The following is a 72,089-nucleotide window of genomic DNA, read 5'->3' on the forward strand; positions in this document are numbered from 1 at the left end:
TTGATAATCTTCTCTTCTAATGTTAAGAGGCAATCATAACATTTTTATGTCCATTTAAGTATAGAGTTCCAATTCGTTACTCCTTATCATAACATGATTGTTAGGCGAGAGTTCAATACTTTAACACACTGATATAACCTGCTTGCTATGAGGATCAACATGCGTGTAAAATGTGTTAATTCAATATGTTGTTCTTTGCAGGTTTCATGTTGTCGGTGTCCTTGTCCGTCAGTACCAATACCTGGGACAGTAAAGATGTTTCTCTTTCTGATTTGCTAAATAGACTGAATGATTTAGAGCAATATGTTTTTGAAGCAAAATCTCTTTGAGGAGGCAAGAAATTGTAGTCACATGACTCACGTTCGGAATGGCGTCTTACATTCCATTATATATCACCTTTAGACTCCATGAAGGTATCAAATAGCCTTTGTTTTCATTATAGAGTGACGTCCTTCACAGATCATCTCTATTTCAAGACTTACTCACAAGTATCAAAGTATGCAATCGTATGTGATATGACAAACCTAGGGCAATCCGATCGACGTCTGTCCAAGTATGATTAAAGATGTGACCGTCTTTTGGAGGCTCTGGTTTAAGTATTTATCCCCCTAGACAAATTCAGGTCATACGCAATGTAGATTGAACTTTATTAGGTTCTTCCCTGCAGTTTAAGAGTTTCACTAACTGAAGGACCTGTGTACAATACATTGTCTATAAATTGATTTGTACACCTCTTCTAAAACAATATTTGATGAAAAAAATCTGGAAATTATGTTTTGTAATTTTTGTACATTTTTCTTAAAACAATGTAAACATTTTCACAATTTAATATCTTTTCAAAACCCCTGGTAAGACATGCTGATTTTTTGTCAAAAAAAATTTCGTGGTATCATCAGTTTTAATTTAGAATATCTTGATAAATTATCAGTAGGTAAGGTACCTTGCATATGTCCTTAAAAGCAGTAATGAACGTTGTATGCTGACGTAGTTTTCTTGACAATTCTACTGAAATTGAACATCATATAGAAAGATTGGGAGTTGTTTGAAATATAAGTTAAAAATAAGTTGATGCAAGAGGATACCCAGACTTTTCTTGAGGGGAAAAATGGAAAAAGGACAGAAATTTGTAGAATTGGGTATTTCAATCTTTAGGCTTTAGGCTGAGAAACTTCTAAAACGTGACGTGACATACATTGTACATCTTTGTTTTGAAAATTATGCATTACTTAGGTTACACGAATATAAAAATTATTAAATATTAAATATATTATTAAGAATATAAAAAATATGTGACAGTCAAAATTATGCGATTTGTAAGGAAATTCATAAGTTTTGTCTCATTTTCATATAAATTACACAATCGTTACCAAGGAATTTCATATTTATATAATCTGCAAAACCACATAGTCTTATTTTTTATAGCTAAAATGAATATATATTAGCACTGATTTTGCTTTCAAGGAAAAGTGGTACGGGAGAAGTGATGATACACATATATTACGCTTTCCACTATTATGATGTCATTATGACGTCATAGATGAGTAAATTTGCATTGGCATAAAATTGCCTTGAAACAAATGATTCTATATAGGAGTATAAAGGCTTATAACTTTTTTATTCATAGACTTAACTTCATGAATGATACATCAATGCATAGGAAATAATCAGTACTTTCTCATTCAACTATTTTCGAGTACTTGTTAAGTTTTTTTGTCATTTCTGGAGAAACTATTAATTATATGGTGAAAAATGATCATATTTTGTGCGGAAATACATAATTTTTTTAAATAAGAGAATTATTGATTATGATTTGACCAATTGTATTTAAAGTTATGAAGTTGAATAAGAAAGGTATAAATGTGTTAATAGGCTAACATGGACTTAAAACTTCGGTGGGGTTTTGGCTAGATTGGAGTATTTTTAAGGGTATTACACATAGAACTGTACATCCTGTAAAATCTTAATTTATGGTTGAATTTTCATTAAATTTGGCATGATCGATGTCTTTACTTATGCTCTAGATTGACAAACAGTGTGAAATATTGTTAAATCTAAAAAATGCTTTTGCATTTTGGGTATATCCTACTAATTATCTTTAGAATCGGTAGGAGAAGAAATTAAGTATTGCAGAAAAAATACAATTCCTTAATTCGCAGACTTGCATAAAAAAATGAGCAGATGTTCTGAACTGAGCCTCACACCTGTTGATAAGGAGTATATTTCCTACCAAAAAAGCTTGGCAAATGAAATTTATCAACAAGATCAGCCAACACATATTGTGTATTATATCGCCAGTGAGAACTCTGAAATTCCCCTACTTTCACTTTCATTTTAAGAGGTTCCCGCAAACAGACGGATTTTGCCGGAAAACGAATCTGACATGCCACCTCGAAATTTTAACCAAGAAAAGACAACTTGATGTGCTTTGATTTGAGGGGTCACTCACTGCTGAACAAAAATTAGGTACATGCAAGCATCGCTATGAGAAGAAATGTTTACATTATGTCGCCTATGGGAAAACAATCAGTGGACTGTACCCATATATCTCAGTTGATTCGATACACAAAAGCATGCTCTACGTATGAACAATTTCTAAAACGAGGTAAATTATTGACAAGCAAGTTGATGAATCAAGAATATCAACAGTCTCGATTAAAGTCATCTTTCTGTAAGTTCTACGGTCGATACAATGACCTTGTCAACAAATACAATTTATCATTGAGTCAAATGCTGCCTGACGTTTTTCATACTAATTGTTAGTCCATTATTTATGTACTGAATTGACGACGGATTTTTCCGATATTTCGTGATCATGACAAGGAGCACACGGCTGGTGTGACTGGTCAGCAGGGGATGCTCAATCCTCCATGGAACCTGATCCCACCTCTGATGTTTCGGAGTTCCGTGTTTGCTCTGCTCCTATTTTGAAGTGTTTGATGGACTTTGAGATTGAATACTGTTCATTATCTTCATATCCTTATGTAGAAAGATGATTTTTTTTCTCAATCGTAGGGCTGTGTTATTCTTTTCAAATGCAGATTCTTTGTTAGCCTTTTTAAGAGTATGTGATTCTAACTTATAGATCCGCCGCTCTGTTCGACCTACGTCAGAGAACATAGGATTTCTATGATTCTATTCTTCTAAAATTGAGTGAATGAATTAAAGGGCGTTTTTACCTTTTACGAAATCTAGTGACGACTTGAAACAATTAAAGTTAAAACTAGTACTTAGAATGGATATTTGATGTGATTTATCATATATCAAATATGGGTTTATATAAAAGCTTATTAAATAAAATATAATTTGTGTTTATTTCTTTTAAAATTTATAGATTTCATTATTTAATGTTTTAAACGTGTCAAAAGCTGCAATAATGTTCATAAAGTTAAACAAAATTAAACGTTAAGAAACATTTCAAGAAAAAAAACTTTGATGTTTTAAAAATCTTTTTGCAAAAAAAAAAACATGCAAAATAACGTGAATAAAACATTTTCGCAAATATTTTTGTTACATTTTTATGGTAATGTTAATATAACGTTATAAAATTTCTTGAAATATTTTGCTAAATGTTTTAAAACGGTTAAAAACCATACCAAATCACGTGATTAAAACATTGTTGAAAAATGTTTTTGTACCATTTTTTAGGTAGTGTTTTAAAATGTTTGCTGAACAATTTCAATAACAAGTTTTAAAAGAGTTTAAAAATCATAATTTAGAATAATTTTAAAAATGTTTCCTCAACATATTTAAAGAAATGTTTTTGTGTTAGCTGGGTAGTAAACCCCCCTCTCCAAGAATTTGCAGAGTTTATAATTGAGAGTGAATGTGCTTTACTTTTGTAGATCATGTGAAAGCCAGTTTATATAATTAAGGACAGACGAGGCGTTCCTCGATTATATATATTTTTTCTTATATTTTGTCATTGAAGAATTAATACTATATCATGTTTACTCACAAAAAATTGAGGTACCTTACCAGTCATTGGTGCAAGATACAAGAGAATTGGATTTCTTATACAATCCTTAAGGGAAAAAAACTTAGTTTGCCAAAATTACATTTTTAGTGTTTCTTTTTTTTTTAACATTTAGAAACCAGTTCAGAAATCAGAAAGTAATTAATGATTTTTTTTTTATTTTTCATATATTATTAAAAAAACAAAACAGATATTTGGGTAATGTATCGTCTGACCTTAATAATCATATACCGACAAAGCTACTTACTATAAAATCAGAGAGGATTTCTTTTTTTTTAAACTCTTATGACGTTATTTTACTTTCACAATACAAAGTTGTCTGGGAATCTCAACGGTGACAAAAATAATTAAAATATCCTTATTTAGGGTATATTTGGATTAATCATATCAATTAGAAGAAAAGTTTAAAACCATTGATTTTTTACATCTAGAAATTTTAACAAGACATTATGCATTTTTTTCAAATATACCTAGTCGCCCGCGTGACGCGGTGGTTAGAGCGTCTGCTCTAGAGTCGCGAAGTAAGGATTCAATCCTTACGTCGCGGGTTCATTTATTCGAAAGACTGTATTAACTGAGGTCCCGTGTTGCAGTAGTTAATGGCACGAAAAGGTCCCTCCATGCTAAATGGCTCTGAGTGCCGAGTATAGGACATAATTTGCAGCTCTCAACCGGCAAGTGGTGGCGTCTCCATATGAGTGAGGAATTCTTGAGAGGGACGTGAAACAATATACAATCTAATCAAATAACTATGATCAACCCTAAACGATAAAACATGTATATAATACTTTGGGTTCATGAAACGATTTTTTATTGCATGTCAAATTACATGAAGGATGTTCCCAAATTAGTTAAAAAAGTTTCCATCCACTGAATGAGGATCTCGAGTAAGAATAACTTTGAAGTGATCCGGAAATGCTGTTGGAAGGATGTGTACGGACGTACACTGCATCCCCTTGATTAATCTCAATTACGACGACGCCGGTTGTATGTCTGAAAAAAAAGCTTGCTCCCTCGCCACCACATCGCATAGCTCCAACAGCATTCGAGTTAACAACAATTTCTGAATAGATATATCCACCAGCAGAACAGTACAAAGTCCATGAAAATGTGTACACCCCGTTTTCAGGACAGAAGAAGGTTCCCGTGTGACGATTGTAGTTTCCACCGACGTTTGTTATAACGTTGTCAAAAACGATTGTTTGGTGAGACCCTGGATTATTCTCAGGATGTGACAAATAAGAGTAAAATGCAACTCCACCTGTGTAAATATATTAAACAATATTTACATTTCCAATAAATTTTCCCCATGATTCTTTTCAAAATAAAATGCAGTTAAATTTCTCATGAACTACATTACATATGTACCACAGATAAGAATGAATATCTCCATTGTTAATTTATGATACCGCACATGACGTCAAATAATATAGTGCAAACTGTTTTGCTTTTAAATGAGAGTTGAATGGCGAAAACTTATGGCAAGTCATCAGAAAAGTAATTTAAATATAAGAAATGAATATAATTTTTGAATATTCATGAGGAATATGAACTACAACGTTTCACGCCGGCGTGAAGCGTCGTAGTTCATAACCTCATGAATCTTCAAAAATTAAATTCATTTCTTAATTAACACCAAAATGACACGAATATTGTTTGAATCAAGTACTACATTGTAAAAATGTTTTTGCGTGAATTGTTTGACATTCTGTTTACTCATTGACTGGATGTATCCAGTATCACGAAGCTTACCTGTAACGGACCTTCTTTTAGGTTTATCTTTCTTAAAGGTCAACATGGATTCTGGGCAACAGCTTTCAGGTTGAAAGTTTTCATCAGATATCTTTGATTTCAGTTTTGAATTCGACAAATACGCCTTATATGTCGAAACAGATTTTCCCCCGGTGTAAGTTTTGTTTAATCCTCTATTTCCATTTTGCATCTTAACATCAACAAATTGTTTACTGCCTGGAATTCCGTATTTTTTAAATTTCTTATTCTCTAGGATCAACAATTTAATGGTCGTCTCTTGATCTTTGTTAACTCGTTCTTGCACTTGCAGTCTTTGCTCTAACTCATTCAATCTTCTTAGCAAATCAGAGAAAGAAAGGGTTTGACTGTCCAGGGTATTGAAACTTGCAGCCAAACTCATGGACAAAAGTAGAACTGCAAAGAACAACATATTGAATTAATAGGTTACACTTTATCATTATTAGCAGATTATATAAGCGTTCCATGTTACTGAACTATCACCTTCCAGTCACGTCTCGATAAGAATATCTAATCTGTTGTCATTCATTATTCACGATGACTGAAAGTGCACCGAGGAAATCACTCGTGCCTCCAGATTTGCTTCAAATTAACAAAGATTATTTATATCCGTGCCACAAAAAAAAAATAACGAGAAGGTCTTTTCAAATCTTGTAGAACAAAAGTTTGACTCTTACTTTTGTTGTTGAGATTATAAATATTAAATATTTCCCAACGGAATAACGTCAAAAAATAGCCTTGACTTAACCCAAGGCTTAAAAGGTACCTTTAGTCAAATAATTTCTTTTTACTAATCAATAAAAGTAATTTATCTATGGACACATGAAAAATCTGCACTTCTTTATCTGTAGCGGTTTAGCCGATAAAACAATTAAAATTTGACATTTTCTGCTTGCTCACGGAAACACACGAGCGTGAAAGCTGCAAAAACTCTCTTATCAACTGTGGAATGTGAAACGTCACGATTGTGACCGTGAGAGCCTTTCACTTTACAATTAGCATCGTGGCTTCACAAACACATGAAATTTAAATATTAGAAGAAAATGACATTCGGTTTGAACTGGATGTCGAGGAGGAATTAGACAACAACGAAGATCTTAGTGAAGATTCTTCTGACCATGAAGTGACAAATTTTGATACTATTTGGACAGAAAATCCCGCATGGCTTTGGTATTCTTCCATACCAATATGAGCCTTTTGCAACTTCTTACGAAGACGTTTCGGACAATTCAGAAGCTGCACAGGAAAATACATTTTATCAAAAAATACAAACATAGTCATTGAGAAGTGAGAGATCTTTTTCGTGCCAGTACTACTGCGACACGGAACAAATGTTTTAATCGGTCTCATCCGAAGGACGGTCTCCACGTCCCTCAGTGGATTCGAACCCACGACGCGAGGATCATCTCCTTACTTCCCGAATCTAGAGCAGACGCTCTAACCACTGAGACACGCGGGCGACTAGGAAATAATAACAGTGTGAGTAAAGCAAATGATTAAGGTCACGATATATGAGTTGTGCATATAGTTGAGTGTAACATTGAAAATTTTCAATGGGGGAACAGATAATCTGTTTAACTTGTTATATTTAAAACTGTCTCCGATGTCTTAGAATAAGATCTAAATGCTAAACTGTTCAATTAGAATTATTTAAAAAAGGAAAAAATAATTTGAATTAATTTTGATTATTTAGAAATATTGTTAATTTTGGTAACTGAAAATAGACACCGTGCAGATGTTTGATTGTTTTATCTTTCTGTTCATAGGAAAACAAATCATACGTAAATGTATAGCTTTTCAAATCTTAATTTGAAATAAGATTAAGATCTTTATGAAGACAATGTTTTTTTCAGTATGTTCGAAAATCAGTTAACGGTTTGAAAACGTCTCCTTTATAACGAGATCTTTTTACAATGTGTGCTGTAATAAATCACTGAATAGACGGTCGAGTGCAAATGATAAAGATAATGACACTTGTAAGTATCTTTACATTTAATAGCAACAAAGTAATAAAACTATACCGACATACATAGGGAGTACTTCAAAAATCAATTTTAAGTGTCAATTTGGTTTAATCCAAAGCTGTTATATTTTGGAAATGATTTTGATCTTTCATTATGTACATTGCAGAAAACATTCTTTGACAAGTTGCATTTTTTGTGTTTTAAAACACAGAAAACCAACATGACTTTCAGCATCAGTATATAGGAGCAAACACGGACCTCTAAAATATCAAAGGTTGCATCAGGTACCATGGCAGAGTGAACATCCCCTGCCGACCGTGTGCTCCTTATCACGAGCAGGAAATAACGGGAAAATCTGTCGTCAAATCAGTGATAAATATTGGCCTACATGTAACAATCAGTATGAAAAAACGGATCGGCATTAGACTCAACGATCGAGTGCAGATGATTACAAGGTTATTGTATCAATCATACAGTGGCTACAATGCCATTGTTGACAACGCAGCTAGGATAAGGCTGTCCGTAAAATATCAATTGTTCAGACTGTAGTTACTTCTTCGAACTACCTAGATATGACGTCATAATAGAATATGACGTCAAGTCACTGCATACACAGCTAATACTTGATATCGCGATTACTGTAAACCAACTTTTATTCGCGTGCGAGAAATTTTCGCGAAGTTCGCGAGAGCCTCGTCATCGCGAATATTTCTCGCCGCGAACCGGTCCTTATAGTATATTTGTCTATTAAAAACAGATGCAAAACGGCTTGATCGCGAAAATTAATCGTCGCGAACAAGTTAATCCCTGCTAAATCGCGAAATAAAGTCGTCGCGAATAAAAGTTGGTTTACAGTACTTAACTTAGTGGAACATTTTCGCGATGGAGGTAGGGAACGTCTGTTGGCTGGGGACAAATGTGATATTGAAAACAATGCAAGATCGATCATTGTAGAATTTATAAGGACAGATAAGTAAAAAATCCTGGTGGAATACCTTCCTTAACAATCGCTGAACCAGCCTAATTAATTTTTGAGTGGAGCTAATCCTTAAATATTACATTTTTTACAATATATTTGACTAAGCGGGCTCTTCTCATTAATTTTTCATTGAAAATCGTGGCATTTTAAAGCTGGTAAAATAATTAAAACTTTCCTTATTTGACAATCTATTATTTGGAATTCAATTCTTGGCAATACATTGTACTTTCGGCATAAAATTATTCAAATCATTCGATTGTCACTACTGTAAACAATGCCATTTGCCCCGGTAATCTCGTGAGATTTGAGCTTTCTCGACTCCCCCGCAAAAGAACGGTAGTAAGTTATATAACTGCGAGGTAATCGCGATATTACGTATTGTGCCACGTACGTGTTACATATTGTTGCACATAACACATGTATCACGTATGTGAAATGTACGTATCACATACGTGTATTACAAACATACGTTTCACGTATGTGGTAAAACGTACGTATAACATATGTGTGACTACATACGTTTCACATAACGTACGTTAAACGTATGTTTGGAATACACGTATGTGTTACATACGTGAAACGTACGTGTAACATATGTTATGTGCAACCATACTTTACACGTGCGTTAATAAACGTACGGTTTACATGTGTATTGTCAACCATATGTTACACGTACGTTAATTAACACATGGTTTACATGTGTATAGTCAACCACATGTTACACGTACGTTAATTAACTCATGGTTTACATGTGTTTTATAAAGCACAAATGTCATGTGTAGTTTATGTGTATTATAAACAACACATTAAATATACAAATGTACATATTAAATAAAATGGATAACTTGTATTATAAAGCTCTCATTACATATTGTAGATTGGCAAATATTCACAATGGTTTTAATTTTGCTATATTTGTGATTTATTAATTTTTCGTGAAATTAACCCCACCGTGAATGTTATTATTAGTTTTTAATTATGTTAAATTGCTTATAGGAAGTTTTAAATTAATTTCTTGCAGCGTGAAATTAAAACCATTGTCAATGGTACTTTTTGAGATATTGTGAAATTTTAACACTGGAATTAAAACAATTTACAGTATATGTTGATGAATATAGTAGTTGTATTATCAGGCACATGTTACATATACATTTAAAAAGGTGTTTTACATGTGTGTGAATAGCTATGTTTGAGAATGAGAAGGCTGTATATTTTGTAAATTCATACTATTACTTTTATGTATGATAAAGGTAGGTTGACTATAAATCTTATCCTTTTTATTTTATTTCAAATTTAATTTATTTATCAAATTATCATTTAGTTTTCGCTATAAAGAGGAAAAAAAACTATGCGTTAAACATTTATTGTTGCTAGGGACTACATAATTTGTTTAAAATACTTGAACTTTTTGTATAAAAGTATATATGGCTGATTTCCACAACTATTTTTCCTTAATAGTTCAAGTGATTTTGGTGAACTAATCAAGATATTATTTAACATAACAATCAATAAGAAGAGCAATCATAGTGATATGTATAACGGGTCCTTAGATCCTTAAATCTAAAATGTCTTTTTTTGAAATAAACATTATTATGATATTTGGATAAACCCAATCGCAACTGAACGTCTGAAGCTCACATGTGTGTGCGTTGTTGACTTGTCGTGTGTGTTTTGCACATTTAATATTTCAATTTATTTCACATTGTTTACCTTACGTCCACGTTCATGTCTGGCATGAAGTTATCAGTTCGCATTGGTTTAAAATTTATTCTAAAAACAGTAAACAAAGTTTACATTAAAAGTTCTCCAATCTCGTCATGTGTATCGGATATCTGTAGAGGCAAAATAAATTGAACTCGGTCATCGATAGATATAATCAATCTGAATTCAAGAGCAAAGCTAAATTAAAAAAAAAAGAAAGAAATTCATGATAATTTCACAACAAATCTCAAAAAGGAGTAAATGATTCACCTAGATAATTATCAAATACACAGTGCGTACCGTCCGTATAAAACTTATAAAATATACCTTCCGGAATTTTCCAGCCTCCATTTATGTATTACATGTACGTTACCAGTGACGTCATTGGAAAGAGAAGTCTGACGTCTGCAAGTTCTAGGGCCTACTAACGGTAAGAAATGCATAAAATCAACAATTATTTAATTCCCTTATGACTGTGTGTTGCATGTAAACTAAGGGGGTGGTTTTTTTTCAGTGTATTAAAGTAAACCCCAAGGTAATGGTACAAACAGTTTATTAACAGATATTACAATATATAACTGTAAGCCGGGCTGGGTCCTGGCCCGGGGGTAAGACTCACCGACTGCGTGTCACGTCTTGTCTCTTCGCCATCGTCATGGAAAAAGAGATCCGTGCGACTGTCCCGCCATCTGACGTCACCTTGTCGGTAGGTCGTACCACGGGACAGTCGCACAGATACTACACTCCCCCCGTTTTCTTAATAGGCGTAGGTCCTCACTGGGGGGAGGGTCCGGTACCATCTCCAGCGATGGCGCGCTATTAACGCCCGCCCGGACAGGCCCAGGAACATTAAAGACCGGGGCAAGCCCCAGATAATGCAAACTCAGGAGGATTCCTGAGTAAAGGGTGTCCTGGATTGCTCCCAGTTGCACGCAAAGCCCTAAGCCCGGGATAATTCCCGGATACTGAGAATTCTGAATACTGGGGTGAGTCCAAGTCGCTAACCTGCTCACCACTCCAGCACCACGGCAAAGGTCACCCTCCTAGCCCCAGGCCACGGCATCTCCGCCGTAATAATGCCCCCAGTGATGGTTCCAGGTGGAGGTCGGCCGGGGGCAGAGTCTTCCTCAGGACGGGGAATCTCTTCAATGGAGGAGGCTTCCTCGCTGTCTGTGTCCTCCTGGGGATCATCCTCAAGGCGGCGGACAGGAACAAGAGCTGCTGAGAAAATGGGCTGACGCCACACGCATCTGTCGGAGGGTCCTCCGGGAACACCGGGGGGCAAACTCATGCCAAAGCTAATCACACGCCAACTTCTGATCCTGCACCCGTTAAAGGCGGTAAGGTATGCCCATCGGAGCCGGGGAGACAGGCGCTGCAAAACGTGGGCATGGGCTCTCCAGTGCAGCAGAAGGGCGGGATGTAGTCACAATGTACGCTGCCGGGGGGGGGGGGGGAATCCCCAACGTAACCACATAGAGCATCCATGGCCTGAACGAGGTCCTGTGTGGCGAGGCTGTTCCTATCTGGGAAGACTGCCTCCCCTCGGATACCATCCGCCAGGGTTTGAACATCCCCATCTTCACCCAGGACTTGGCGGGCTAACCATCTGAGGGCATCCATACGAAGGGCGGAGACTTCCGGGGTAGGGGGTACCCCGCGTCGAAATATGGCGGGGAGGTGATGCCGCAACATGATGTCCCTCAGCTTCCTCGTCATTGCCCCACACAGAAGGGGGCAGGGAGAGGGAGGATGCTCCCCCCTAGCTCCTCTATCTCTGTTCCTACGGGAAGTAGGTTGGGGTCCGGGAGGCCTGTCCGGGGCCCAGTAGGATCCATCGGGCCCTCCGGATGGTGGTGGCGATGTGGGCCAAGGGGTGTCTCTAGGATATGGCTGGAACACCGGTTCTGGACACTCCTGGCGCTCCGGGGGTGAGGGTACCCTCCTCTCAGGGGACGACTCGGGGGACCTCATCTCCCATTCTGGGACCCTTTGGTTGTACTGGGAGGGAGAACGCTCCCTCCTCCAGCCTCTTACAAGCGACTCTGCTTCGTCGGATGACAGGTCAGAAAACTGACCTTCCAGTGGTGAACTACAAAAGAAAGCAGACCCCACATTAGCTACCCTGCCCACCCCCCCCCCCCATACAATCTTGGCATGTATACTGATCCAGTGAGGAAGCCTCCTTGGAAGTAACCCCCACACAAACTCCATGAAACCAACTGTCACACTGATCACACTGGATCATGAGTCCCCCATCATCTGGTTTACGACAGAAACAGTACAGTTCCGAGTCAGTTAGCTCCCCATTTGATGACTTGGCGGACTCGGAGGAGGGCGACCTTACCTTGCGCGGGCGCCCCCGTTTTCTCGGTGCACGGGGAGGGCTGTCGGAGGACGAACTCGGGTAGGAAGGCCCAGTGGCCTCACTCAAGGGAGCATCCCCCTCTAGCAATGGGACACCACTCACATCACTACCTTCCTGGGACTGGGCTCTGAATTTCTCTTGATACCGGGATACCTTGTCCCCTCCATGAGGGGCTCAACTTTCTGCACTTCCCCTTTACAGTGGCTGTGTCAAGGACATAAACCAGATCTCCCTCGTAATAAGAGCGAGCAGAAAGCCTGAGGTCATAATATCTCTTCATACACTCCTCAGAGGTCTGGAGACGACGCCTGGCTGTCTCATGAGCTGATTGGATAGACTCAAGATTGACCACATAGCCCTCAAGGTCAACTGTTGGATCCTTCTGGGGTGGTGCAAACATCAGGTCAGCAGGAATATTCACCTCCCTGCCCAACATAAGCTTGTTGGCCGTAAATCCGGTGTTCCTGTTAACAGCTGAGCGCAAAGCACCTGCTATCTGGGCAAGGTATTCATCCCAGCAGTTCTGAGCCTTGTCTATGTAACAGCGCTCAGCATCCATCAAGGTTCTGTTATACCTTTCTACCTGGCCATTAGCCGAGGGACGATAAGGGGTAGTACGGGCCTAATGGATCTGCAACAGGTCGCACACTGCGGTGAAGAGCTTACTCTCAAAGTTCCTACCCTGGTCCGTGAAGATCTGAAAGGGGCAGCCAAAGCGAGCAAAGAATCCGTCAACCGCTGCAGTTGCAGTGACCTCTGCAGTCTGGGTTGGCAGGGGGATACATTCCACCCATTTGGTGAACTGGTCCACCATGACAAGGACATACTCATTACCCTGTTTGGTCCGGGGCAAGGGCCCCAGAAAATTAAGATGGACTCTCTCCATAGGAGAACCTGCGTGGTACTTAATCATCTCTGCACTTGCATGGCGCTGGGGGTGCTTATTTCTACTGCACGGACCACAAGTGCTCACAAACTGTTCGGCCTCCCTCATCATACCGTACCAGAAATATCTATACCGCAAGCGAGCCTTGGTTCTATCAATGCCCTGGTGGCCAGCTGCTGGGACATCATGGCACAGGCGTAGCACCTCTTTCCTCAGCTCCTAGGGGACGACTAATAGTCTATTCTTTACATTCCCCTCCCCAACCTCCTTCCAAAGGACTTTGTCCTGGTCTAAGGGGAAGGTCGCCCTATTCAGCCAATAGTTCTTCACTGCTGGGCTCGCTAGGAAAATCACTCCCTCCTCTGGATCTGCATCACCCTCTACCCAATTAAGAAACTGACTGATCTCTGAGTCCTTTAACTGGCATAAGCTCATTTCCTCTGGTGTCAGACCCACTAACGACAAAGAACCACCTGAATCCTCTGGGGGTATGCCTACTACTGCCACAAAGTGGGGATGTCTCGTGAGACGAACCTGGGTCCGGAGGGGGCCATCCACTGACTCATCATCATCGAAGTCCACCTCTGGGGGAACAAAGCGACCAATACGACCCAGCAATTCCCCAGAAACATAACCGAAGGCCACCTCACTAACAGAAGGCTGTGCTGGTCCAGGAGGAGAGGGCGAATCACTGGTGTTGCCCTCTGGGTCTAAAACTGACTCCTCTACAGCTTCCACCTCCGAACTGGGCGTTTTCGTCCAACTTCCGGGACTAGCTAAGGGTGCAACATTGTCCACTTCCCCGGCAAAGGCGTTCCAAGATTGGTGGGCCTTAACACATTTTGGGCATCCTCCACAAGGCAGGTAACTAGGATGTATAGTGACATCTGATCCGGCACAGAGGGCACTGGAAGGCAACCTAGACAGGGCGTTTGCATTAACACGGCGTCACCCAGGGCGGTGCTGAATCTCCATGTCGTACTGACTAAGTTCCTCCATCCATCTGGCGAGTTTGTCTTGCGGGTTCCTAAAGTTTAACAACCAAATAAGGCTATGAGGGTCAGTCCTGACAATAAATCTCCTCCCCAGCAAGTAATGGTGGAACAGTCAAGTGAAACGGATAACTGCTAACAGCTCCTTCCGGGTCGTGCAGTATTTGCGCTGCTCTGGGGATAGACTGAGGCTTCCATAAGATATGGGTCTCTCCTGGACATCCTGTATCTGTGAGAGCTCTGCCCCTATGGCCTCATTGGAAGCGTCAGTGTCAAGTATGAACTCTCCCTCGGGAATTGGCAGGGCCAAGACTGGCGGAGATGTGAGGGCCCCTTTAAACCATCAAAAGCCGACTGTTGATCTGGGCCCTTAAAACAAACCGGGGGTTTCTGGTCACGCTCTGCCGAACGGGGTGGCGGGGTACCCGTCCTCTCCGGTCTTGAGAGGGGGGGGGCAGATCCTTTCTGCTTAACAGCTTGCTCCAACTTTTCCATCCTACTGCGGAGGGCTTCCACAGCTCCTCCCCTGCAGTAGCGACACTCACTTTCTCCTGATTGTCCTGCTCATCACCTGGGATCAATTTTCGCACCTCTTTCTTGGTCTTAGACCGGTGTAACCGGGAGTGCTGGAAGTATTGCATCCTCTCTACAGCTTCCTCCACAGTCCGAGGGTGCCCATCAAGGGCATAAAGGCCTGCGTCCCTGTCCTCGGCTCCATAACACAGCTTGGGGATAGCATGAGTGTGCACGTCGGGAACACACGGGAAGGCCTTGGTCGCCAAGGTCAGCACCCGGTCTGCCCACTGTCGAAGGGCCTCTCCAGGATTCTGGCTAGCCGACTGGAAATTGAGTTGGTGCGTCAGATCAGGAGCAGAGGAGCCAAAACGCTTCTCAAACCTCTGCAGAATCTCACCTAGAGGGAGCAGGGTAGACGTTTCTAACAGCAAGGTGTAATATTTACTTGCTACCCCTTCAAGGGAAAAACAGAACTGGTCGTGTTGATCTTCCTCAGTCCACAGCTGACTGCGAGACAACCTGATAAATTTGTGCAAAAATGCCTTCCAACTGGTTTTGTCATCATACCGGAGGTCCTTGTACCTAGGCTTGCTTCCCAAGGCTGACCTTCCTGTGTATGGCGTGGTACTGTGGTATCCAGGTGAGCCATACTGCGTCAGTGCACTTAAGTTACAGGCTGGGTTTGCCGGGACTGTCTGATAGACAGAGTATCCCGGCCGGGCTGTATCATACATGTTTGGCTGCACATGCGCTATTCTCTCCCCCTCCATTCTAAAATGGCAGGGTGGGGCGTCAGTATAGGCGGAGCTACATGTATAGATGCAGGGATACCCTGGTGATGCAAGGCACTGGGCAAAGGTATACTCGGGGATGTGGCCGGGGTATTCTCACCACGGTACAGCACAGACTGGGATGGATCCAGGATTGGGGGTTGGGCATGCCCACCCCCATGGTTGATGTGAGCAGATGGGGGCACTTGGTAAAGTGTGCTTGTAGAGGTTGCGTATACTGATGCAGGCTGGTGTCTGGCAGCAGTCATGCCGGTATCCAAAGGCCACGAGGCTAGGTTGCTTGGCGATTCCGACTGCATCAACACAGGGGACACTCTGGCATTTATAGGGACTGGGGCAGGCATTGTGTGAGACATGGAGGTCCGGGGTTGCAAATCATCCCCGGGGAGAAAGGGCACACTAAAGTCTGCAGGTTTAGGCTGAGTCTGTGCAGTCGTAGGGTTCCAGGTGAGCTCTATAGCACAAACAGGATCAAACTCAGAAATGAGCTGTTCAGGCCTCATAGGCCTCTGAGACTGTTGGTCGTGTTTGGAGGTAAGTGGTGCAGGCCTCATAGGCCTCTCGTTCATCCAATCGCATTTGTAGGTGAGCGGTTCAGGCCACATGGGCCTCTCAGGCTGTCGATCCTCAAATGGTGTGTAGGGTGGAAGGGCGGGGTCAGGAGTGGGGTGTACACCCCCACTTAAGCGGCTTGGTCGGATTCCCCTAGTGGCAGGACCCCCCCAGGTTAGCTGTGTCTCCTACAAGGACAGGCTGGCTACTAGCCGGACGCACATGACCTTAAGAATACGGTTCAATACCGGAAGTCCAAGGAACCTCACTGCATTCATACTTAGGTGGGGTACTACCCACAGTGCTGCCAGGTGAGCTACACCTACACAGGCTACCTAAAGAGGACTCCATGGAATCAGTGGACATCATCCCTGGTGAGCTAAATTGGGGCTGGGAAAACCGTACCTCTCTCCATGACACACTCTCCTCCCCCCTGGGAATGCTCGAGTTCAGACCGGGCGTAAGTTCAGGGGGACCCCCCCCCCAGGGCAACCCCCCTCCCAAACGGCCTGACATTAACTGAGCAAATGGAGATGTGTGACGGGATGTAAAGTTCCCGCTATATACATAAGGTGAATAACCCCCTTCCCTGGGGTATCCCCCCACCCTACCCGGGGTGTGAGGAATGACATTTGCCCGCGTGACCGCCGGGATACTTCCCAGACCCAAGGCCGATGCGGCTTCCTCCAAAGACATATCCATACAATGTGAAAATGCACGAAGTAAATGTCAAATAAATCAAAGCAATAATAATCACTTTCTATAAATGCAGATACAAATTAATTACAGTTGATTCAAATCAAAATTCGATTGGAAAAAAAAGTACAAAAATCACCCGCGCATTCAGCAACAAAAATGGCGGCTGGGGTGATGGCCAAAAAAACCCCCTAACTTTGACAGAAGTACGGGAATCTATAGCACCGGGCCCCGCGAATTGGGCGCCAGTTAAGTAAACCCCAAGGTAATGGTACAAACGGTTTATTAAGAGATATTACAATATATAACTGTAATCCGGGGTGGGTCCTGGCCCGGGGGTAAGACTCACCGACTGCCTGTCACGTCTTGTCTCTTCGCCATCGTCATGGAAAAAGAGATCCGTGCGACTGTCCCGCCATCTGACGTCACCTTGTCAGTAGGTCGTACCACGGGACAGTCGCACAGATACTACAGTATTATGTGTATTATGGAGACTTGGGTTACCAAAAACAGAAAATATTGACCATGTTGAGGAGTGAGCTGTCTTGGTCAGCACCCGGGTGTATCCATCAAAATGTTATATCAAAATGCAGGTGAAGTTAAAATACTGTAAAAACAATTAAGTATTTATTTAAAATGTTTTTTAACCTAAAAAAATAAAATGCAAAAAAAAAAGAAAAAAAGAAACAACAACAAGTTTATGTAAAGTTCCACTCACTGAATTTATTTCTTTTTACAGTATTTAAAACATCACATTACATGGTAAAGGAAATTATTATCTTTAAGGCCATAATGGTGTAACAGTTTTATTTTTACATATCTGCCTTTTTTCATCCTTATGAATATAAATTGTGTTTGAGATTGTGAATTTTTATGTAATTTTAGATATGCATTCCAGGATGGTGACTGAGGCTCTTCTTTGTTAACACCTAAATGCCTAGAATGGACTTAAAAACAGATTCTCAAAGTTTAACCAGTATAATCTTGAATATGGTAATACTTTTAAAAAGGAATAAGATTTTCTGATCATATTGCTTTTAGACTTGCAAATACTACATGTAACTTGAAGTTGAAACTTTTCATGTAAAATTTGAAATGCAATTGAGTTTGACGAATTTCATACTACTAAGAGTTATCTCCTCTTGTTGGCGTAACTCTCATTTTTCCCACTTTGTAAGTTACCTGTTATTATTTTCAATCTTCAAACTTTATTTGACAATTTAGATCTGTACCTGTATTGCCAAAGTTTGGGGCAACATGAAAATCTTAATTAATGAACATATTCATTACAGAATTTATTTTTAGATACTGACCAATAAATTTGGTAAGTTTACAGAAGGAAAACGGGGCCTTACGCCGGATTGACCCCGCAAAGGAGAATAACTTTTGTAAAATTTAATGTGAAAGTCGTCTATTTTTTTTTACATATATTTTTTTTAACCTCAAGGACAAAAAGTATACACTTGGAACACACACAAAAACAGATTGGCCCTTGCCAAGCTAAAGATTAATGCAGAAGGTAAGTCAATTTTTCATTTCGTAACTCTTCTGGTTTTATCCAGATCGGACCTTACATATAAGCTAAGTCAGCTTCAGTATAATAGAAGGATATGGAGATAACGAACAGTATTCAATCACAAAAACCATAAAACAATACAAAATAAGAGCAGAGCAAACACGGACCCCCGAAACATCAGAGGTGGGATCAGGTGCCATAATAAAACACCAATTTACTTACTATCCGGAAAATAGCTTGTTTATCATCTCCCTCGACAGCAAACTATTTCCCTTGGCTGCATCTTGGGGAATGGTTGCTGTCTTGGGGGAAGATAAACTAGCTATTGTCCTCATAGCCAGTAAATAGGTGTACATGTATACTGTTTTAGCTCTTCTAAGCCAAAGGCTCAAAGAGCTAATGCTATGGCCATTTGTGCAGTGTGCATAAACTTTTTAAAATGTGGGCCATAACTCAAGATCCCCTTGGACAATCATTGTCAAATTTGTCACAGGGCATCCTTGGCCCAAGGGCTACCATTTATACTAGGGTTTGGATCCTTGTACAAGGGGAGATAATCAGGAAAATAAAACCAAAAGAACTTTATATTAATTGGCCTAGAATTGTTTAACTTTGTCAGTTGAGGCATCCTGGGTTTTTGCAGAATGTCGACCAAAAAGTAGGTCACCATGACGTACTTATGGTATTTTATAGTTCTATTGAAATATCTTCAGTCCGATCTGGCTAAGAATCATCAAACTTTCTTGGTTGATGTATTTTGGGTCTTATAAACTAAGAGGCTTCAAATACTAGTGATAGATTGTACAATTTATCAAAAGAGCGATTCAAGGCCCTTGGGTTTCTTGTTGTCCATAGTCATACACTGTACTCTGATTGGTAAAAATTTTAGCATTTACAGCCTTCTCTCCCCCCCCCCACCACCACCACCCAACCTAAGGGGGGAGTTAATCCATCAAAAATATTCAAAATTGTATTTTTATGCCCCGCCATGAATATGGCCAGGGCATATAGTGTTTGTAATGTCCGTCTTCCGTCCTTCCGTCCGTCCGTCCTTCTGTCCTTCCGTCACACTTTGTGTTTAGCTCTGCTCAAAGCTAAGTTTCAAAGAAACCATCCAAGATATTTTCAACAAACTTCATATGCTGATAGATATTGATGAGAGCTATGCAACTGCATCAACATTTTTTTTACCTTGACCTTTCCTTTGACCTTGACCTCACTTTTGTTAAATTAGTGTTAGCTCAGTTTTAAACATACCATTCAAAATGGATTTATCAAACTTCACATGTAGATACAAACTTGCATGTATGATTCATCTCGGGATGAACACTACCAGACTTGCTTCGAATGCTGGATCTGACCTACATTTTCCAGATGAGTGACCAGATTTACGTTTTTGGAGCAGGTCCATTCCTAAGGAATTATAAGCCCTACTTGGAGCAAACTTGCATGGGTGATGCATCTAAGGATGGACACTACCAGACTTGCTTCCTTCGGATGCTGGATCTGACCTACATTTCCATTCCAAAGAAACTATAAGCCCTACCTGATCCAAACTTGCATGGATGATGCATCTAGGGATGGACACTACCAGACTTGTTTTTGATGCTGGATTTGACCTATATTTTCATTCCCAAGTAACTATAAGACCTGCCCGAATCAAACTTGCATGGATGATGCATCTAGGGATGGACACTACCGGACTTGCTTCGGATGCTGGATCTGACCTATATTTTCATTCCCAAGTACAGTGTAACTACAGTGCTGCTATCCTATAAGTTGACAATTCTATCCTATCCTATCGTGAATCCTGCATCCACAATCCTATCCTATGATTTCAGTCTAATCCTATCCTATCCTATCCTGCAACTCTCAGTTTTTTAATATTTAGGAATTAATTTGACAAAATGAAAAAAAAGGAATTACCAGGAAAAAAATCAGACATAGTTATGGTATTCATTTAAATGTTATAAATTTTAATGGAAAAAAAAATAATCGAGATCGGCATTCCATAATTCCTGACTCGCCGCACAAATTAAATTTACGATTATCATTGCCATGTTAAAAATAAATGTTAACAAACAGGTCGTAATTACACGTGGACAAGTACTGATTTTGCGAACATATGTAAAGAAATTGGGCAGCCAGAAGAATTAGAGAAAAAAAATATACTTAGTGTTTTAATTTTCCTACTAACAATGATCGGGAGACCCGGGATCGCGACTTGCTTCCGAGGCATTTTAATTAATTATTTTTAATAAAAATCATAGGCCTATACGGTAAAAATGTTGAAGTATATATTTTTTTCTAAACTGAGCACCATGAAAATAACATGCATGTACCGGTACATGTATCTATAGTCTAACTGTGCCTACATAATAGCGTTTTTTTCTGTATGCAATTCTCAAAAAGAAGATCTGACTAGACCATAAACCAAACAGACAAACTCAAAATGTAGATCTAGAATATTTTGATTTTCACATATTAAACATTTTAAATGTGAAATTGTCTTATAATATCAAATATTAAATGTATGATTTTTTTATTTAAATTCATAATTTATTCTTTTTTTTTAAATTTCAGTTCATCATCTGTCGTATGTGATATTTTTCAAACATGCAAAATATATAGTTGCTAAATAAAATTCAAGATGATCGAAATGTTTGTTTTTTTCATTTAACTTCAGTTTCTTCTCAGTTTATGGTCAGCTCAGTGCCGTACTTGTAAATGTATTTCAATTTCCTATTTTGATTTATGTGTGAAAATTTAATAATTTATGTTTAATAGAATATATTTTCTAAATTTGATATTGGTTGACAGATTGACACTATATAAATATGATAAATATTGCATGTAGTTGAGCGTAACATTGAAAATTTTCACCCCAAGAAAACCATTGTTAACCGAGGCGCAGCCGAGGTTTACAATGGTTTTCGAGGGTTGAAAATCTTTAATGTTACACTCAACTACATGCAATATTTATTATATTATACTGAATGTTTTATACAAATACATATTACAGTGAACCGTGCATGCATAAATTCCAAGCAGTCACTATTTTTTGTAATACCACCCGTCGTCAAGCAATGTTGACTGTTGCTACGCAGGAGGGCATGGCTTCATTATTCAGCGGGTAGTAGTGTTTTTTATCAAATGTTTCTCGACGAATCAGATTCAAGTAATTTACATGAAAGTATAATATTAATAAATATTGTAGTGAGGTCACACATGTTCCTAAGATCTTATAAAACATGCAAGGGAAATTCAGAATTCACAGTATTTATAACTCATTCTTGAGTAAAGCAAGTTTGTATTTGACCTTGGCATTGGATGTTGAATCTTAATCAGTGTCTAATTGAAAAATATTAAAATGCTTCACACATGTTTCTTAGATCTTATAAACATGCATAAGAATTCACAGTATGTATAACACATTCTTGAGTAAACCTTTTATTTGTCCTTGACATTTGATCTTAAAATTATCAGTGTTTAAATGAGAAAAAAAACTTTATCAAGTACACAACATTTTTATTCAAGGTGATTCCTCAACAATGTTTAACAATTGAATATTCCATTACCATGAGACAAAGTCATTAAAAGTATCCATGTACAGCATTTATGAATTTTAATTCAAATATCACAGATACATGTACATGAACTTTGTTTAAATTTAAGTTTATCAATGTTTTTATTACCGTAGTATAATGTTTTACATGCATTTAATTTGACTTTCTTATTCGACGCTCAAATTGAAATTCAAATGTCAGAGTTATTGTCAGAGAGATGGTCATAAACTGAACAGTTCCACAAATGTCAACAATGCACAGAAAACATACACTGATCTCCTTAATAAAAGCACTATGATTTCAGTCTTAGGAATCTTTGACACTGGTTTGAACATCTTTCATCATTTACTCTAACAGCATATGGCATGAACTGCATTCTGCACAGCTGCAAATCTGCAGGGTTTCCTGAAAAAAAAAATCACATAATTATAGACATGTAGATTGTAAATTTTGTCATACACATTTCATACAAATTTAAAATGTTTTTGATTGTGATTATCTTTCACATTTCATGTACAATTGGCTTTCATTTCACCTTTTTCTCTAAAAAAATAATGCATTTAGAAATCATGAAAAATAAAATCTTATACTGCAACCTCAGTCATATAAAATTAAGAAAAAAAATTTATTTTAGATAATTTACTTGTACATTATAATTCATTTTATCTTGTCAACTTGCTAACAAGTATGAATACATTTGTTTTAGTGACTTTTCTCTATTTTCTCTTTGTATTTATCTATTTAATGTTTTTTCTTGGCTTTCTTTTTTTTTTTTTTTTTTTTGGTCTTGAAATTTGAATATGTAAAAGAAGAAGAAAATATCTATGTAACAGCAACATGATGACCAGAAAAATTCAACATTTCTTTCAGTTTAACTCTCAAGATTTTTGAAAGAAGAAAATCACTTGTTCCGAGAAACTGCAGACATGTCACCTCAAAGCAGCTAATGATGTTTATGTAGTTGAATGACCATTAAAAAATACATGATAAAAATAAAATCATACATACTTTTTAGATTAAAATCCTTTATACCGTGATGACGCATGAGTGCAGGCAAATCCATCACTGTAATGATGAATATTAAAAGATTAACTTATGTTTCATAACTCACAATACATCATACATACATGTACAATATGTAAGTGCACTGCTGAGTGAGCTTATTAAACATTTCAGCAGTAGCATTAGAACATGTAGAAATGGTCATGATGATTCTACATTAATTCATTATAAGTTACACTGAAATGAAAGAATTAAGGAAATAATAAGATTAGTAAACTGATTAAGGCATAATACATATGATTGTTTTAGTCTTAGAGCTCATTGATAGCTAATTGAATCATATGACAGAGTAATGGGGGTATTTGTAAATATTTTATCCCCCCTTCTGTCTACACTACTTCTTTTTTCCGCACCTATTTTTTGTTTATATTAAATAGAATAAAATGTTTATATTTTAAGACACGACAACATTGTTTAGAGGGATAAATAAGTATAAAACTGCAAACATGTACAGTGTACAGTACAGTGTGTAGTATACTTACATGAACTCGCACATCATCTATTCAAGTCCGCTGTTGACGGTTCCTGTGGAATTATCCAAACAAACACAGCATATTTAACAGAAAACATGTTAGAACACTTTTAAACAAGTAAGAATCGGTTAAATCATCCAAGCAAGCTGAAGAAATACGGTCTTTCGATGCCTTGGCTCCTCGTTGTTTACATACCTAAATGCTTCCGGTGATCGTTCACGGCTAGATCGTACGCCGTGTTACTCGAAGTTTATAATGTAAATCTGTGTTTAGAGAAAAGAATGTTTTATTTTCTATTGAAATTTTATAAATATTTCTTTTGTAAACATTATATATCGTATTTCGTTTTTGTTATTTATTCTGAAATATGAATGAACCTTTGCTCGAATCTGATTGGCTGTAGGATACAGGATAGGATAGGATAGGATAGGATTGGATTAACTTCTATATGTTTCTATCGTGAATCCTCAATCCCGAATCCTATCCGATCCCATCCCATGTCAACTTGTGGGATAGCAGCACTGTATAAGCCCTGCCTGAACCAAACTTGCATGGATGATACATCTAGGGATGGACACTACCAGACTTGCTTTGGATGCTGGATCTGACCTATATTTTCATTCCCAAGTAACTATAAGCCCTACCTGAACCAAACTTGCATGGATGATGCATCTAGATATGGACACTTCCAGACTTGCTTAGGATGATGGATCTGACCTTTATTTTCATTCCTAAGTAACTATAAGTCCTACCTGAACCAAACTTGCATGAATGATGCATCTAGTGATGGTCACTACCAGACTTGAAACGGATGCTGGATCTGACCTTTATTTTCATTCCCAAGTAACTATAAGTCCAGCCCAAACCAAACTTGCATGGATGATGCATCTAGGGATGGACACTACCAGACTTGCTTCGGATTCTGGATCTGACCTATATTTTCATTCCCAAGAAACTATAAGCCCTGCCTGAACCAAACTTGCATGGATGATGCATCTAGGGATGAACACTACCAGACTTGCTTCAGATGCTGGATGTGACCTATATTTTCATTCCCAAGTAACTATAAGCCCTGCTGAACCAAACTTGCATGGATGATGCATCTAGGGATGGACACTACCAGACTTGCTTCGAATGCTGGATCTGACCTATATTTTCATTCCCAAGTAACTATAAGTCCTACTTGAACCAAACTTGCATGGATGATGCATCTAGGGATGGACACTACTAGACTTGCTTCAGATGCTGGATCTGACCTATATTTTCATTCCCAAGTATCTATAAGTCCTGCCCAAACCAAACTTGCATTGATGATGCATCTAGGGATGGACACTACCAGACTTGCTTCGGATGCTTGATCTGACCTATATTTTCCAAACAAGCATTTCAGCTGCATCACTATTCAAGATATTCTGATCAAATTTTATACACATACAAATTTTCATGTTGCTTTACTTATACATCCTCGGCGGGGCATTCATGTCCTATAGACATATTTCTAGTTTTAATTGAACATCAAGCAAATTGTGAGCAAAATTTTAATAAGCATTGAGTCCTACTAAAACTATGAAATTCATATTGCCCCAGTGTAGTGGATCAGATGTAAAGGCGCAGCTTTATTAATTAATCATAAAGTGAAAATGCGTTGATTAATTGAAAATCTATATAATGCTCCAAAGTTGAAAGCAAAAAGACTAAGTTCACGACAATGAGGAATAAGTTTTATACTCCTGTAATCAAAGATTCTGGGGTACATGTCATCTATATAGCTTTTACCCTGTCTGTCTGTCTGCAAAATCTTTTCACATTGGCCGTATCATTTTAGTGGGTAAAAGTATGGCCTTCATATTTCACAGACCTGGTTATTCATTGTGACAATACTTGTGTACTGGTACATCAAATTAACCTTTTGAATTGAACTTGGAGAATGACTCACTTTTATGAAAGTTTCATAACTTGAATCTTGGCCTTAACTTTTGAACAGTTGGTGCAAGGGCTTTCATACTTCACTTGTATATTTACTGTGACAAGACCTTTCAATGGGTATAAATTAAAATATTTGACCTTGAAATTCTAGTTTAACCCAGTGTTAAAAAACTTAAACTTTGATCATAACTTTTAAGCTGATAGTAGTAGGGCTTTCATATTTCACAGATTTATTCTTTGTGACAAGTCCTTCCTTGGATGTCAACAATTTTGACCTTTGACCTTGACCTTGGAGTTTGACTTGCACTAGGGAAACTTTAACCATAAGCTGGCATATGGGGTATCAGTATGTACAAACACATATTTTTTTCCGAGTTCACCCACAAATCAATGCTATTTAATGAATTTTAGATAAGAGACAAGGTAGATATCTGAGAATATAGTGAAAAAAATAGTTTAAAAGATCATGGTTATGAATACTAAAAAATTAATTATAGTTATCTAGTATTTATATTTAAGTTCTACAGGGAATCAACCAGGATTGGATAATAATAATGTTCAGGGGGTGTTATGGGACGAATTCACTAGAACACACTGTATCCCATTTCTTTATTAGTAAAAAGCTAAAATCAAAACAAAACAAACAATCAGTTTACAATTAACCAATAAACTGTAATAATAATGACAAGATAATTCAGGATTTTCAATTATGACCATAATGTGTTTCCATAGTTTTCTAATATCTTATGCAATAAAGATCACAACTGGCTTCCATACTTTTAAAATCAATTAGCAACCACGTGTATCATGTTTCGTTCAATTACTACACAAATAAAGCTTGATTTCACATCAATTACATAGAAAAAGATGGATTCGATTCATATCGACATAATATAGTGTGATATTGTATGCATATACAACATTTCAATTGCAAACATCGCAATACACAAATCTGCGCACTATGCAGAAAATAGGTCATGTCAGCCAACCGACAAATCAAGAAATTGTGCATCTTAACACAGTATGCATTCCTATGCACCCTAGAATAACAATCTATTTCATAAGTTTACACAATTAAAGCATTAAAGTAAACAACTTACACTATGGAACTGCATTAATCACTGCAAATGAAGTGAGACAACGTGCTCTGCTCTTGCCGACATTACAAAAACAAAAGTAAGTCGTACGTAAAATGTTTCGTAAAACATCACACTCCCCGCCTAATATCCTAAGGATATTACTTAACTCAAACATACAACACATAAAAAAAAAAAAAAAACAAACAAATATCAAGTTACATCATAGATGACTGTAAGAATGAACAATTCAGTTCAAGTCAATCAATTAACAGTACCAACTCTGTAATTGGTCTAATGTATGTAGTGTCCTTGCCATCTCTGACAACACGAACTTGAACAGTTCTCACTTTCTGGTCACTATCACTCTTGAAAACTTGAACGATTAGACCCATAGGCCACTGTCCACGGTGTAACTCCTTTTCACGTAACAGTACCACATCCCCTACTTTTATGTCCAGATGTTCAGACTGCCACTTTGTCCTACGCTGGAGATGTTGCAAATATCCATCCTTCCATCTCTTCCAGAAAGTATCAGAAAGATGTTGCACATGTTTCCACTGCGCTTTATATATTTCCTTGATGTCTGATGAATCTTTCAGAAGAATGTCAGGGAAACTTTTCTGGGTAAGTAGCATTGACGGACTAATGACGTACGGATTGTCAGGATCACACGACACAGAACAGATTGGTCTAGAGTTCACAATAGCGCACACCTCACACATGAAAGTACACAGTACTTCATGGGATAACTGCTTCACAGTAGGGTTAAGTAACATGGAATCAAGTATCTTCCTAGAGATCCCGATCATTCGCTCCCAAGAACCTCCTCTGTGCGAAGCATGGGGTGGGTTGAATGTCCATGTTATTTTGTTGTCATGCAGGTAATCTTTAAGTGGTCCCTTTTCTGTATATATTGCCTCTGCCTGAATGACGTCTAGAGCACCTACAAAGTTAGTCCCTCTATCAGACCGTATTTCCTTGACCGGACCACGCAAGGAAACAAAACGTCGTAATGCGTTTATGAATGATGAGGCACTCATCTCTCCTATCACCTCTATGTGGATAGCTCTCGAAGTTAGGCAGGAAAAGAGAACAGCCCATCTCTTGCTGTGTGATAATCCTCCTCTAGTCTTGCGTGCGACTACAGACCACGGGCCAAAAACATCGACTCCTATGGCAGAGAAAGGTGGTCCTGGTGTGACCCGGTCTGCAGGTAAGTCACTCATGCGCTGACACTCCAACTTCCCTCTAAGTTTCTTACACACAACACACTTGTGTATGATAGAATTGACCAGTTTCTTGCATCCAACAATCCAAAAACCACTTGATCTCACTTTGCCCTCTGTAATAAGCCTCCCTTGGTGGTACACTTTCTCATGTAAATGAGTCACAATAAGTTTTGCAACATGAGACTTTGCGGGCAAGATGATGGGATTCTTCTCATCAAAGGATAAAGGAGCTTGGTTGAGACGTCCCCCAACACGCAAGATGTCCTGGTCATCTATGAACGGATGTAAATTCAAGATGCTGCTCGATGAGGGCAACGATTTATTGTCTCTGATCAGTTTGATTTCTTCCTCATAGAAGAAAGCTTGGACTGTCCGTATGATGAAAAGTTCTACTTCCTGAGTGTCCTTGACACTTTGTGATGGTAAGTTGATGTTTCCTTTTCTCAACTTGCAGATTTTCTTCAGATTTGTAATGGCTCGAACTAAACTTTTCCAAGTGGAGAAGTGTTCAAATCGTGTCACCAATGGTGTGTGTATTTCAGTTTTCTTCACACTGACTTCTGGGCGTATCTCTTTGTCCATGTCCGGAGAAATCAATGGAAAGGTAAGCATTTCTTCATCGGGTTGAGGAGACCTTAGTAGAGGCAGTCCTCGAAGCCAATCACTCTCAGCTAGCTGCTCCACAGATGTCAAACATCTAGTTCCTATGTCTGCTGGATTTTGTGAAGTTGGTACAAAACTCCACTGCTGAGGTTTAGATCTTCTGTGTATGACACTAACCCGATTAGAGACGTAGTTATAGAATCTGCGAGTCTGATTGTTCAGGTACCCTAGCACCACTTTGCTGTCTGTATAGTAATTAGCAGAATCTGGGTCAATATCTAAGTGTCTAATCACAATCTGGGCTAATTCTGTGCCTAAAACAGCTGCACATAGTTCAAGACGTGGAATTGTTGTGGACTGAAGTGGAGCTATCTTCGACTTTCCGATGACGAATCCAACCTGAATGTCACCTGAACTGCTTACCGTTCGCAAGTATACCACAGCTGATATCGCCTTCTCAGAAGCGTCAGAAAAGACATGTAATTCCTTCAAATCAGCACAGCTTAAGGAAAGTGGAGTGAACATTCTCGGAATGTGTAAACCTTCTAGACTGTGAAGGGAGTCTTTCCATTCTAGCCACTCTTTCTCCCGACCTTCAGGAAGCGGATCATCCCAGCTGCTGTTATGCTCACCCATCTCTCTGTACAGGATCCTGCCATGTATCACAATGGGCGCAATGAAGCCAAGAGGATCAAACAAGCTGTTGATGACAGAAAGCAGTCCTCTCTTTGTGAATGGTTTTACTGGAATGTGTGTGTTGTAGGTGAAGCTGTCCGCATTTATATCCCATGCCAGACCTAGACTTTGCTGGACAGGTAAGTCGTCTGATCCGATGTCCAGTGCCATTAAGTTCTTTTCCAAGTCCTCTGACGGGAAAGCTTCCATGACTTCCACATCATTGGATACGATCTTATGCAGTCTAATGTTAGCTTTCTTTAATGCACTTTGAGTTCTCCTTAAAAGGTCAATAGCTTCGGCACTTGTAGGTAAGGAGATAAGTCCGTCGTCCACGTAGAAATTCCTGATCACATATTTTCTTACATCTTCGTCCTGATCTTCTACAGTTTTTCTTAGACCGTAGGTTGCGACGGCTGGGGATGGTGTGTTTCCAAACACGTGAACCTTCATCCGATACTCCATTAAATCTTCCTCTGTGTCATTGTTCTTATACCAAAAGAACCTCAAGAAGTCTCTATCTTCTTCTCTTACGAGGAATGAATAGAACATTTTCTCAATGTCTGCCATGATAGCGACTTTGTTCATGCGGAATCTCAACAGAACACCTAATAAGTCATTGGTCATATTTGGTCCTGAGAGAAGCACATTGTTAAGGGATAGACCCTCAAACTTCACCGAAGAATCAAACACTCCACGTATCCTGTCTGGTTTCCTGGGATGGTACACTCCGAAAAGAGGCAAAAACCAACACTCTTTTCCTGTTGGAACTGGTGGAGCGACCTCTAATGCACCACTCTCTGTGATAGATTTCATGAAGGTAATCATGTGTTCTCTCTTAATAGGATTCCTTTTCAGATCACTGTCCAACACCTGTGCACGTTTCAGGGCTTGAAGTCTGTTATTCTGCAGCTGAGGTCTTGGAGATCTAAAGGGAAGTGGAGCCTTCCAACGTCCATCCTCATCTTTCACAAAGCCTTCATCCATGATTTTAATAAACTGATGATCTTCAAGAGACAGGTCGACCTGATCATCATCTGCTTTTCTTTTGAAGACATGGGCTCCAATGTCCTCATGGTTAGATGTGTCGTCCTCAGTGAGATGAAACTTGTTCGGACATGGTTGGAAAATGGACTGCCTTTCACTAGTTATAACATTTGTCTTATAAACACTAACGTTTGAAGGCCTGTGTGCCCTGTTGAGACATACGTCTCCAATCACAACCCAACCCAGTCTAAGCTGTAGAGCGAAAGGTGAGTTCTTTGGTCCTAGTCTCTGAGATTGAACATGATGAGCTTCCAAAAGATCTCTACCTATTAAAACCAAAATCTCAGCGCACGGATCTATGGGTGGTAGAGGTAAGTCCTTCAGATGCGCATGGTGTTTTATTACCTCGAAGGTGGGTATTTCATGTTTTTCGTTAGGGATCTCGTCACATTCGGTGATTGTTGGCATCTCCATTACCACAGACCCATCCATTGTCGCAACCATTAGGTTAGATATCCGTCGACCGCTTTTCTGTACACGTCCGGCACAGGATGTTAGTGTGAAGAAATGGGCTTGGGAATTTGGTACACCCATAAAGTCAAAGAGTTCAGGCTTTGCAAGGGTAGCATTGCTCTGATCGTCTATTAGTGCATATAGAGTCAAGCACTTCTTCGGGTCATTCTTCGGATAGACGTTCACTAGGACCGCTTTCGCACATGAGCGTCCTTGGAAATGGGCTCCGCATACGGCGGTACATTTTGATAGAATCTGTTCTCCTCCTTTGAGAATGCGCTCCCCGCCATTCTGCTCAGGGGTTGCCTGGCTGTCTGGAGGCCTGTGGAGGGCTGTGGGGTGATGCACACTTCCGCACTCTGTACATTTAACACTTACATTACAAGATTTGAATACATGAGTGTCAGATTCGCAGCATTTATAGCACAGATTTTGTTCCCTAAGAAACTGTTTGCGTTCACGAATCGACTTCTTTCGGAATGCCTTGCACTCATTTAAAGTGTGACCCATTCCATGAATTGGACACTTTTTCTGGACACTAGAACAGCCTGTAGTTTCTGTGACACCTGTCTTCTTCACTGAGAAGGTTCCTTGCTGACCGCGATTTTGCTGCTGTGGTTTATAATTAGGATTGTCTGGCTTGGTCACTAATCCTGGGTCATTTAGCATCCTTGCAGATTCTTCAATAAAGTCACAAAATACATGTATTTCAAACGGTGGATATGACACATTATGTAGCAGTATGTATTTAGATGCCTTTGTGGTCCACTTGGACTGCAAACTGTACGTAAGTTTTTGTAAAATAGGAAGAACTCCTACAGAAGTGTCAAAGTATGCGAAGAGAGGTCCTTGTTTGGGGTCATCCTTTAGCGATTTTATTTCGCAAAGTAGGTCTGACAAGTCATACAACTTTTTCATGTCGTTGTTCCCCAACCTCGGAAATTTGGCCAATTTTAGCCGTATTGCAGACTCAACTAATTCTGGCGAACCGTATATCTCATGAAGTCTTCTCCAAAGGGCCTCACAACCCCTTACTGGGTTATGGGTTGTTGTGGCCTTCACCCTTCTTGCGTGTTCTCTTGATTCTGGTCCCAGCCACCTTATAAGTAGTTCCTCTGCCGGTGATACGGAGGCTTCCTGTATTACGGACTTGAAAGTAGTTTTCCATGCCAAGAAATTCTCAGGTTTATCGTCAAAGTTCACTAGTTTGTTAATCATTAGTTCATAGCTTTTTTGAGAAGAAAACTTGTAAACTCGCTGTGTTTTGGTTCAAACGGATCAAGTGCACGACACGGAGAAAGCATCCTCGTGGACTCAACTGGCTGTTGGTGAATTTCCTCAACATATCTTCTGGTTCGCTTCATAGGGTCCTCCCTCTCCAGAACTGGTCCGACTATAGACTGTGATGAGATTGATATGTAATCTTGCATGTTTTCCAGTGCGCGTAGTTTGGCTTCAGCTACTGCAGCATCTCTTTGGGCTCCAAGAACCTCCAAATCAACTTGAATAGATGCCTGTTCCTTCCTAAGTTTGGCTTCTCTCTGTGTGTACTCTAATTTTGCCTTTGCCTCCTCAGCTTCCATACGTTGTTGAGCTAATGAGATGCTGTGAGATGAACTACGAGATGAATGCGAAGTCCTACGGGAGCGAGCAGATGTATTATCTGGAATAACCTTTGGTTGGGGAGGACTCACTCTTGGTTCCGTTTTAACCTGGATTTGTTTCTGACTGTAGTCAACAAACGATTTCCTTGATGCATCTAATTCATGCATAAAGTCATTCACTTTGTCTTCCAGTGAACGCATAACTAAGTCTTGTGATGCCATTTCTCTGTAGCTCTCATCTGAGTTTGATCTTTCTAGGAAAGCCATGAAATCTTCATGAAGATCACGATACTCCAACATCAGTCTGCCAAATTCTGTCTCTCTGTAGAACATAAGACTCTTTTGAATGTGAAGCTTTTTCTTTCATTTCCTCTTCCAATTTCCTTCTGAGTTTTTGCTGTTTGCTCCAGAAACTTGTCACTTTTTGTTCAAATAGTTCCTTTCCGACAAAGGTAAGTTTTGTTTTTCTCTTTGGGCGACCCATGGCCTCATGTGTTGGATCATCTGGATCCATCGCTGCAGTGTGCTGAATGCTGATCCAGTCTTTTTACTGTTATGGGACGAATTCACTAGAACACACTGTATCCCATTTCTTTATTAGTAAAAAGCTAAAATCAAAACAAAACAAACAATCAGTTTACAATTAACCAATAAACTGTAATAATAATGACAAGATAATTCAGGATTTTCAATTATGACCATAATGTGTTTCCATAGTTTTCTAATATCTTATGCAATAAAGATCACAACTGGCTTCCATACTTTTAAAATCAATTAGCAACCACGTGTATCATGTTTCGTTCAATTACTACACAAATAAAGCTTGATTTCACATCAATTACATAGAAAAAGATGGATTCGATTCATATCGACATAATATAGTGTGATATTGTATGCATATACAACATTTCAATTGCAAACATCGCAATACACAAATCTGCGCACTATGCAGAAAATAGGTCATGTCAGCCAACCGACAAATCAAGAAATTGTGCATCTTAACACAGTATGCATTCCTATGCACCCTAGAATAACAATCTATTTCATAAGTTTACACAATTAAAGCATTAAAGTAAACAACTTACACTATGGAACTGCATTAATCACTGCAAATGAAGTGAGTCAACGTGCTCTGCTCTTGCCGACATTACAAAAACAAAAGTAAGTCGTACGTAAAATGTTTCGTAAAACATCACAGGGGGGAAAACTGGGTTATAACTTATTCCATGCATTTAATATTTTCTTTTTCTTTACAGATAAAAGAGAACTGGAGAAGAATGAATTGATGTTAACATACTCAACATTAAATTTGGCTTAACTCTAAATATGTCTTTTGTTGTGATTGCTTCAAGAGCAATTAGGATCAGGAAAGAATGGGTGGACTTAACGCCCTATTTTGGATCTTTTTGAGACTACTCTAACAAGTTGAAAATAAAGTGAATCCAAAATTTATTACAACCACTAGAAAGAGCGACGTATACATGGTTATTTTAGCTAGAACATATGTACAAAAGCAATACCTTGTTGCCATGAATTAAACTTGAAACAACGATACATTAGTGTCATGTTCCGGAATTTGACGTGTACCCGGAGTGGTTTTTAGGTTGCGCTATCAATATTAATAGGAGGCGGGGCTATCGATCGGTGTCATTGTTGACATCTCTCTCTCTCTCTCTCTCTCTCTCTCTCTCTCTCCATCTCTCTCTCTAGAAATTCAAATACGTGTTTGGAATATTACATTTATGTCATTATGATTTTTTTTTAAATGTGAGGACACGCAAAATTAAAACAACATTTAATGTGCTAAATTCTGAAAACGGCACCAAACATAGTGATTTAAATCTAGGTCAGGTTGAAGAATACAATGTAACTGTTTCCACGAGTACACTCGCAGGTGGACATCACGTGATGAATTGTAATATTCAACAGGTCAATCGAAGCCGTAACAATGGAAGCGAGAAGTTTGTTTGGAACATGTTTTTTGTTAAATTAAGTGTGAGCGCACATTTGTCGGCTCTTCTCCTTTTAATATGACATTATTTTGTTCAATATACAACTACAGTTTTCGTAAGAACAGACGACAAACATGCGCTGACTATGTATTCAGACGATGAAAAATGCGTGACCCTGATTATCTATTGATATTCAACAAAACTTCAGTTACCATGCCTTCGATATTTATTTAGTTTACCTCGAAAAGAGCATTTTAAATTCACATCCGTACCATAAATACACAGTTAAGATATCGGGGGTTTATATGATGGAAAAAAATTAACATTTTATGGAACTTAAATTTGTAGCATTTTTTCTGGCCAGTTAAGTCCACCCATTCTTTAAAGTGAAGGATAACCATAAAGTGGATCATTCAACAGATGAAAAGAAAATAAGCCTTTGAGGGAAATTATGTCAAATGGATGAATTGAATATTTAAATTGCACGTTATTTTTGTTTCACCAACGTTTACAATATGTGAAAAAAATGTTCAAAACATGTGTTTAACCATGGTTTGACACATTTTTGTATGGTATTTATACTTTTACAATACCAGTATGAGCAGTGCAAATAATAAACCCATTAAACATGTTATGAGACACATATGTTACACTCACGTTGCACGTACGTTATTCATATGTGAAACATATGAGTAACGTACATGTACGTGTGCAATATATGAGTAACGTATGGTAGGCAATACGTATGTTTAACATACGTGTCACGCATGATATTCACACGTGTGAAAACATACGTATAACGTACGTGGTGCTTTTTTCATGGAAAACGTACGTGAAGTCACGTACGTGTCACATACGTTTAACATACGTGAAACGTACGTAGCACAATTAGCTGACATGACGGGGAAAGCGTCAATTTTTACATCGCATGTAGATTAAAGTGTTAGGATTGTTTTATTTTAGCTAAAATATGCTGTTATAAAGTTGAACATTTGAAAGTTAAATATCCATATTCCTTTCGTAAGTCCAAAATGCACATAGTCAAAAATAAAGAAAAATTATGTGTTAAACACCCCCTTACACGTCCGTAGACAATGTTAGAATTTAAGAATTGTGTTTATATTGGACTGGCACAAGTGATAAACAAAAACAAATTGAAGATATTTGTAACAGGGGTGGTGATGAAGAACAACACGTACTCCTCTGTCACGGTTCAGGTCTTATATTTATTCAGACACAGTGAGCTTATGATATACAAATGTTTACATAGCCCTGAAAATAATAAAACAACAATATAATAGCACATCAATTCAATCCTATTAATCATATATACATTTAGCTCTCATAATTAACATATTCATAATGATATATTATAGATGATAAGTATATATGTACATTTACTCTCAATTAAGGGAGATAACTCGTACAGTCAATATATGGACATTACATATCTTCTCCCATATAAAGTAGGCATAAAAAGTAGTACTGATAAAAACAAATAATTCCTCCCCATTCTGTGGGAAAAGGCTTCCACAATGATATGGTGGTTACAGCTTTAATTAACATGTATATTGACTCAGAAAATGAAATTTGTCAGTCTCCAAAGTCAATGTCATGGGAGGCCATGAAAAACACAGTCTTGGTCATTTACTCAACAAGACAAAGAATGAACAGTTTGGCGGTAAAACCAATGACCATAAGAATAAAACCAATGAAATCCAACTTCACAACCAAACTACCAATAAGAATCAATAACACTCCAAAACCTTTCACCTGCCCTTAGGTAACTAATTATCTATATACAGGTGTACAGGTAAAGGGCTAAGGATATAAAGGAGCGGATCAAGCTTTTTATACCTTTGTATATTATGGTAGTTTAATATTTTACATTAAATTTAAAACACTTATTTATTAAGTACGCATATAATACACACTACTACATATACTCTGTGAATCTACAAGAAAAGTATGTGCTCTAACTGAATTTTGCTGGGAGATTATGTGTAGTTTATCCATATTTGCATAAATCGCAACAAAGAGTGGAAAGTACCCACTATTATGTTGGTAAGCTGAGTTTCTCGTAAAATATTTTCTTACCGATCAAAAAATTTAACCTGCCCCCAGCACTTTCTATTTACCAGAGATCACAATTAATCGATCTATGTAACAAATTTTGCACAATATTTTTGTTTTGCACTTGTGCCGAAGCGATTTTTGTTTTTTTTTTTGGAATATCATGAATCTCCGTCACGTGATCAACACAGTCATGTGACATCACAAAAATGCTTTATTATAATACCTGACTATATATTACATCAAGTTGACTGCAATATAAAACATGGATTACATACTGAAATCTGAATCTTGCTCAAAATAAATGACTATATTTTAAAGGCATTTAAAGCCTTCGGACAGCCTTATCATAACTGCGAAATATAACACGAACAATGGTGACAAATATTACACAAACAATCAAGTTATTCATGAAAAACTACCTTGATTACACATATTACACGAAGGATCCTTCGAGCACATTATTCTACACGTTACACGATCTTTAACGATTGCTTACGCAAACCCAAGATTCTTCACATGTTTCATTCCCACATAATTATTTACAATATCTAGGAGTGGGTATTTTAAAAATCAAAAACCACATACATACACTGTAATGTCAATCAGAATCTCAAGCATCTTTTAAATATCGACTTCAGGGCACTTTAATTAACAACCAGAATGTTTTAACGAAATAAGTTTGCAAATGAGCAGTTAAAAGGTACATGTATGTAAATTAATGAGTTACATAATTATTCTTTAAAAAACAGCTGTCAACAATGTCAATTAGCCTGAACTTTAATTAACCGTGGGAAATAACTTTCATCCATTGTGAGAAAAGGTTGTATATATCCTATTAAAGCTTAAGGCTTTATGTTGTTGATTTCGGTTAAAAAAATATTCATAGTTTTCAAAAAATTACATATCAAAATCTTATTTACACCACTTGTAAAATACTGGTACTTTGTTGCACTGCACTCTTAAATGTTCTTTACTTCTGTTAATGTTTCATTGATGAGCAAAGCAAAGGGCTTGGTAGAACATTTTTATAGAACCCACTATGTATCTCTACACTTGATATTTGTTAAGTTTAGGTATCCAATATATATATGGTTTTTCCTATTCATTTTGGTCGTTGGGAATATTAAAAATATTCAAAACCGACATAGAATTTTGAAGAATTTGTCCAAAGAAAGGGTTCTATGACTCAAACGTGCGGATTGCCAATTGTAGAATCCAATCCAAGTTCCTTTTAAATATAATTTGAATATCCTACAAACAAAAAAAGTTAATTATTTCAAAACTCCTACGTAAAAAAAAGATAACAATTCACTTTCAAGATCACAATTTAAATAAAGCTAACATATTCATATCAAATTGTTGCTCCATAGTAACAAAAACTTATTAAGATCGAGTCTTAAATAGATAATCTTTTTTCTGGTTTGAGAAATAACTCATCTACACACATCTCCAATTTCAAAGGAACCATTTAACAATTTCGTTTAGAAGTATGTTTCTGACTACTGCATTATGAAGCCAGCTGTCATTGTTTGATATTTACCTTTTGTCAAAGAAATAAAATTAATAGGAATTCTAATAACGCTTCAACCTGTTTCTTCCCATAAATTTTGTTGTCAAGCACTTCGAATTCTGTGTAGCTTATCTTCGACATCTGTGCCAGTCACTCAAAGTGTATATAAATCTTAAAAAAGCTATCATTCAGGTGAGCATAAAAACATTGCAATTCGTGAAAGAGGTACGTTTTTGTTTTTTTTTAATGTTTTTTAAAACCATTGATATATTTTTGCCTCTTTTCTATTTAGATACATTTTCGATTATATTTAAGTATGTATCCTGCAAAAAACTTTAATTTTCAGATGACAGAGTTAAGAGAGAAACACCAAGCAATTTTATTTTCCCTGTGTTTGGTCCTGGCTTTCAAAGAAGCTTTGAGTTTCAAAAACAAATGGGATGGTCCTCTTAACTTCAGTTGTCGATCCCCAAATGAATTTATTGATGCAATTGTATCATTCCATCACAATCATTATGAAGACAGAAGGTACGAACTCCATTGTGGTACAGCTCTAAAACATGGGAGGGATGTAAATTGTCATTGGACAGGTAAAAGTCTTTACATTATTTCGGAGTTAAAATTTCAAAAACTAGCTTTCGATATATTTTACAGTTGAAGTGAAATTATTTTTATCCAAAGAATACGTCAATAGGTATTTTCATTTAAAACAGATACATTAACTAAATAACATTTTTGTGAAAATATTTAGTTATTGACTGTCTAGAACATTGAATCATTTTCATATAACCACAACGAGAAATTGATAATCAAATTATTATTGAGGTAATCATTTTTTCCAGATAAAGATCTAGACTCATATGACAAACAAAATTTAAACGTTATGGTAGACTTTACAATAATTATTAATTTTCTCTATTACCGTATATACTCGCCTATTAGTCGGAATTTTGGGAGTTAATCTCTTCTCCAAAACTCTATGTCTGACTTATAGGCGAGCTATAAAATGAATGGTATTATATGAGATCAGTCCCTCTGATACATAAGCTTATTGAATACAACCGACGTATAGGTGGACCATCTTATAGGCGAGTATATATGGTACGTATCAATAAACACTTATCACTGGCATTCATCTATTGTAATTTTGCCCCAACGATTCAATTACCAAGAGGATGTAACAATTAATTTTGAAGATTAGACCTCCTCAGGTATTCCAAGAGTCCATGCTATCTTCATTAAACCTACTGTTTACAATATTTATGAGATATATCATTTTCAACTTCATCTTTTCTTCATTTTTGCAACTTAAAGGATACGTCAACGACTTTGATCATGCTGTACACTACCGATGTCCTGGTGCTGGGTACATCAACGGCATGGCAAGCTATCACCACAATGCTTATGAAGATAGACGCCATAGATTCCGTTGCTGCGGCCCTAAAAGTTTAAGTACGTTTAATACCTCGAATCACTCTGAATAAAAAAATAAGCATAATTTTTTAACAGTAAAAGCCACATTTTCACACATGATTCATCCTCCCGTACTATTTGCCAGTACAACTGAAATTGTTCTTGAAGTTTTGTTGTATTTTTTTAACCCTACATTTTCAAAATGGTCATTTAATTGTGTTGTATCTACTATTATGCTGGTACATTATACGACTTGCTCTATACATAACCCTTGCTTCTTCTTTGCAGATTATCAATACAAACAGTGTCGTTGGACGGGCTGGGTGAATCATTATGACCAGCCAGTGGTATATTTTGTACCAAAAGGTTATGTACTGCGTGGAGTCAATAGTGTCCATCACAACCATTATGAGTGAGTGTAAACTTATTATTATTAGGACATTTCCGAAGAAAGTCCGCCTTAATACACTCTGAAAACTATCATTTTCCTTCTATCCATTTATCAATCCATCCATTTTCCATTAAATAACATCTGCTCCTGAACAAAGTTTATTGAATATAGACATAATATGGACAATTAAAGTGAGGGCTTAGCCCCCAACACTATATTTTATGGGTTTAGCACACATATCCTCTCTTAACACTTTTTTAAACAATTTACACATGTTTAAGCTGTGTTTTATACAGAACTTTTTTTTTTTCAGAGATCGACGATTCCAGTTTGAAGTTTGTAAATTGGTGAAAAAGTAACATGCTCTGTTGAAGAATGAAATAGTGAAATATAAATTGAAAATTATCTTTGGTTTTATGTTTGTTTTGTAAAAGTATGACCTTAAGTAAAACCACTTAAATTTAGAAATTCCACTGATTCATATACGTAGTTGTGTATAACCAGTTAAGGTACCAATCTGGCACATACATGCGATCTTCTAAAGATTTATTATGAAGTTACGACTGTATTTTCACCATTAGTCAACTAACAGACAATCTCATATCAATAGTCGACAGTGACAACGTCTTTTGCTATTACAATAGCAGCTTGTCCGTATTTTTGTACTACCTGGGGACTCAATCAAAAAGGCTTCGCTAAGAAAACTTCCATTTCATTTATATACTAAAGATCTGGTGATTTTTGTCATATTTTCTTTCTTCTGTATTCATTTAAAGTCTCTTAAGGTGTCATTACAACATCCGAATCTAACTAAACTGCTCTCCGGTTCGCCGTAACTTCATCAATAACCCTGATTTTTCGTGTATTGTGTTAACCACTTTCCCACTTCGAATGCTCGGGAATCTGCCAAAAATTAACTTAAAGCCTTAAAAATTTTTATAAATACGACAAAATTGATTAAGGAATCGAATTATGATCATATTCATCCCAATCTTATGTACTGAAAACTTTTATTACGAATTAATTTTTGTGTATTCTCTAATTTAACCTTGTTATTTCTACCGTGCGCCGTAAGACCATACCCTGTGCATATTCAAGCATAATAAAATCTTTATTTTTGTCTGTATATTATCAAAAACATAATAATGCACTTAAATGTGATAAATAAACATCTACTGAAAATTTCAGTTTAGTGCGCCCATTACTTTTCGAGAAAAACGCTTTGTCCACGATTTTACGGGACAACACACGTATGCAAGTAATAATAAGAGCCTCTTGTTTCGACAGTTTTGCGCTTATTATTAAGTCTAAAGATTTGCTCTGCCTTCATACGTATTATGATTTAAAGTATATGTACTCATTATCATAATATTGTGTTTAAATAAAAAAATAATAAAAGGCTGATCACAATCCAAAACAAAGAAAAAAACATAGAAAAATGATCATCACGTACACAGTCATCTTATTGCAAAACAGAATCATCGAATCATTGTAAAACTTCCTGGGTTTTTTTTTATTAGAAAAAATTAAAAAAGATTAAAAAGATAAGACTTTCCTCCGTTTATTTACATTGAGCCCAATCTCCACTATTGAGCAGACTTTAGTTAGTAAAACTCGATTATTCCTACAAAGACGTTGATAGTAACAACGAAGATTTATGATAAACGTGATTTTCAATCGTCACTTCAATTAATTATGTAAATACTCTAACAAATACTTCTTAGTTGATTCGATGCGCACACATGCACTTTATATCAATGATTTCAAAAACAATGCAAATTCTTGATAAACAATTTCATGGAATCTTGATATTTGCAGTATTGTTTATTATCATTATTTTGCACGTTTTATCTCCATCATTGATCTAGTCAGCAAAAAAAATCTACCATTAAATCATGTTCTGACTGATTTTTCATATCAATTGTTACGTCTTTATCTAAACATTGAATTTACTATGAAGAACCACGAACGATAGTATTGTTCTCCCGCCTAGCTCTAAGTCAATTTTCAAAAGTTAACATATTTGAATGATTTTCAGAATTTTTATAGATATTTAAATGAATTTTCATAAAAGGTTACTTTTTTGAGATACCAAAGAAAGATAACTCTATAATTTTGGTAAAACTTGAGTATTTCACTATAGATATCAATGGAAAACGGAAAATACTTTTAAAACATCTTTCCCCACCATGAAACAAAAATTCCTTTTTACAGGAAATATAGACTGTCATTTTACAAATTTATGCCAAAGCTTTTTGTGTTTCACGGGGGGGGGGGGAACATATGTTTATAGACAAAAAACGGAAAAATGTTAATTTTTCATCAATTATAAAGCTATTTACAACTAAACAATTGTATTTTAATAATTTATATATGTTTTATTTATTTGTGTAAAGCATAACAAAAGATATGAAATACATTTAATCATATTTAAGACTATTTCAAAATTAAAGTGATTCTTGAAAGTTCGATTTCACTAGAAAATATCGTCTACCCCCCTTTTTTGAGAGCTGAAATTAATGATCATTTACTATCTAGAGCTGGAATTAAAATGATTAATCAATATTACCATAGAACTGTTCTTTGTACTAAACCAAGATTTAATGGCCAAATTGCCATTAAAATTGAATTTCAAGGGTGCAAAATGTAGGCGGGAAACAAGAGTTAGAGTACGTGGTTCTTTGTCTGTTTTCCTGATAATGAAATATGAAGTCCTATCTCTTGTCATTCAACGTTTTGTCTACGTTTAAAGGTACTTAAACACAGATTTGAAGTTAATATTTTCTCTATAATATTACGACTTATATATTGTAATAGCATTTCACACAAAAAATAATAAAAAATCTTATTTCATTTAAAGTTTATTAAAACTTAAAATTTTTGGCGAGTTTGATTGACACATCCTTGCACTTTCACAAATCCTAACTTTATTCTTAATCCTTAGGAAAAGTAGCAATCCTGATGTGTATTAATGAAAAATATTAATACTATAATCCAGAAAATTCAGAGTAGACATTTTCTAAAGCAAAACAAACACACAATATATTGTCAGTCCGTGCAGTTGTGGTGAACAGACTTTGGCGATTTAAGGATGAATCGTAATAGTATAAACATCAAAGAATAACATGTTTACAAAAACCTGTGTACAAAACACGAGTGTGATCGATTCGAAAAACTCTGTACACAACGGAATTACGATACTTGTGAAGAAGTTCTGCTTTCTAACATTTCAACTCTGAATAAAATTATTCTTCTCGGTTTAAGTTTTAATATTTCTCATTAATACACATCAGGATTCCCACTTTTCCTTAGGATTAAGAATAAAGTTAAGATTTGTGAAAGTGCAGGATGTGTCAATCAAACCCGCAAAAAAATTTAAAGTTTTAATTACTCTTAAATGAAATAAGATTTTTAATTAATTTTTGTGAGAAATGATATTTAAATATATAATTCGTGATATTATACAGAAAATATTAACTTCAAATCTGTGTCCAAGTACATTTAAATTTTTCTGGCACAGAAAGACGGACAGACGAATGTGATTTTGCAAACGCAGGAGATAATATGAAAGCTAGTGCCATAGTTTTGTTGTACGCTGGCCCTAATAGTCTATGGTCATGGATAAGAAAAGGATATTTCATTTAAATTCACTTATACTTGCCTCTTTTGATGAGAAGCATTATGCATTTTCGAAAACAATTTTAAAAAATCAAATTCAATATAATTGAACATATCTAAATGAAAAATATTCATTGAAAAAATGGGACGTTATTTCAATATTTTTATTTTTTATTTTATGGCAATAATATTAATTTGTAGGTTCATTGATCAAACATAATTTGGCGTTATCTTGGTATTTTTGTGTTTTTGATGGACCATTGCATGAAAATTCACGTTCTGAGAGAAAAAATCTTGAAAAAAAGTCCTGATACACAGAAAAATAGATGCCTTGCCAAATTATTGTCTTGGACAGAGTTGTTGATTCATAAGAAAGATTAACCTTTCAATGCATCGCCTTCAATGCAGTGCTTATTTTGTGTGGAAACAGTTTCAGATATATAAAAATCTAGTATGCATTATGTTACGTATATAATACATTTTATATATTATAAAGATATCGACCAATGGGTATTCTTAAAGGTTTAATAATACAAAAAAATAGCAGAACCAAACACAAAACAGATGTAGAAATAGATGTCATATCATTTTATAAAAGTAAAATATGCATACAATGAAAAAAATTACAATTACACTTGTTTTTAAAGAAGATATGCTTGCAGTCTAAGTTTTAAAAATTATATGCTAGTACTAATGAATTTTACTATTGTTTATTATTACTGCCAATAAATCTTTAAATAACATATATACTCAACAAAAAAGAAACAAATATTCAAATTACACAGGAAAATCTAATTATGAGTTTTCAATTGAATAATTGAATAATAATAAAATAATACTTGAATAAAAACCAAACATGTCCTATGTTGCGAATTAAAAAGTTTAGTTAATGTCATTGTTTTCGTCTCTGCCCTAATGGCTTAACATTGTGCGGACGTCGTGCACGACTACCGGTTTCTTTCAGTTTCTTGTAAATTTGTGTACTTTTATTCTGATTTTTTCATCAAGCAGTTTGTACAGCAGTTGTTAATCAATGGTGCAGGAGCTGAAGGGGGATCTGACGGCCCTGTTCGGGTTACCTGCAGTCAGCCAGTTTTTGGTCTGTCATTCGTTTTCCTAGCTGGTGGAAACGTACGTTTAAGCGCTGCAAAGCCGATTGACGTATACACCAAATGCAGTTGAAACTTGCTGTTGCGTAGCTCCGGCTAGTATCATCGTTAGCCCGGTTGCATTCATTTTTCTTAGGCGTGTCATCAAAGCATCAACATTGCAATCAAATATTAAATATAGGCTTAATAGGAGTTTTATTGTTTCGAAATATCGATGTAGATAGCTATAGACCCCTGATTTACAAGTGTTACACATGCTGAATGTCGTGTACTTTATGTGCATGACGTCTTATACCTGTTCTTAAACTCCTTAAAAAATATTTAAATGAATTATTTGTGTGCCCTAGATGTCATGAAAATGATATCACGAAATTGTTATTTATTGTTTACTATACTTTTATATAACATCCCGAATTTCTTCGATTAAACGAACCTATTCACAATGGCCAATACTATAAACAAAGAATACCCTAAAAGTAGACTAATCTAAATGTTACCCAGGCATCTTTCTTTAACTCTATTACAGCATATGATGTATGCAATACCTTATTATTACCTAAACGCCACTTTTTGCGATTGTTAACATGGTGTACTGTGTCTAAAAAATGGTGCCAGCCCGCAAGGTACCTTACGTATGTGTTGCACGTGACACGTTTCGCACTTACCGACGAAGACCTATAAAATAAAGGCCCAGTGTGAAAATCATCAGTAGTGTCAGCACTGCTCACGGGTATGGAGCCAGCAGCGCCCAATAGAATGGTAATAATCCCACTTTAATTAGTACATGTATGATTCTGATGCCATTTTATACCAATGTTTTAGGTCCCTTGATTATACCCGCACTTTCTAAAGAAGGTTCGGGTATATTGTTGTTACTCATGTCCGTCCGTCCGTCTGTCTGTCTGTCCGTCCGTCCGTCTGTTACGCTATGGGGTACCCATCTCTTATCCGCAACTCCTCTCATACCACTGTATGAAATTTGATGCAACTTTCACAGAATCTTTATTACATATTGCCATTGTGCACCTCCTAATTTACTTTTTGATCCGACACATATTTTAGGTTTCCTGGCCACAGGAAAACATGGATTTTTTCACCAGTTATAACCATATGGTAGGCAGGGGGTATCATTTAGTAAGCTCTTCGCTCACAGTACCTCTAGTTCATCTTCAAAACCACCTCTTTTCAGCACGTAATCGCAAGAGCGCTGTGCCGAAAAGGATAACGTAATCAAAAAGTAACAAATGTAATGCTACCAGCGCAAGGGGCAAAGGGTTAAATGAGACAGTTGATATTCTTGTTTCATCAATTTGTTTGTCAATAATTTACCTCATTTTAAAAATTGTTCATACGTAGTGTATGCTCTTACGTATCGAATCAACTGAGAGATATAAACTCCGTATGCAGATGAAGGCATATTGCTGCGTAAGTAATGAAAATTGACGATAAAAAAGTAAAGTCATCACGTTAATCGTAGAGCTTTGTTGTAAGATAATAATTAATGTCTTTTTCAGGTAAAACATCGAAATATGAAACAGATGTGTCAGACTCTGTGATATCTTTTATCTCAAGCTCAACAAGATATATCGTGCGCCATCGATATATCTAAATGACGAGTTGAAAGCGACAGATCTACATGTACATGTTAAAATACAAGACTTTAGTCTATTCAAGTCCATGCAAGTCTATTCAAAAAAAGGTTTTTCATAGATTTTATTTCTCTTGGAAAAAATAATTGCAATATTCCTTACTTATTAAATAAATTGTAGTCTTGAATTGATATTCATTTTATAATATAGTGTATTAAATTAAAAGACAATATTTCATTCCTGACTTAGATTGAATGTGAAGATAAAGTACAGTAAACATGCTCAGACGTCCAATTAAATAGTACGAAATAAATGCAAAGCAAACGCTGGTCTATGCAAACATATATTACTCCTGACAACTTATATCCCACACGAGAAAGTTTAATATTTCTAGGGAAATTTCTCGGAGATATTATCACAAGATGTTTTTTTTTTTTCAAGTGTAGGGATTGTTTCTTTAAAGCTTTTTATTATTTTTCGGTCGGTATTGTTTTTCTACAGAAAATTTCAGTTTAAGCGCTGGATTTAAGCATCAGAAATAATGGTTTCTAGAGGTAATAAATAAGTGTTGAGGTAATTTTCTCCGGTCGTTTTAAAAGGTGTGAATATGTGCATATTTTTTTCAATCTCACATAACAAAACAAAAGTACGAAAGTTGTCCAAAACGTTCGTGGACAATGACGTTTTTGTCAAAATAAATGGTTCTGTATGCATTTATTGTATTTCAAAATATTTCCTATGAAAACAAAGACAGAATGATTAAATTTTTATTGATAAAACTGAATATTTTTTGTAAAAATCGGGGTCTTTAAAGATTGCAGATAGTGCGCAAGGACCAGTCCGTCATTAAGATAAGTTCATGATAACGTCAAATATTTAGATTTTGACTTAACACATGTTCATGGACACATACTACATTTCTTTTTTATGGCGCAACGCACTTATAAGTGCTAGCAATTATCTTTAAGTATAGTTTATAATTTATTTAGTTTTTAAAATAAAAAAAAATGCACACAAATTTGCAAGGGTCATCTAAATAAAGTTTGTATACACACATTGCACAGCCCAGTCCGACGCTGCGCTAGATTTATAACAACGTCATGAGAAGAAATCTCCATTTTCAGTAAATTACATGTGTTTTTAAATTCTTGTAGTGTCTTTGAATTTGTACACACCATCGGTTGCTGCCCCGTGCGGACGGCCGACGTCGCTTTTTTTCACTTGAAAAGTGGGAGGATATATACCTGTAGTAATCGGTATTTCCGTCCGTCCGTCTGTTACGCTTTATCTCTTATCAGCAACTCCTCTTAGCATCTTTATTTGTGTTACATAATTTTTTAAAATAATTTTGGACTTGTTTTATATAGAAAATAATCATTCAATCAGAGTTTATGTCATTTTAACTTTGGTCCATGCACACAACCTGCGATCTTTTAGACCCAGATTTTTACGAAAATATTTGTTCCATCGATAGAGATAAAATCATTCTGACTTGTTTTTTAAAAGAAATATTTTGATATTCAACAGATTTATGTGTATATAGAACCATTTATTTTCACAAATACGTCATTGTCAACGTTCTTTTTGGACAACCCTCGCGATCGTATCGTTGTGATTCCTAAGTCATTAAAATTCTAATTCGATACTCTTATCTAAACGTGACTTTCAGGTGATAGTTCAATAGCACAGAGACTTAAATAATCTGCTCTCTGATTACGAAGTGTTGTAGTCTTTCGATTAATTCAATATGATTTTCTTTGCAGTTTTCGTATTGTGTGTGCCTTTGGCCGCCAGTACAAATGCGTGGGACGTTCAAACAATAACAGTCTTTCCGGGTCACTTTCTAGTTCTTCTACCTACCGATCCTCGTTTAGCGGATGGAAACTTTTTTAAACAAATGAGAAACGTCTTTAATGTATTTTAATGTGTATTCATATATCAATAAACACATTTTCGTTCAAATCAATCTTAAAACAATGGTCTCACAGCATATGCATATGTTTTTGCTTGTTTTGTTAACGTCTTTTCGAGAACATTTCACTCAAAAAGACCTTCGGTCATATGTTTTGTCTGTGTTGTAACTAAAATTGTATATTTAACAAAGAAACATACTCCATGAAATTTAAACTGTTTTTGTAAACAGGGCACGGGCTCTGTTATTATTTATATTTACGTTTCACTGGATGTGTTCAATTTGTTAAACGTTGCACGTATGGATAAACACAGACTGGCAATTCTAGTGAGCTGTTGTTGCTTTCTTACAATTCTTATCTTAATTTTCTGGATTATAATATTATTTTTTTTATTGAAACACAATAAAATGTCTTTCTTTCCTATGTATTAAGAATAAAGTTTACCTAATGAAAAAGCAAGGATGTTGTTTAAACGCATCCCGAAATTCTGAGTTTGAAAAATAACCAGATGAAATATTTTTAAATACATTTCAGTCAGAAGTGCTATAGCAATAAATAGTTCATGACGTCATGACGTTTATACGAAAATTTCAGAAATTACTTCCTACAAATCTGTGTCTAGGCCGCATTTATATAATGAATCAAAACAGTGAACATCAACCACTTATACATGTAAGTAAACCATCCCTGCTTTCAGTATTACATTATCTTCAATAATTAATAAGAACCAATTTAAATTCGAAAGTTCATTTAAAGGTGCTAAGACACTGAAGTTAATATATTCTTACATTTTCCGCATAATATCTATTTATATATTGCAATATATATTGAATACTCCCGTAACAAATAAACTGCTTTTGTAAACAGGGCACGAGTTATGTTTTGTTAATGTTTACAATTCATAGGACGTGTTCAATTGTTTGAGTCTACACAAACCACTGAGCACATACTGACAATATACTGTGAGAGGTTTTGATTTCGAACATTCTTACACTTAAAGACAGATGATACAAACAAATTTATTTCTTTGAAAAAGATTTAATATCATGTCTCAAGTTTAAAAAAGTGGATGGTTCTTAGAATTTTTTCTCCGAAGAACTGGAAAATGAAATAGACTTGGAAAATGTTAGTAATGTTTCAATAAAAAACGAATATAAACAAAACACACTTAGTGAAGGTTTACAAGTGAAAACAAATTTCAGAATATGTTATCTTGGCGCTAAAAGTGTAATATAAACTTTAGAAATGTATACCAAGTCAGGTGAATTTTAAGAGGAAGATCAAAATGACAAAAAATTAGCAATATCACATAAGCTAATTTTTACTATTTAGCTTTTCCTAATAAAATTCACCTGGTTTGGTATATTTTTCATAAGTTTATATTACACTTTTAGCACCATGTTATTTGTTTTCACTTGTAAACCTTAATTTATGCGATTTGTCTATATTTGTTTTTACATTGAAATATTACTAATATTTTCCAAGTCTTTTTCATATTCCAATTCCTAGGAGAAAAAATTCTAAGAACAATCCACATTTCTAAACTTGTGACTTGTGATATTAAATCTTTTTCAAAGAAAAGGTTTGTTTGTATCATCTGTCCTTAATTTTCTTGATTGCATGATTTTTTTTAAATTCTTTTTTCATAAATACACAATTCCCACTTTTCTCATACATTCGGAAAAAAAATTAAAAGATGTGAAAGTGCAAGAATGTCCCGTCCAGAAAATTCGAAGCTTCATACGATTTTTTTTATAGTTTTGTGTTAAATGCTATTGTAATATATTGGTCGATGTATCATACAGAAAATGTGAGAAAATACTACACTTCAAAACTATGTCTAAGCACCTTTAAGCGTTAATCTTACAAATTAAAGGTCCTGTAATTTACTTTGCAATATCTCCAATATCTAAATTAAATTTGCTATTTCAATTTCACACAAGACATAAAAGACAAGTAATTGTTTGCCTGAAAATACCATCAATATCTGTAGAACCTATAGACTTGATAAGGAATAAACGTTTACAACGAGGGGAGGGGATTACATTATATCACTAGATTAAATTATGAAGATGTTGCACAAAACATCATGAATTCATGCTACATATCAAACCGATGAAAAAGGCGTTTTCAATTGTAACCGTAACAAGATGTGAAATGTTCGAACAAGATGTGAAATGTTCGAAGTCTCAACTGCAAATGATCGTCAAGAATAGTGTCACCCTTTACATTAAATTGACAGATGATGATCAAATTGCGCTAAAAAACCAAACTGCTACCTGATAGTTCGTAATAGGATAAGCGTAAGGTCACTGTAGCTCTTCGAAGGATCTTTAGAAACATAGAGAGATCATACTGGGAACGTATTGGGACCTTTGTAGGAGCGTACTTGATAAGATCCCACGCTTTTACTGCACTTTACTACGATCATAAAGATCTCTTCACAATGTTTCTGAGTTATTTGTACGATTAAGACGCTTCTACTACTCTCTTTTACGACTTTACCCCAATTGTTATTCAGATCCTTCTACGCTGGTTTTTAGCTTGTTGAAAATAAATATCGCTAGGGCGTAGAGTTCTCCAATCATGAAGACCCTACCGCGTTTATACTGCGCTTATAAAAACTCGACTTCGTTTCTTCTGCGATTTTTCCCGATCGGACACGTTTTCAGAAAAGCTTTGGTCGTAGTAGAATCCACAATCATACTAGAAAAAAACTACTTTTACAATTGCAACGGTCTGCTTAACATCGTAGTAGAAGTGTGATAGCAGCGCGTTTGACGTAGGGATATCGTACAAGCCGATCTGCCCCGATTCAAAAAATTACAGATAGTGGCTTGATCGGGAGTATTGTTGTAAAGTCGCATCTCTATGTTGATTTGATACGCAAGAACATGATCTATATCTACGTATGCATATTTTTTTAAAGAGGTTAATTCTTGAAAACCAAGTTAATGAAACAAGAATGTCAGCAGTCTCTCATCATGCCGTAAGTTGTACAGTCGATACAATGACTCAAATGCTGACTGACAATTTCATACCAATTGTAAGTAAGTTGACTATTTACACCTTAAATTGACGACAGATATTTCCATTATATCCTTATCATGACAAGAAGCAAGACCGGTCTGCAGGGGATGCTCATTCCTCAATGGCACCTGATCCCACCTCTGATGTTTTGGAGGAATGTGTTTGCTATGCTTCTATTTTTGTATTGTTTTACGAAACTTTGAGCTTGACACCACTTGTCAATTTCATTTCAAGACTTTGAAAGTAGCATGTCTTTTGACTACACTAAGGAACCAAACAAAATAAAATTGGCGGTCCACTTGTGTTTATCATTATTTACAGAAATTATGAAAACCCACAGAAAGATGTATGAAAAAAGACGATAGTCTGTTAAATATTGGCGAACATATGACACCCTTTTGGTCCTCAAGCTCTTGCAAAGAATATCTGTTATCATTCAAATTCCGAATTGTACTAGAGGTTCTTTTCAGGAAATGATTTTATGGGCAGCGGAAAGGGCAAACATTACCATAATGAGAAAACAAACAATTATTTGAATTTCAATGACCATAAAAACTTAACAAATGATATACAATGCATAATCAACAGACGTTTTCGAAGAACAAATATACATTAAAGCAAAACCAACGACCACGTACGTAGCAATCATATATGAATGCAAAACCAACGATCATCTTTGCAGAACAAACGTACATAAAAACACGACAAGCGATAAAAACTTAACAAACGTGCACGCAGTAAATCTAGTCTTCCCGACTCCCGGCTTCCGACGGTCCCGTTTTTTTTCTTGGCAATTTCTTTATATTGTCGGTGCACAGAAATTCTTCAAAGTTCTCATGCGCATTTCCTTTTTAAATGAATTCAATAATATATCAAAACTTCGACAAATTAGCGCATTTATTACTGAATCAGCAGCAGCACCTTCCAAAAAGCATTAAATGTAGTTCTCCGTTATAAATATGAAAACCAAAAACGGACATCGATACAGAGAGACGTAAGGTGTCGTAGACAGTAAAGGTGCATGGACACATATTTGAAGTTAATATTTTCTGTATAATGTTACGACTTATACGAGGGCTGTCCGTAAAGTTCGTGGACAACATTGATAATTACTGATAAACATGGATTAAATATATGAAACTATTATTTTCATTAAATTCATATATCATTTTATAAACATGCAAGTTTTCAACAAAAACAAAGCACAAATAGTTAAATTTTTATAAGATTAAAAAAAGATATACACTCATACCCGGAGCACTAAAATGAAAATTCTTGACGTTACCCGACGTCAAATGCATATAAACGAGTACATGTAACTTTTCTCAACAGTCACCGTTTAACTCAATACATTTCTTATGTCGCTTGAACCACTCATAAATATGTGCACAAAATGTTCAGGTTTCACACGTAAAATAATATTTAACAATGCTTGTCTCATAATCTGTAATCACCCAACCTCTATCCGCGTAAAAATGATTTTATTTGCGGAAATACTGTAAAGTCACGTTATGAAAGTCATTTTTACAGCACAGCAATCTCAGAATTATGGATTTCCTTTACGCATGTAATCCTATAAACTGTTCCTTCCGTCCGAAAATATTATATGCCACTTGAATACTAATGTACGGCTAATTTTACTATGTTTTCCCGATTGTTTACAAAATGTATTGGTCTCTGTAGGTGTTTATCCGATGTCTACGCAAAATTTTATCACTGCTCACTGCTCCGCCTATTCCGAAAACGTCCCTTTTTTGGAACAATTCCGATCCGTCTTAATAAGTTCAACCTTTGATTGCTCAGTCATTTTACAACTTTGAACATTCAAATTTTGCATGTTTGAAGTGATAGCTTCTGTCAACCTCATAATGTAAAAGTCATCCAGTTTTCTGCAGAATCTTATAAAATACAAATGAAATTTATAAAGAGATACAGCTTTTTTTAATTAAAATTTTGCGGTGCTCCGGGTCTCCATTCCAAGTCTAATTATGAAGCCATAATTGAAAATAAAAATTTGAAATTGAATAAGATTTTACATTTTTCAATTCACATTTAGTAAAAGATTAGAAATATGCTAATAATATATATCAATGACGCAACTTTCATTAAATTCTTAGCTTGTCCACGAACTTTACGGACAACCCTCGTATATATTGTTATAGCATTTCACACAAACATATATTAAAAATCTTATTTCAGCTAAAAGTTATTAAAACTTCAAACTTTTAGACAGGTTTGATCGACACATCCTTGCACTCTCACAAATTTTAATTTTATTCTTAATACTTGCGAAAAGTGTAGGGTGGGGGTGGGGGGGTGGGGGTTGGGGTAGGTTCAACTTCTTTCAGTACCATTTTTTTCCTAATATACATGTACTTCATTTTGACCTTACTCTTAAAATTGGGAAATGTTGCTACGTACTTGTAATATGATATGTCATTGTAATGTAGATTCTTGTAATATTTAAAGAATCGGGGGAAACCAATTCATGTAACAACAACAAAATAAAAAATGACGAAACGGCCTTCAGGAGAATGATTTTTTTTTTTCATTTATGTAAATTCTTTTCTTTTATTTTAAATTTTAAAGATAAATTAACCAAAAAAAGGTAAAAAAAAGGGGGGGGGGGTTCCGAGGTAGAACCACGTCCATGTTGTAGAGCCTGGGAACATGAACATGATGTGTCAAAGATTTCTATACAAAAAAAATGTGTGGGGAATTTTTGTGCATACAAATTATCTTGCATATAAATGAGGGTTTTCATTTATTTTTAAAAAAAAATACATCAGTTTGTTATTTTTAAACGCAATTCTACGAAAACATCGGTATCCTTTTTTCTGGGGTTTTTGCATTTATAGCTGAGTACTAGATTTACCGCGTTTTGGCAGATGATATTGCCGACGCAAATTTGTTAAAGTTATTAATATATATATATATATATAATTTAATTATTTTCTTAAACATAGAAATGTGCCTGAGAAGTGTGAAGGGTTTCTATGCGACGACAGAAAGGAAATCGCCAAAAACAAACAAACAAAAACCGGGACTGTCGGGAGCCGGGAAGACTAGATTTACCGCTTGCACGTTTGTTAAGTTTTTTTCGCTTGTCGTGTTTTTATGTACGTTTGTTCTGCAAAGATGATCGTTGGTTTTGCATTCATATATGATTGTTACGTACGTGGTCGTTGGTTTTGCTTTAATGTATATTTGTTCTGCGAAAATGTCTGTTGATTATGCATTGTATATCATTTGTTAAGTTTTTATGGTCATTGAAATTAAAATAATTGTTTGTTTTCTCATTGTGGTAATTTTTGCCCTTTCCGCTGCTCATATGATTTGACATGAAAATGCAGTGCAAGTACTTCAAAGTTAGATTAACACATTGACTGTATTTTGCTTATCGTATATTTGTGTTCTTATACAGCATGTTTCTTTTGGTAACGTGACCGTCCGGTGACAGGTCAAGAACAATGTAAGTGTATATAATCTGCTGTCGATGCATTTAGTACAAGAGAAATCTGTTAAATGCAACATGTTTGTCTTAACTGATTTCTTGTTGTCGGTGTCTTCAGCCATAAGTGTCAATCCTTGGCGCCGTTCAGCTGATTCTCTCTCTGATTTGGTGAGACGTTTCAATGATTTAGAACAGAGACTGGAAATGCAAGAAAAGCTTAATGCTGAGCAAGAAAAAGTCATTGAAATATTGAACATTAAAAATGAAAAATTACAGGAAGCAGTGGAGACTCTCAGTTCTGCAAAGGAAAAGAAACAAAGGAACGATTACAGGTTGAAATTAAGTAAAGGAAGTAAAACAATAATGAGAAACGAAACAGCAACAGAATTTGGAATGAACTCGGATCAAAAATCCTCTACATCTCATGCACCTTCTAGTCAAATTAATTGTTGTGAAAAACCGTTGTTGACGTTACAGTACAAAAAACATAAAGGGAGATCCGTAACAGGTATGTTTCAAGATGAAAGAACATCCAAAGATTATCAATATATTTAAGTATCTGTATATAATTATAAGAAAATAGATATCCTTGATAGTCTTTTTAATCTACTTTTTTATTCATTAAGGTGGAGTTGCATTCCACGCGTACTTGTCACATAATGAAAACAATCCAGGAAGTCACCAAACTATAATTTTTGACAACATCATAACAGATATTGGTGGTAACTATAATCAACACTCGGGAGACTTCATTTGCCCAGAGAATGGGGTGTATACATTTTCGTGGACATTGTTTTGCTCTCGTGGTGGATATATCTATTCCCAAATCGTTGTGAATTCGAATTCGGTTGGCGCTTTGTTTTGTAGTGGACAAGGAGCAGACGAGATAAGAGCAACAACGGGTGTGGTCGTGGTAGAGATAAACCAGGGAGATGTCGTGTATATAAGGACACATCCTTCAAACCCCATAGTCGGAACACTTTATAGCAAGACTACTTACCGATCATCATTCAGTGGATGGAAACTGTTTTAACTTTCTTAGGAAATCAAATATGTAATTATGCATTAGGTATTATTATTCCTTGCAACAGAAAAAAATGCTTCAAATCATTCACAATAAAAGAAACATAATTTCCACAATGATACATGTTTTATTTCTTTAAGTATTTACATGACTTTAAAATTGTTACAGATAAAATGTCTGAAGTATTTTGAAAAAAATGGATTTATTAGAATTTGTTAGATGCTAAAATTAAGTCAGACAAAACCCACTGGGATATATTGAGTCGATTATTGAATCAAAGTAACAATTTGAAAAGATGAAAAGTAAAAACCTTTGGTTACTGGCTGTATTCAGAAAAATATTGTAAACAATGCAATTAACGAGTTATGTTTCATTATTTGATAAAAGGATTTTATAGCAAACAACGCTATATAAAATAGAATTACACTAAAACAAAATTGGTTCGGACGAGCAAAGTATGCCACTTACTTTCATTAACGTACAGATTATCTAAGTAGCCAAATAGCAAATTCTTACTGTGTGTTTGAAACGTAGGTGACCGGTTTGTTAGAGACAAACTTCTGACAGAAATGAAAGGGCAAGGACCACTTCGGGCCTTACTTGGCCGCAAGAATTTCTGAAAAATCAAAACCGCTCTGTTTATCTTGCAAATGCAGTATATATCATTTGGAGTGTTGGTGACCACGTTTAAATTAATCATGACGTAATTTTCCCTGTAGTCAATACATTATAACGTCTTAAAATGCGTCCTTTTCCTCATTTCCTGTTAATTTATTTGAAATTGGACTAAAGTTGAAGTATCTTTTCAATATTTCATATAAAGCACAACCTCTGATCCAAAATATGCAAACACATGATGACAGATCTGTTTATGAAGATCATGAAACATGTTTTATTTTGTGGATCATGTGCTGTGCTCATCTTTTAATTCTTTGCTGAAGGTAATCAAATACGCATGTTTTCAGCAATTTTTAAGAACATTGCAATTTCTCAAAGCCTGTTTTCCAATATCTGGATTCTTAAAAATATTTCTATAGGAAATGAAAGCTCCAAGTGTCAACTTTATTTCGATGTTTGAAATGGGAAAGAGGGTGATAGTGAATAAATTGATAGAAGTACAGGGCCATTTTATGCATAAAAGTGAACCCAGCTCTTTATTTGTAAGTTTATGCTGAGAAGTGTTTGAGGTTAAGGAAGTTATTGATTATTTCCGAAGTTGGAAAAATCTAGCGAAACCATTTGACGTATATGACAAAATGATATTTGTATAAGCCAAAGGGCTATATGATTACCAAGTAGCGTCTTATTAGCCAAGTTTATAATATTGCCTAGTGGCGAAGTTTATAATATAGTCAATTGCAAGTGACACGAGGCATTGATATAGGCAGTTGGCAGGAATCTCTGTATATACTGATTAAATTATACACTTGACTTCTGTCCTCCCTATTTGTATACATGGCTTAAACTTTACAATAGGCAAGTGTCATCTATATTTGTATATATTGCTTTTGATCTCTATGTTTGATTCATTATTGTCCTCATTAGACTTTCAAGTAGGGGCCAAAGGAGATCGACCGGGTCCTGCACGTTACAAATCCAGGTGAAAACTATAATCAGCACTCTGAAAACTGTAACCTACAGTTGCCCAGAGGATGGAGTGTACATATTTCCACGGACATAACTTGCTTTTATGGTCGGAATTCTATTGAAAGAATTCTAGTTAGAATAATCTAACTTTGTTTCTGGACCAGCCTCCCCACAGTTCAGTACAAAACATATATACATGCAAAGTAGCAAATCGGAATGGATCTGTTCCGAAATGATTAAAAAGAATACAAAAGGGGTTGCGCTGAAAATAACTACTAAAGTAATCAAAATAAACTTTACTGAGATTGTATACGCCTTTTATCCCAAAATATATTAAATAATGATATAGACGGAAATTCACCTTATTTCCTCATCAAATGTACACGCCATGTTACCATTCAGAACTCTCAGACATTCGTCAATACACGGAACGAATTCTTGCGTTATATTGGGTCCGCACACCAATATCATTTTAAAGATGGAATGTTCTATCTGTATCTATTCACAATGTGTTGTGATTTCGAATTTGTTTGAGGCCTTGTTCTGCAGTGGTCAAGGAGCAGTGGCAGATGTTCATGGGAGAGATCTAGAGGTATAAGCACAATGAATAGAAAAGGGAAGGGTATGGGGAGGTGTCCCGATCCTTTTTGTGGGGGTTCTCGGGGCCTCCCTAAGAAGAGCTTCTGACAAATGGTGTTTAATCTTACAATTTAAGAATTATGAGCATTTTCCTTTTCTTCATTTTAAATGCACTTTCAATTTGTCGTATGTCAAGTTCTGAATTCCAAGATACAACAGATGTGCAAATTTCAACACATTTACGAAAACATTTGGTTCCTTGTAGAAACCTTAACTACTGCTTTTCGATATTATGTGTACTAGAAGGTAATAAAAACAGTTCGTACAATGCTTGTACGATGATCGACTTGAATGAGTCATATACATGTAGATTTAGTGCATAAAGGACGAAAATATGGCTGCCTGGATTAGTATATTTTTTTTTTTACCTTTTTTGGTTGTGAAATATGTAACCAATACATTTCTAAAATAATACGAATTTGTAAAATTCCAATGATGTTCAAACTTATCTTTCTAGAGCAATCGCTAATAATCTATTGAAATAAATTTTTGTCACTAAAAATCCCATTGTTTTGAAACTTTGAATGAAAGCTTGAAATCCCTGTCGTTAAACGTATTCATTGAAGCCATACATATAAAGCTTATGTATTTTTTTTTTAATTTTGGATAAAAAAAAATAGTTTTATCATCTGTCCTTAAAACTAATCAAGCGATCAAACAGGGTTTACGAAATTATATTCAGTGATATCAACTTTTTTTCAAACGGATGTTTACAATGAACTAAGGATCAGCTTACAATAAAGAGCGCAATACCATCTGTATGATCTCCGTTATGGAAAGCAACTACACGAGTAACTGACTGTGTCAATTTGAACTTGGATATTAAATTTTCATTTTTTTTTTAAATTGTGACGATAAAAATTCTCAACGTCACTCATAAAAAAATTTAAAAAATCTTACTTAAAAACATGAATATCACCATACATGAACTTGAATTTCAACTTCAAGTATCGCTCAGAATGTGCTTATAACAACTTTTCTTAAACTTAATATTCTAATATGAAAACAAATTTGAATATTTCTTTTTGGTTAAAGAAGGGTTATTAAAGGACCAATGATAAGTTCTTGAGCAGAATTTGCTGATGAGACTAAAGCTGTAGTGATTACATGACTAAAGTAGCTCTTGGACTTGAAACTATTGGTAATGTAACCGAATTAAATTAATAAAATTATGTAAGCTAAAATGATTTGTTTATTGTTTTCTTTATATGTATATTTCGTTTCGTTTTTTATTATCATAAATGCACCCTTATTTCCTCTGCATTAGTAGGGCATCAATTTTGATTTCATAGTAATTTTTACTTTACGTGATTAGAAATTAACTTTTATGCAATAAAGATGGTTCATTTAAATTGCGACTATTTTTACTGTGTTATTAATCAATAATGACCTCAACAGTTTATGTGTTTATAAAGGTCAGTAATTTCATATAATTTTTCCAGAGGACCAGACTAAAGACTTTCTGCTTTACTTTTCTGTAAGATATTTCATGTTATATTTTTATGTTCAATACTTTACTTCAAGATAAATTTAACGTATATTTATGCATAAAGTATTTGATATTCAAAAAACTAAATGTCCTATCTCAGTGTATATTCAAGATGCAATTATGATGAATTTCGAACCATAACTTGAACCTTCTAGTCTTTATATATCTATCAGTTGTTTCAATCAAACAATTTTAACAATGTATAATATCCAATATATTACAGCACAAATCAGCACCCTATTAAGAATTTTAGTGCAAATTCAAAGCAATGCAAACCATTGAAATCTTGAAATAGTTTGAACGTTAATAATTAAAGAATACGAATTGATGATATTTACTTTTTTTTTAATATTTCATTTAATAAGCAGTACATCACTAAAGTTATTTATTGCTAATTTTTAAATCTTGTTTTTATTATTAAAACAACATATTTTGAATTCTTTGTTGTAAGTTAAATATTTCTCTAGTATTGATATTGACTCAAACTCTTGGTATTCTTTGTTGAACGTTCTAAAACCTATCTTACAGATTTTTATTTATCTATCTTGTAAAGTTATGGAACTCAGAGACCGCAAAAACAAGTTTCACCAAAGATAATGACATACCTTTGAGCAAGTAAAATGTTGAATTTTTAATACATCAGCTTTACTCTTTTTCTACTTTTTCTTTCAGAACGACCAAAATAATTTTTTAGGAAACATGGCCTTCTTGAAGCTTTTTATTCTTTTTGTTGCATCAATGGTTTGGGTACCTTCTAAAGGGATTGTTGGTGGAAAAAAACGTCTTTAACCTCAAAATTATTAAGCCGAATAAATGATTTGGAAGAGAGAATGCAAATACAAGAACGTATGAACAAAGAACAGGAACTGGTTATCCAAACATTAGTTCTCGAGAAGACGAGCGGGGACATCTTTTTGAAGTGTGAGCAAACGGAAACAAGTAAAATTCAGCAAAGAGCTACATCAGGTTAGTTTTAACAATGTAAAAAGGAAAAAAATACAAACTATGAGTAATGTGTCTTTCAGATATTATGAAGTACCATCATTAAAAATAAAAATGAGCATACATGCATGAAATATAATCCTTTATGTTAGCTTAATTTGCCATATTCTTGAATCGTTTTTATTAATATGTCCTTAAAACGTAGGTGGAGTTGCTTTCCAGGCATATATGTCAAACCTGAATATAATACTTGGCGGTACCAGACAGTTGTTTTCGACAAGAATGTCACAAACATTGGCGAACATTACAATCAATCCAAAGGAATCTTTACAACACCAAGTCACGGTGTCTACGTATTCTCGTGGACTCTGCATTGTAATTCCAATAGTTACAATGCATATTTATACTCACATTTGATGGTTAATTCAAGCAGTAAAGGTGGAGTTCTATGTAGATCAGATGGCGAAATCGAACATAGCACAGGTGTAATCGTGGTTGTCAATCAGGGAGATAGAGTTTACATCCGTAAATAATGGGCCCGATATATGGAACCAGTAATGTACAAGCGTCATTCAGCGGATGGATAATTTTCTGATTCAAATTATCTTTTAATATTTGATTGAAAATAAATGAAACGTCTGTCATTATTTTATTTTTTTTATTGTTTTTCTTCTAGATCCTTAGTAATACTTTCGCTTATTATATACTTTATTGACCAAGCAAGTATTTCATTACTTTTTAAAGAGACTGACGAATTATAACTAGAAAGAAAATAAATGGGAACAAATCAAAATTTCTACTTGTCTTTTATATACATTGTATTCAAAGACTGAAATTAAAACAGATACAGTTAATTTATGTTATTGCTTTTAAGTTTTACTGGAACAGAGATTTTCAGATTTTAATAACTTAAACAATGTTGAAGGAAACCTTTATTTAATTAAATTATGACCATGTGAAATGAATAGATTTTGAGTGACCATTTTTGTCTTTGTCATTTAATTTTTTAACAGTTGTTCTCGAAAAATAATTTCCTTTGTCCGTGTTTTAATTTTCTTTACCACTCAACTGTCCCTTCACTAGATCAGCAACTCTGAAGCACCTACATCTTTTTGTGACGTTCTAAATTTTTAATTTTTGTTCAAATTTTACTTGATCAACTGTTTCTTCACAGACTGTCCTCATCCGATACAGAATATCTGTAACCGTATGTACCATTTATAAACACATGCACGACCTACCTGTGATATAATCTTTTTATTCTTTAAAATTTTTTAAAGGTTTTTGTCTAGATTTTACCCTAGTATAACACAAAATCACATTGATATCTCCTGCTCCGTGACGTTCAACAACGTCATCATTTTGTCGTTTTCAATGAGGACTTCCCTAACTGATTTCTTTTCAAAGAAGCAAAATATTAAATAATGATTAAGAGTGTGAATCAAAGTAACAGTGCTTAATCTAAAAAGTGTAGGATTTATTTTCGTTTTTTGTTCCATTTTGCAGAAATATGATTACATATAATATCATGTTTATTTAGTGTGTTTTTTTTTTGTGAAATACTAAATTTTTACCTTTTCCACGGTCCGATTTTGGTAGATTTTAATTCCAAATAGTATTGATATAAATCTTATTGATTTTAAAAAATCCAAATCATTTGAACTTATTGTTTGAATATCTCGACTGAATATGGATAGCATATGACGTTAAATGAAAAAGATATGACAGGAGTCCACGAACCTCGTAAATTATCAAATGAAATACCAACTTGTGAATTTCTTCCGTTCTTAGTATTTTTATTGATTTATGAAAACATGGCAATATGTTTGCATATAATGTAGATTGAGTTTTGTTTAAGGATACTTGATGAAATAAATACTAACATTACTGAAAAACTTGAAAACATGTGATACAAGTGTATTAAAATAAAATCATTAGGAAACAAATCAATGTTACATCTGTTTATTAATATAGAGGCTATAAGTACCAGTAATTCACAAGGGTCTATTATATTAACAGGTGAAACATTTCCTTGTGTAACGTACTTTTCATTCTAATGTGCAGAACAGAGGCTCATATTTTTAAGTCTAAAAATGTTTTCCCTTTTCTGTATTAAAATACATATGAAATTTTGATAGTTATACAGATATGTGAAAAGCCTTGTACAGTGATATTGAATGCAAGTCTCTATCAATATACATCTTATATATTACTTTGAAATGATTGAATTTATCAATACGGCTTGAGTGATTGATTACAATTGTTTAACGACGAGACGGCAATATTTCAGCCGATATGACTTGAAACAGTTGTGTGCATTGTTTAAAGGGTGTCTGCAGCTGTTTCATTGAAACCAGTAATACATTTAACAAACAACAGAAAGCATACATGTACATGTACCTTCATATTCATATAGAATATATAAAATTGGTTTTTTTCTGCAATATTTTTTAGAGTAAAACTTTGATCTTTGTCAAAGATAAACTCATGAAAGAACCTTCTCAAATGACTTTTAAGGCCAAGATCTAGTAAACGAAAGGTGCCTACAAATTTATCAAATTTTAGAAATAAATTCTTTTAATGATGCTTTATAACATAAGCTTGGTCAAAAAAGATATTTCGGGGCATAATTTGTAGAAAAACACAATGAAAAACCATATTTTAAACTGTCATTTTCAATGATTTATTAAGAAAACCAGTCATGAAAATGGGAGTTTTTTTCATATTAAACAAAGAAAATGTATCCAGATTGCCTACAGTCTTTCAGAAAACGGTAATTTGTATGTTCTTAGTCTCGCATTTAGTATAGGTATCGGTACTACTTTTCATGTAATTTCAAATTGAATTCCTTAAAACTACTTTATTTCCTACATAATTCTATTAGAACCGTAAAGTACGGGGAAAAGAAAGTTGAAAGTGATTATGAAGTCATACTGGATTTAACACTGAAAAGTTATTCTAAAGTCATTTACAAGATCTCGACCTTAAATAATCAAATATATTTGTTTTTGTGACTTTAAAACATGACTGCATTAAATTTTAATTATTTCTTTAATGTAATAAATATACATTTTCCTTTTTTTTTTAACAGAAACAAATAGTCTCGATTTTTTAAAATATTAATTAAACATTTTTAAAATAGGGAGAAGGTACCTTGAGGAATAAGGTTTGGTTTTTTTTTATATAATAATAAAAAGGGGAACCTTGTACATGTAATAAGTTCACAGTTTTTGCCAAGATATTAAACGTATAGGCGTGTCGCTGTCAATTGTAATTATGATTTACTGCTGCAAAAGATGTGAAAACCCTGTCAAAAAGTGAACGATTTCGTGTAATTCTTCTATTTTATCACTTCGAGACACCCAATGCTTCGATGTTCATACCTTATCCACTTTATTTTTCTGGATACTCCTGTATTGTGCAATAAACTTCTATTTGCCGTGTGTCGAAAAATAAAGGTCGTTTCCATTAAAAAAAAACAATTCAGATGATTATTAACCTGTTTGAAACAGTTTCTCCTTAAAGAGAGAAGAATAATTAAATCGTTGTAATTTTAACAAATCTTGTTTTAAACATTACCCTGGGAAAACCACATCTCCATTGTAAAGCACTACAAACGTTGTTGCATTTTTAAAATATTTTATTAACATTTAACACAAACATAGTAAGAAAAAAAATTAGAGTTTGTTGAACAGAACACGATATTAGCCCCGGTAGTCACACGCACTTGTAAAATTAACTTCTAGATTTACAAATACAAGTACCTGGTAGACGTATACGATCAAATGCTCAATCTCGTTCTTTTCTTCCAAGAAGCGCTTTCCATGAAACGGTTCTATTTCAGTTACTTTAGAAATTAATTTTACAATAGCCTAAACGGTTTATAAAGCCTAAATTGCTCAAGTTATATTATTTTGTATGTAAAATAAGTTAAAAAATAACCTTCATTCCTTAGAATTTTATGTCATTTCTAACATTAAATTATATTCTTAGTTTATTCTGTCGACAGAAAATTTAATGTTGAATTAAAAAAATAAAAAAAAAACATTGATATACCTTAAGCGGCTTCAATTTTATCGAGCCGGTCCAAACCATTGGAAATCCCCTCGTACATACATTTTTATTATATTTTACACAGTTAAATGCTGTAATTTATCCCCTGTTTACCCTATAGGAGTTCCTATTTTTATTTATTGAATAAAAAATTATATTATGTCACAATGTTAAAATGATATTAAAATGGTATCGTAGCTTACACGCTTTCACACATATCTGAAGTGCGGTGAAACTCTTGAATATTATTCCTTTAACTATAGGTATAGTCCTTGACCAGTTATAAGATAGAGAGAGATAAAGCCATTCTGACAGAGCTATCAGACTGCATAATTAACCCCGAAATGCTGTTGAAATAAATGTTTACAAAATCATATTATAATCACTTCGCTACGAGGTATCAATATCTAAACTATGAAACCAGGTAGCTTTTCCTGTATAAGAAAATACGGAGACAAAGGTAAAATCAAAGAAAATGTAAGACACGGAAAATTCAATGTTTTGTATTTAACCTTGGATTTCTTCAGGCATGAGCTCGAGACAGATTTTTTAAATATTTTAACTCGGGCTTCGCACTCTTTCCATTTTCAGCTTGATATCTGTCTCAATGCTTAATTGTTTTTCCTTCTGGAACCTAAGACAAAACTTACCTAATTCATTTGCTGAAATTGACCCCATAATTCTCAGATAATTGTTAGAAAAAAGTAGAAAATTGACACACAGACTCAGTACAAATTGTGAAAAGAGAAAACTATTTGAGATGAGCTGAATATACTTACTAAATATATATTCCGTTATGTCTTCCGATATAAGGTTGCAGTTCTATTGTTGAAAAGGAACATCTATCAGGCGTATGCGATGAAGCTCTGACGGCGTTCTGAATATTGGACCAAAATGATATTCTTTCAGAACTAAATTCCTCTCCTTGGTAAATTCAAAGAAGTCATAAAGGGTGCATATTATCCCAATGTCATTGATGTCCTTGAAATACCCAACAAAGAATGATTCCTTATTTTAACATTTATTTGTAACATAAAAGTCTACATTTGCATTCCGTGTCTTTTCTCTTACTATGAACCTGTAGTCTTTAATTCCGTTTATAGGACTATAGCTGCAAATTCTTCTTCTATGAATGCAATTCTTTTTTTTACTCGCATAGTACAAGCTAACCTCTATAAGATAATTCGTTCAGAAGTACATGTAAATGTTGTACAAAAGAAATAAATAAAAGTTTTTAATAATATTTTCTGGGGAAAAAAAGTAATTCAAAATAATTACAATTGACGATTTATATTTTTGAAATTAAATTTTGGTCAATGTATGTATAATTTTCTTTAAATTTTCTTCTTTTCATATTTTTGCAAGCTATTGAAAGAATGATTAATCTTCAAACTTGTTTAACATTCCGAAAAAAGTAAAATTTCTTTAATAGTATATCTATTTCAAGAATTTTTTTCAGTTCTTTAAAAAACAGAACTTTAAAAAAAAATCACAAAAACATTCTTGAATTATAATCAAAATTAAAGCATTCTCTTTTTCATCATAGTTTTGAATTATTGATTTTTCTCAGAGGGTTTCAGTAACTTAGAACGGTAACATCACAACTGCATAAAAACAAAAATTAGGAGAATTTGAAGTTGGCGCAGCTTGTATCCAAATAAATCTGGTTAAGAGGCAAAGTCTTTACAATTCATTGTGATTTATTACAGATACAGTGTATTAATCAGGTTAACTGATTTTATAGCCGTGTGTTTTTCTTTACTGGAGACAAGCAGTCGAGTCCTTATGTCAGCCAGAATTCCCTCCGATATTCTTGACAACATCAGAGAATGTAAATATAAGTAATAAACAACAATTATTCATTAAACATGACATTATGAATAGCAATAATTTAATTTAAGTTGTAACACGTCATTTGATTGGTAAAACGGTTGTATCAATTTTGTATAACATAACTTGCCTACGTCATCATTAAGATACGTCTAAAAACGTATTACTCCGCTCGAAGTTAACTTTTAAAATTTGCTTTATTTGAAGCCTTTTCCCGAAGGAAAAGATGGAAAAATGTCTCATTGTCTACATTGAAATTAAATCATATGGAATGAAGCTTATTTCAACGAAAGTTATACGATATCACACAACTTGGGGCAGTTTACGCGTTTTTTAAACCGCGTTATAACTCGGTCTTAAGCTTAAGACCGAGTTAAATTAAATCCCGGTTTAAGGCCTTGGATAACTCTGCTGGCATAATTCCAATGATCTGCTTGCGCGCATCATAGAATATGCAATCAGAGCAATTGCTATTCATAAGGCCATTGAATAACGCTGTTTACTTCTTAATTAAAAATATTTTAGAAATGTTGTCTAAAACATTAACAAACACGATGCCTCCTTTGGCATTTTTTATATTTTATTAATTAGACATAAAGACAGCTGAGCCCCGTGGGGATCCGGGTTAGAATAGGTCCTGAGTACCTCCTTGCTTGTCGTAAAAGACGACTAAATGGGGCGGTCCTTCGGATGAGACCGTATAAACTGAGGCCCCGTGTCACAGCGGATGTGACCCGATAAAGATCCCTCCCTCCTCAAAGGCCGTAAGTGAAGAGCATAGGCCCAAATTTGCAGCCCTTCATCGGCAATGATGACGTCTCCATATCAGTGAAATATTTTGGAGAGGGACGCTAAATAGTATACAATCAATCATTCAGCTGCGTGCAAAAATCAATTAAATATCAAAATTACTAAGAACATTTGAAAACCTGGATTGACAGTTTAAGAAAATTAGGGAAAAAAACATTGCAAACTATTATTTGTCTACAGAATACTTACAAATAAAGCAATCTGTAGTTTGTGATGAACATTTCTCTACTCAGCATAGTTATTCGATTACCACTTAGATCACTTTTTTAAATGAAAAAAATTAAAATTGTTATTATTCAAGTCATTTTACTGTCACTTTTACAAGAAAATAAAAAGTGGGAGAAAGATAGAGCAGGCGAGGATCTGTTCATAAGACATGATTTATTCTTCTGAACTACATTTTTTTTTTAAATCTTACACTATTAGACAGAAATAAAGGGCTTATATGCTTATTAGGTTGCATGTCTGACACGTTTATCCAAAATGATTTCCCTTCGATGGTTTTGAATGGCATAAAATTAAATTAAAGCTGAATTTAATTCAGAACATTTTTTTTCTTTGAGCTGATGTAACATTGATTTAGATGATACTTACAGTTTAACTAATTCATGTAATTGGGAAAAGGCTCCGGTATCTATTCTACTTATCCGGTTATTTTGTAGATACCTGAAAATATTTAAGAAATAAGGTATCATTTTTTGAGTTTTATTGGGATGTAAAACGGGTTGGTCACGTGATCAAATCCCATAAAGCCCGAAGGGCTTTGTGGAAGATTTGATCATGTGCCAACCCGTTTTACATCCCAATAAAACTCAAAAAATGATACCTTATTACTTATATTTACATTTGTGACTTATTCATACTTTGAATTTGCCTGATTGTGACTTTTAACGTGTGAAATCTATTATTTTTCAAACCCAACGGCATTTATGTAACGCGCGTCGACCCTTTATGACGTCACGGAGAAATTACGTAGAACATTTATCCATGCGAACATCTATGACCTCTTGACCCTGTACCTGTATTTATACAGTTATAAAAACCCGTACCCTGTACCTTTATTTATACAGTTATAAAAACGCTTGCTTTCAGTATTGTTATATAAAGGAACACATTTGCAAATGTAAATATATCAAAATCTTTGATTTCAACGAAAATGCCCTTCATTTCTAAAAGAATGATTTTACGTTTCCTCAATATTAACTTACAATGACTCCAAGCTAGTTAAGTCATAAAACACTTGATCATTTATGTAGGTTAGGATGTTTGTATACAAATATCTACAAAAAAGGAATTCTATAAGTGAATACTACAATTCAAAAAAAATTCCATTGTCAGACGATTCTTTTCTTTTATCATTTTTCATCGATTACTTGTAAACAAATAAAATGTATTTAAATCTTTGTTTACAAATTATATTTATTCGAACTTACAAGGTTTTCAGACTTTCTAGCTCACTAAAAGCATGACTTTCAATCAATCTCATTGGATTCCCACCAAGACTTCTGAGAGAGAAAGTATTGAAAAGGTATTTGAAACTGATATTCATTCGATTTTTTACATAAAGTATGCTTTTTTAAAAAAAATAACTGTTTACCATTGACAGGAACAAAAACTTACAAAGACTGTAATTTATTCAGCCCAGTGAATGTAGTATCGGTCGTCGTATTGACCATGTTATCAGATATGTCACTGAAAAAAGGACTTTTAAAAGTGTATAATAAAGTACAAAACAAAACATTTTATTAGACTTACAATACTTTTATGTATTAGTTTATTTAGAAATATATCTTTTTTAATTTCTAAACCGACTTTGTATCTTGAGAAAGAGGAAAATATAAGATCCATCCCCAAACAAGACACGTAACTACGAACAAAAAAGGAAAGCAATGCTTAAAAAATCGCCAAGAAAATAAAATCCTGTATAATTTTAAGAAAAAATATAAATTCAAGACATCATGACTTCAAAACTATCAGAGACAGAAAATCATTTTTAGCGAATGACTTGCATTCTATATTTTAACAAGTAGTTAGAGCGTAAGGAGTTGATCCTTACGTCGCGGGTTCGAATCCAACTGTTGGACGTGGAGATCGGTCCTTCGGATTAGACCGTATAAACCGAGGCCCTTTGTCGGTGTAGGTGCTGGCACATAAGAGATCCCTCCCTGATAAATGGCCTTTAGTGTCGATATTATTGACAGATTTTGCAGCTCTCCATCTGCAAGTGCTGACATCTCTATAGGAGTGAAAAATTCTCGAGAGGGACGTTAAACACCATACAATCAATCAATAAATAGATTTACAATGTATATGGACGACCACGTATAGGTAAATATTATACAATTGAAGTTTTTTTGATGAGGTCAATCCCAAGATATATAGACCTTAAGGAAAGCATATTGACCTTTTACAAGATTATGTTTAGCCATCTAAAGCTTGATTTTTTAGCTTTAGAAAATAGAATATACTTAGAGATACATCAATCTGAAATTGTTTGTGAACATTACTTTACTTAACACAGTTATCCGATTGCGTCCTAGATTGCTTTATCGGAAAAAGGACAAAAACAGCATTAAAATATACATTTTCCATAAATTATTTTTTGGGTTTTTTTGTAGATACCTGAGAAACTTTTCTAAACATTTATATGTGTTTATGTGTGTGTGTGTGTGTGTGAGAGAGAAAGAGAGAAAGAGAGAGAGAGAGAGAACCAGAACTGAATCATCTACTTATTGAAAGAAAATTACTTATTTAGAATAAACATTTTTTTCTGATTTAAACTCGTACATAAGAACTAATCATTAGAAATTTTGTCAAGAGACATAATCTGTTATTTAATTTTACATACAATTATGATTTATTATTAGATTGTCTTTAAATCTAGTATTTTAACTGTAAATGGCAAAAAAATTTCTATAACAAAAATCTAAGCTCAATTCAGAACATGTATTTCCACAGGAATATTAATCTTATATGAAAATATTTATATTTTACCTTATATTGATATTATATGACTATATTTGGTACTTACAGTTTAACTAATTTTTTCAGATGGGAAAACGCGTTGGTATCTATTCTACTTATCTGGTTATTTTGTAGATACCTGAGAAAATGATCAAGTTATAAAATATCAAGTAAAGAGTACATGATTATAATGAAATTATTGCGGACTGTTTTTTTAAACAATAACTTTCAAAGAATCTAGACTTGTCAATCCACAAAAGAAATCATCATTTATAGAGGTTAAGATGTTGTCATTACAATAATAAAATATTAATGTATGTTTGCAGATATCATTGAATATGAAATGTTTAATTACAAGAATTCAAACTACATGTAAGTTGAATTCAGAACAGAGTTTTTCTTTAGGAATATTTATCTTACATGAAAATATTCATATTTTACCTTTAATTGATATTAAATAAATGTATGTGGAACTTACAGGTTAACTAATTTGTTCAGATGGGAAAACGCGTTCGTATATATTCTACTTATCCGGTTATGTTGTAGATACCTGAGAAAATTATTAAATTGTGAAATTTCAACGAAGGATTACATGATTGCAACGAATTTATTCTAGACTGTTTCTCAAAACAATAACTTACAAAGAATCTAGACAAGTCAATCCAACAAAGAAATCATCATTTATAGAGGTTAAGATGTTGTCATCCAAATGTCTATAAAATGATATACTATCAATGTCAGGTACAATAATAAAACAGATTGTTTGCAGATATCATTTTTATGTTTCAGTTCTAAGTTTCTAAACGATTAAAACATTATTTTATTAAGCGAATTTTTTTTATTTCTATAAATCTATTTGGACTTATAAGGTTTTAAGACTTTCCAGCTCATAAAAAGCACAACTTTCAACCAATCTAATTGAATTCCCATTAAGTTTTCTGAGAAAAAAAAAGCACGATTAACAGTCATATTCTGACGTTAACTTATTCATGACGCTTTTGTGTACTTGTTTTCTTTCACAAATAAATAGAATTTATGACATGTATTGATACTTACAGAGACTGTAATTCATCCAGCCCAGTGAGGGACGTTTTGTCTATCACACTTATGCCATTTTCTGATAAATCACTAGAAGCAAAAGAAGTCGAATTATCAAAAATGAGTTCAATTATAAAACATTTAATGATTAAATTTCAGCTTGTTTAGTAGTTTGGTTTATCATATTTTGTAAATAGTAAATTATATATCCTTGGAGGCAAAAATTGTTAGAAATATGTCCTAATCACTCGAGTACTCACCAATTCTTAAAAACATATTAACTAATTTTGTTTAAATAATGTAATGATAAAAAAGCATTGAACTCTTTTTTATGTACTTTAATGGTTTCATGTAAAAGGAAAAGCACATATATACGGGAATTTATGTAGGTGGTTTGAAAAACTGTATGTGGTACAGAGGTTTCCCCCATAGATTTCTCTCCCGAATCTGATCAGTTGTCGTTTAGGGACAGATGATACATCATGGAAATGGATGTCAAGATTGATGTAATTGGTATATGTTATAAATAATTACAAATAAAAAATAATATTAAGCGAATATCAAATATCTTTAAAATATATAAATTGCATTTTTTTATCTTCAAAACTCAGCAAACTGTACCTTTCTGCAAACGTTCTCTCCAAATCTCTAAAAATCTCTAAAAAGAATTTCTTTGACATTTTTTTAGACTTTCAATGAAAAATTAAAACCTAAGCGGTTAAAACCATCCATTCTATTTGGTTTTGATTGTTGAGATAGTGATTGTAAAGCTTCTCTATATCAGCTGTCGTTAAGGGCAACATCTAAATAAAATCAGAGGATATACTAAATGTTAGTGTGAAATCCGGGGAACATTCCCAAACATAGTATACTATGCTTTAAATCAATAATTTAATGAAGCATATAATTTGATTTAGTTGTAAAGCGTCACTTGATTGAATAGAAAATGTATCTTTTTGATTGCCTACATCACACTGATTTACGTCAAAAACGCTTGACCTTATTTGTGACTTACGTCAAAAAAGCTTGTCCTTACGTTTAAAATATGAACAATTTAAAGACGTTTTAAGGGGGACGACTGGGGTTTTCCTTGAGCAATACTTCGCGTATCATAGAAAATATGAAGCGTATTTAATGTTGAAGCAACTGTTTTCACTTAATCAACAATATTTAACAAAATTAAGAAATTATAGGTTGATTCTTTTTTACATTTTATTTTATAACTGATTTTTTAAAC

At 35.0% G+C, this 72,089-nt stretch overlaps 6 protein-coding genes and 1 long non-coding RNA gene across 7 annotated transcripts in view; 2 read left to right on the forward strand and 5 right to left on the reverse strand.

The window, feature by feature from the left end:
* LOC134273092 (uncharacterized) overlaps positions 1 to 11,038 on the reverse strand; it is a 14,593-nt gene extending 3,555 nt beyond the window's left edge. Inside the window, exons 1-2 of the mRNA XM_062755269.1 lie at positions 11,007 to 11,038; positions 10,397 to 10,456 (exon numbers count right to left, since the gene is read on the reverse strand). Coding sequence (XP_062611253.1) covers positions 10,397 to 10,456; positions 11,007 to 11,038 — 92 coding nt within the window. The remainder of the gene's footprint in view (positions 1 to 10,396; positions 10,457 to 11,006) is intronic.
* A 4,862-nt stretch (positions 11,039 to 15,900) lies between these two features.
* LOC134273093 (uncharacterized) lies at positions 15,901 to 17,188 on the reverse strand. Its single transcript, XM_062755270.1, has 2 exons — positions 17,099 to 17,188; positions 15,901 to 16,680 (listed from the first exon to the last, which is right to left on the reverse strand). Exons 1-2 carry the CDS (start codon positions 17,186 to 17,188, stop codon positions 15,901 to 15,903), a joined length of 870 nt encoding a protein of 289 aa, XP_062611254.1.
* A 5,023-nt stretch (positions 17,189 to 22,211) lies between these two features.
* Positions 22,212 to 23,945, reverse strand: LOC134273082 (uncharacterized). The gene is made up of 3 exons (XR_009993350.1): positions 23,815 to 23,945; positions 23,279 to 23,335; positions 22,212 to 22,675 (listed from the first exon to the last, which is right to left on the reverse strand). It is a non-coding gene; the product is annotated as an uncharacterized LOC134273082 (long non-coding RNA).
* Positions 23,946 to 26,302: 2,357 nt separating this feature from the next.
* LOC134273094 (uncharacterized) lies at positions 26,303 to 32,035 on the reverse strand. Its single transcript, XM_062755271.1, has 2 exons — positions 26,832 to 32,035; positions 26,303 to 26,354 (listed from the first exon to the last, which is right to left on the reverse strand). The coding sequence occupies exon 1, from the start codon at positions 32,033 to 32,035 to the stop codon at positions 27,068 to 27,070; it is 4,968 nt and encodes a 1,655-aa protein (XP_062611255.1). The 3' UTR covers positions 26,303 to 26,354; positions 26,832 to 27,067.
* LOC134273083 (uncharacterized) lies at positions 32,007 to 33,567 on the reverse strand. The gene is made up of 2 exons (XM_062755258.1): positions 33,507 to 33,567; positions 32,007 to 33,029 (listed from the first exon to the last, which is right to left on the reverse strand). Exon 2 carries the CDS (start codon positions 32,752 to 32,754, stop codon positions 32,035 to 32,037), a length of 720 nt encoding a protein of 239 aa, XP_062611242.1. The 5' UTR covers positions 32,755 to 33,029; positions 33,507 to 33,567; the 3' UTR covers positions 32,007 to 32,034.
* Positions 33,568 to 38,147: 4,580 nt separating this feature from the next.
* Positions 38,148 to 40,129, forward strand: LOC134273084 (hemagglutinin/amebocyte aggregation factor-like). Its single transcript, XM_062755259.1, has 5 exons — positions 38,148 to 38,184; positions 38,306 to 38,549; positions 39,274 to 39,411; positions 39,661 to 39,784; positions 40,077 to 40,129. The coding sequence occupies exons 2-5, from the start codon at positions 38,306 to 38,308 to the stop codon at positions 40,120 to 40,122; spliced, it is 552 nt and encodes a 183-aa protein (XP_062611243.1). The 5' UTR covers positions 38,148 to 38,184; the 3' UTR covers positions 40,123 to 40,129.
* A 14,425-nt stretch (positions 40,130 to 54,554) lies between these two features.
* On the forward strand, positions 54,555 to 55,509 carry LOC134273095 (uncharacterized). The gene is made up of 2 exons (XM_062755272.1): positions 54,555 to 54,984; positions 55,103 to 55,509. The coding sequence occupies exons 1-2, from the start codon at positions 54,555 to 54,557 to the stop codon at positions 55,507 to 55,509; spliced, it is 837 nt and encodes a 278-aa protein (XP_062611256.1).
* Positions 55,510 to 72,089: the final 16,580 nt, after the last annotated feature.

The sequence above is a fragment of the Saccostrea cucullata genome, unplaced genomic scaffold, assembly GCF_032062105.1.
Source record: "Saccostrea cucullata isolate Sc308-1 unplaced genomic scaffold, CSIRO_AGI_Scuc_v1 ctg1156, whole genome shotgun sequence".
Lineage (NCBI taxonomy): Eukaryota > Metazoa > Mollusca > Bivalvia > Ostreida > Ostreidae > Saccostrea > Saccostrea cuccullata.

Excerpts from the sequence above, each read along its gene's own strand:
- LOC134273093 (XM_062755270.1), bottom strand. The coding sequence starts at position 17,188 with ATGTCTTTGGAGGAAGCCGCATCGGCCTTGGGTCTGGGAAGTATCCCG. Across the intron at positions 16,681-17,098 it reads TTCCTCACACCCCGGGTAGG|GAGACACAGCTAACCTGGGG; the intron begins GTGGGGGGATAC and ends CTGTCCTTGTAG.
- LOC134273094 (XM_062755271.1), bottom strand. The coding sequence starts at position 32,035 with ATGATTAACAAACTAGTGAACTTTGACGATAAACCTGAGAATTTCTTG.
- LOC134273083 (XM_062755258.1), bottom strand. The coding sequence starts at position 32,754 with ATGTTCTACAGAGAGACAGAATTTGGCAGACTGATGTTGGAGTATCGT.
- LOC134273084 (XM_062755259.1), top strand. The coding sequence starts at position 38,306 with ATGACAGAGTTAAGAGAGAAACACCAAGCAATTTTATTTTCCCTGTGT. Across the intron at positions 39,412-39,660 it reads CTGCGGCCCTAAAAGTTTAA|ATTATCAATACAAACAGTGT; the intron begins GTACGTTTAATA and ends TCTTCTTTGCAG. Across the intron at positions 39,785-40,076 it reads GTCCATCACAACCATTATGA|AGATCGACGATTCCAGTTTG; the intron begins GTGAGTGTAAAC and ends TTTTTTTTTCAG.
- LOC134273095 (XM_062755272.1), top strand. The coding sequence starts at position 54,555 with ATGTTTGTCTTAACTGATTTCTTGTTGTCGGTGTCTTCAGCCATAAGT. Across the intron at positions 54,985-55,102 it reads TAAAGGGAGATCCGTAACAG|GTGGAGTTGCATTCCACGCG; the intron begins GTATGTTTCAAG and ends TTATTCATTAAG.